Here is a 71532-nt window from a genome sequence, read left to right on the forward strand (position 1 = left end):
GCGAGAATCGCTTTCAGGCCCTCACAGTTAGAGCTGCGAGTTGTGAGAGTGTGCACAGTGAACAAATTGGTGGCAACAGCACAAAAAAAGAATAGGTCCTGGGCGGTTTGCTGGCTGTTTTTTGTCACGTTTTCTTCCGTATTTTTAGCACTGTTTCCACGAGAATAGCCGAAATACACTTGTTTTGAATCGTTCATGCCATAGGAAGCAACAATGTAAAAAAATCAAAGCATTCTTGCAATCAAGATACTCCGGAATGATCAAAAGGAAAACAGAATTGGAGGGGACACTGAAGGTCCGCCTTAAAGGTAGGACGCGATAGCGTTACTAGGTTAATATAGGCGGAATTGGCGTTTGTTCTTCTTATCCACTCTTGCGCCTTGTATCATCGAGTCAAGTTGTGATGAGGCGACAAGGTCAGGTGACCCTGGTAGCCCACATAAGTTGCTTCTCCTACGGGTGGCCACCTGGACAACTCTGCGTCAGTATTTTTCGCGCACAACGCGTCGACGCCGGATTTTCTGGGTAACAGTGCCTTTAACAATGTTGCGTTAAACCTATGCTGTCCCTACCTCTTCTAGTTTATAGTTTAACAGATGTAAGTGCATGTGAAAGAGCACCAGGTGGTCGAAATTTCCGGAGCTTTTCACTACGGTGTCCTTCATAGCCTTAGTCGCTTTGGGACGTTACACACTCATAATCCATAAGGCTTTAAGCCCTGCCGGCCCACCTGTTGAGCATGCGACCCAGAGGTGTGGTGTCGAAGAAGGACATGGGCGCGCGGACCAGGCGGGACAGCGTCTCGTCGTGCAGGCTACTGGAGGCCGCCAGTCCGCACAGGCCCAGGATCAGAGTGCCGAAGAAAATGCACGTGCCTGCGGGAACACAGAGGTGATTAATGCAGCTCTGAATGCTCAATCCAGGAAAAAAACAAGCGCTGCATAAACTGCCCCAAGTCCCAACAACCATAACAAAAGAAAAACTAAGGTCGATGCGGGTGTCAGTATACTGCTAGCTTTTGGTGTATAAAATGTCAGCGGCTTCAAAAAGCACAAAAAATCAGGGCAGCTTCCTGAAATAACAGGGTAACAAAAATTCCATCTTTGATGCTGTGGCTGACGTGTAGGAGTACAAGCGCAAATGTACCACGATCATCATGGTGGAACCCTCGGACCAAGGCAAACCCGCGTATTCGTCATCGCATCTCTTAATAAACTCCATAAATTATACCATACTGTAATCTAAGATAACGTGCAAAATAGAAGCGGTCCTAAAAAAAGACGAATCTGCTGCGCACTTCAAGGCAACCTTCCAAGCTACGTTTTTTTCTTTGTCCAGCATATCGAGAGGGCGTCTGACCACTTAATCGTAAAATTAATGTTTGGTGAAACGCGAAAACCACTGCGCGACACGTTTTTTTTTTGTCGGTCGCACTCAGATTTATTAGTGACAAATTTACACTTGCTAGTCACAGAAACAGTTTAGGTTATCGGCTAGTCCAGGATTTCCCATGCAGCAGAGAAACTCTATCACATCAAAACAGTCGCATTCATTTGATTTTTGCATTTTAGTTTGCATTTTAAGCCGCCACTTGTAGCACATTCTGCGGCTCTGTTGGTGCGCCCGACAGACAGTAACAAATAGGGAACAAAGATTTGCTTTTCAACCCGTAGCACCATCTCTAGCAGAGTTTTGTATCCGAAGCGAAAAACACATTTCACTTCTCGTGCTGTATGAAAACAACAGACAATATGTCTTCGTTTAATTGAGCATGAATACCTTTATTTTTCATAGCACGTACAGACAGACGATCGGGCATAAGTCAAATACTAAAAGTTGCCTCATGTAGCGGTAAACGCACAGGTATGTACGCCCCTCGTAAAGAGTGGAGTCCGAAGAGATTGCTTGGAGGTCTTGCTATGGAGCTTAATAAACATCGCTCTGGTTTTAGATCCGTCTTCGCACGCCTACGAACCATAGCAATAAACATATGTATACTAGCAGAGCTCCTGCACGCGGGTTGGAAGCAAACGTGCACCTAGGCCTCTTCACTTTTCACAAAAGATGCACATAGGCAAATGCACAGGTGTTCAAAGCAAAAATTATGTATGCCTTGCATTAGGTTAACTCGAGGTAAGCAGAATAGAGGCCTGGGCTAAAACGAATACGCCTATGTGGGAGTAAAAAGAGAGTAAGCTCTCCTCTGGCGCACTGCCTTTTATAAAAGGAGTGGGCTAGAGGACAGCTTACTCATCTTTTAACGCGACAGCATAAAAGGAGCCCGTGTAGCAGAAAAGCCGGTGTCGTCGCCGTCGGCGGCGTTCGCCGTAGGCGAAAAATGGCACAGTATATGTCACATCTCGGTGGACACCTGCACCGCGCTGTAAAGGAAGGGCTTTTCCTTCTCTTACGGGCGGCACGGGTGTCCAGGGAGAATTGTGAGACAGGCGTCATTTCCTTACCTTAAAACAAATTTTCATTTCATTTTCCTTGGCCCGGTTCGAGTCTCCACCGAGATATGCAAGACAGGCGTCCTTTCCTTAAATTGTCCAACGGGCCACGTGTCGCGCCGAACGGGCGATGGCGTTCCGTGTACTCCTCGGCAACGCTGCGACACGCTGTCACGTCTCACTCTTAAAGACGAAGCTAATGTCCTCCAAACTTTTTCTCGTTTCTGCACAGCGTTATGAAAACGAAAAAAAAAACCTGGAGGACGCTTAAGCTTCACCTTTAAGAGTGGAACGCGACAGCGTGTTGCCGCACTGCCAGGGAGTCCACGGAACGCCATCACCCGTTCGACGCGACTCCTTGCCCGTTAGACAAATCGCTGTCCTACGTACGGTGAAACGGACACGCGGAGCGTCAAACCACGTAGAAGCGCTGCCAGGCGCTGTGCCGAAACGCGCGGGACTCAAGTTGAAGTAGTAGTTCATCGGCACATCATTCTCGACAAACCCCCATGCCACGAATGCCAGCATAGCTTCCGCGCCGAACGAACGGGCAGCAGGCCGCAAGCTTCGTGGTTAACGCGCTTTGGATGTGCGCTGCGTTGTTCGCCGCTCACCGCGCTCACCGCGTGGTTCTTGCGTTCCCGCACGGCCCCACTGCGCCCGAACGAGACGAGCGGAATGCGCTGCCGTCGCGCGCTATCCATTGGGGCAGCGGCGTACAATGCGAGGAGGAGGGGGAGGTGGGATTTTTCGCTCACGGCCAACGCCGCCGACGACACCGGCTTTTCTGCGACACGGGGCACTTAACGCTGTCGCATTGAAAGCCCGCGGAAAGCTTTGCAAAAAAAAAAAAGCTGTGATCAAAGTGTGCAGTATGCTCACCCTGGCATATTCCGAGTAGCCCGTAAATGGTTAGCCTCCAACCGTTGGCGGCAGTCGTCGAGTTGGTGGCGCCCTCTTGAAGGACTTCCTCGCTCCAGTTGCTGATCCACACCGACGAGAGCAGCTTAGAAGTGGAAAGGGCACGTGATTTCAGGATGCATTTCCCCTCCCCAAAATCAATCTCAATAACTCGAACTTTCTGTTAATAAGAACTGACTATTTAGCCACGCCCGCGATAAAACATGTTAATATAAAAATTTAAAAATTGAAACTGAAAATTCGTTTTTAGGGAAACGAAATGGCGCAGTACCTGTCTCACACCTCGGCGGACAGCTAAACCGCGTCGTAAGGGAAGGGAAAAAGGAGGGACAGAGAGAAGAAAGGAAAGAAGAGGTGCTGTGGTGGTGGGCTCAAGAATAATGTCCATCACCTGGGGATATTTAAAGTGCATTGACATCCCACAGCACATCGGCGCTTTTGCGTTTCGCTTTCATCGAAACGCGGTTTCCCCTTACAGCAGACACGCCTCATCTCCACCTGTGTAGCGGCTACATCGTACTTTAGAGAAACGTGCAGATAATTTGCCCAGTAACGGCCGATTCAAGGCGGGAACCGTTAGTGAGAGCCCATCATGAGCTATCGTCTAAGTGAAGAACATTGAGGATTTTCCCACCGATCTGGATGGATCGGCGTCAAGGTGAGATAAGCCGAGCCAAGCCAAGCCAAGCCAAGACAAAAGAGAAGAGAGAAAAGGAGAAAGTAAAAGGTAAAAACAAAGAAGAGAATAAGAGAGAAAGAAGAGGCGAAGGAAGGAAAGAAAATGGCGGGACGCCAGCGTAGAGATAATAATGGTGAGAAGAGAAAAATTACTGGCTAAATTGGGCTGCGACATATATATATATATATATATATATATATATATATATATATATATATATATATATATATATATATATATATATATATATATATATATATATATATAACATGATGTCTCGTATGACGTTTCAGCTAAGCCTTAGACTGCTTTAGCCAGCATTCTTTTAAAAATTAACTTCAGTGTACCCAGTTTTTTCTTGCATCATATTTGCTAAGTGTCCACCGTAAAGAAGCAGTTTTGAGTGTCGTATCTGCAACTCACGTCGAACGCCCGGCACGCGCCGTAGCCCAAGAGAACCAGGGAAAACATGGCGTGCCCAAACCGGCTCAAGTAGTAACGGTAGATCTCGTAATCGACCTGCAGGAAACGCGGCATGTTGTCAGATTACGCTATGAGCTCTAAGAAGTAGTCAATGTGCTTTTTCATGCCTTCCATTAGGTTGAAAAAATTTCACGGCGACTGTATTTTCCCGGGCTAGTCGTAGCGTATGCAGTGCATTCTTTCTGTGGTTTGTTTAGTCTAATTTGTGCTGTTTTTTCAAATTATTGTGAACCATTCTTTTCTCGAGGAAAGCGCCCTAAATTTGTAGCATTTTATTTTCTGTGCTCTAACGCAATTTCTTACTTTATCGAATGGTATTTTCTGAAGCCATCAGCCGCAATCTTTTTTTTTGTCCTAAATCCATTGAAAGAGGTGCCTGTCGGGTTTAGCTAAAGTTATGGGTCATCCATTATTAGGCTACAGTTGATAAAACTGGCGAGTCATATCTGTTTAATGCGCGTGGCACTTCTCTGTTCGCTCGTTTCGTATTAGAGACACCTAGCATACCGGAGACCTACTAGCGGAGACGTCTACAGGTTTACCGGACGCCTCCTGCGCGCGCACAGTGGTCCTATGAAGCGTCGCACTTGCCACTACGCATGCGCAGCTCCTGTACCAAAAACGGGTATAGGTCTGTGCTAGCACGTCTCCGGTATGCTAGATCTGTCTATTTGCTACTGCGGAAGGCACCACGACTTCATGTGCTGGTGGGCACGGTGCCGACATCAACGCTCCGAATCGTCGTTATGGCGCTGCTAAAACAGTTCAGCGGAAGTAAAATATACAACAATGAAAAAGCGAGGAATTATCGGGTGCTGCTTCCAAAAGACGCAAACTCCCTTTAATTCCTGTAGCGTATTCTGAAGATCTATGCCCATGCAGTCCACAATGCGCAGAATCAGAGAAAGCCTCGCAAAGTACTGAAGAAAGCACGGAAGAGTGGAGACGGGGGCATTTAATATATGCATTCCATGCATCATAAAGAGGTTTATTCACAAACGACTAAATGGCCACTAATCATGATCATCATAACCACATCCAATGCAGAGCAAAGGTTTCTCTCATATTTCCAAATTACCGCTGTTGTGCCAGTTGCGGTCAGCCTATTCGTGGAAACTTCCAAATCTCTTCCGACCATCTGACATTTACAGTCCTGTGCTAAACTTGCCTTCTGTTTGAATCTACTCTGTTACCCTTAACGTACTATTCATTCGCCTTAGATGTCCTGCCCATGCCCTTTTCGTAATGTCAGCTAAGACAAAGTCAACGCCGTCACAGCGCTCACTTCTCGCGACATACCTTGCCGATGTGGAACCCTTCGTCTTCCACCAGTTGACCGGGTTTGGTATAACCCGGCCGGGCGCACTCCGGGTTCGGTCTTTTGGCCATGGTCACCGACAAAGACGACACGTCGCCCGACGTGACGTCGTAGGATCTGCGGCAAAGACCGCGCAGAAATTGAAGCCCGGACGTTGCGCCGTCACATGCCATGACATCGCTCAGCAAGTTTGAGCCTCCATAACAAACAAGTAGACGAAATGCACCAAGATAACCACAAGTGACATACAGTTACGTTTAGTCTTCTCACTACCAAAAGAACCAATCTTGTCGGTAATTACAATTGGGTGGCTTTGATGGGCTGAGGACGAGATGACATTTCAGTTTTCTAGTAGGTAATTTTGACTGTACGAACGTCAAGCACTCGTAATAAACAAAAGAAATGCACATATTTCCTAATATAAGTCCTTCATTTGTGTCAACTTAACGTTTACCACTTAAATATTTAAATTACAATTCACTATTTACATTTTCATTGTTAAGTCTCAAAGAGCCAGAATGCTCTTTTCGAGCCGTTTTCTTCACCAGCCGCTAAGAACACTGCTCCCGGTCGCGTGGAACAGGAATCACAACTCAAGCATGCGCAGCGGCAGGCTTTTTTTTTTTTATCCCTTCTCCAATCCTCTTCTCCGCCACGGCTGTTCACGGCGCAACCGCTTGAGGGCCCCGCCGCGGTGGCTCAGTGGTTAGGGCGCTCGACTACTGATCCGGAGTTCCCGGGTTCGAACCCGACCGCGGCGGCTGCGTTTTTATGGAGGAAAAACGCTACGGCGCCCGTGTGCTGTGCGATGTCAGTGCACGTTAAAGATCCCCAGGTGGTCGAAATTATTCCGGAGCCCTCCACTACGGCACTTCTTAATTCCTTTCTTCTTTCACTCCCTCCTTTATCCCTTCCTTTACGGCGTGGTTCAGGTGTCCAACGATATATGAGACAGATACTGCGCCATTTCCTTTCCCTAAAAAAAAAAAACCAACCGCTTGAGGGGCGCTACGGGCATGCAATGCATATTAGGTGCATTTTTTGCGATTGCGTCAATGATTTCGGCTGAACGAAATGCATGCGGCAGCAGACAGGTAGCGAGTCAGTCTCCAACTCTCACTCGTGATTGTCGAGAAATGAAGTTCCATTAATTGCACTTGTACAGTAGAAGTAGTAGCTGAAGGTTAATGGCATCGTAGGAACTCGACCCACAATACGCCGAACGCAAGGCGATATGGGTCAGTTATGATATGATGTGCGTCCCGGAATGGCACGTGAGTTATGAGAGACGCCATAGAGAAGGGCTTCGGATTAATTATTAATGCAAATGTAAATTAGTTTTTGGGGAAAGGAAATGGCGCAGTATCTGTCTCTTATATCGTTGGAGACCTGAAACGCGCCGTAAGGGAAGGGATAAAGGAGGGAGTAAGAGATGAAAGGAAGAAAGAGGTGCCGTAGTGGAGGGCTCCGGAATAATTTCGACCACCTGGGGATCTTTAACGTGCACTGACATCGCACAGCACACGGGCGCCTTCGCGTTTTTCCTCCATAAAAATTAATGCAAATGTAAATTAGTTTTTGGGGAAAGGAAATGGCGAAGTATCCGTCTCACATCACGGCGGACAACTGAACCGCGCCGTAAGGAAAGGGATAAATGAGGGTCTGAGAGAAGAAAGGAAGGAAGAGATGCCGTAGTGGAGGGCTCCAGAAGAATTTCGGCCACCTAGGAATCTCTAACGTGCAATGACATCGGGGGATTCTTCGGTGGGCGTTCGAAGCGAGCGGACGTGCTTTTCAGCTCTCTGCTCCTTCGGACGCTGGGCCTAAGGCTTCGCGGCGTTGCGGGGTCTCCCCATGGAGGCCACAGACACCGTGAACGAGCGAAGGCCTGTGTTTGGCGGTGACAATCAGCAACGCAGGGCAGGCCGCTCTCGCTCACGATCACGGAGACGAACGCCGTCCAGAGGAAGGTCGTCCAGCACCATTCGGCGAATGCAGGCCGAGATCGCTGATCTGCGGGACACGGTGAGGTGCCTGACGGCGGCGCTCATCACCACCTCGGAGAACCTTGAGTCCGTCATCGGGACCTTGGACGTGTCGCCGGCGGACCCACGCGTTCTAGCCTTGCGGGACGCCATGGCGCTCGCTCACCAGACGCAGAACTCCATGGCGGCTCCCTCCCCGCCATTTCTGGCCACCCCTGCGCTTCCTGCCGCCATTGCTGCTCCTGGGGAACCGGCTGTAATGCCCTCTCCCCCTGATGCTGCTGCTGCGGGCTCACCGCGGACACCTGCAGCCGAGGAGAGCATGTGCACCCCAATGGACGAGTCTGCTCTCCGGAAACGGCGACGCTCAACGGGGTCCGAGGAGGAGAGGGACTCGGAAACCAACAGGGACATCGCGGTGGCCAAGCGGGAAGCTCGAAGGCCCCCCACCGTCACTGTTCCCTCTCCCTCCACACTCGAAGGAGCAGGGCCTTCCCAGCAGGAGCCCCATGGAGCCCACCTCTAGCCTGCTGCTGATGCTGCTGCTGTTGCTGCGGGGGCGACGGCGTCCGGAAGAAAAACGGGTGCGACCTCACCAAATTCCGCCGCACGAGACCAGGCTGCGGCTGGGGCTTCGTCTGCTGGCACCGAGCGCGCCCAACTCCGCGGCGCGCCGCAGCAATGCCCCGCAGGCAGCGGCGACGCTGATGCTGGGGCCAGCCTGGTCCCGTGGAGCATTATCACTACCAAGGCGCAGCGGCGTCGGAGAGCTGCCCTGGAGCGAGCCGCGGCTGCCGTGGAGGTCCCGTCCAGCCTGGTGGGGACGGTGCTGTTTCGGCCGGCGAACCGGGGCACCGCCTTCACCAGGGAACAGGGCTGGGAGTTGGCCGAGGATATCGGATCCCGCCCGGGCGTCCTCGCCGTCCGGGTAAACATGCGGCGGAATGTGGTGGCAGTGGACGCGGGGAGCAGCGATGCTCTCCAGGCCCTGCTAGCCACGGCCGTCATCCGCGGCGTGCCGGTCTGCGCCAAGGAGCCTCCTCCTCGGAATCAAAGCTCCGGCCTGGTCTTCGGTGTGGACGGGCGCAGGACGGCGGAGGAGCTGCTAGCGGCGGCGGAGTCAACGGTACCGATGGTGTCGGCGTCTCTGTCGGGCAGCACACTCGCTCTCCGTTTTGCGGCGCCGACACCCCCGGCGTTCATCACCATATTCAAGCGCAGGCTCGCGGTCCGCCCCTGCCGTCCCCGGCCGCTCCAGTGTGCCAAGTGCGCCAGCCTGGGGCATGCCACTGAGGTGTGTCGTGCTCCTGCCCGATGCACGCGCTGCGGCGGGCCACACGAACCTGGTACCTGTGCGAGCAAGCCCCGCTGCATTAACTGCGGGGGGCGGCACGCAGCCATTGACCCAGCGTGCCCGCACTGGCAGCGAGAGCGTCACGTGGCCACTTTAATGGCCACATCCATGGCCCCGATGTCCAGGCGGGTTGTCCGAGCCGTCGTCCAGGCTGAGACAGCGGCCCCAGCCCAGCAACATCAGCAGACGCCGCGCGCTCTTTCTTATGCGCAGGTCGTCAGGGGAACACCCCAGCAGCAGCAGACACACAAGCAACGGCAGCGCCGGCAGCGGCAGCGGCGATCCGGTTGCCCGGCGTCCCGTACAGCGCGGCCCGAGCCTGCGGCCGCTTCTCACGGCCAGCCCCCTGACGCACGGGACGCGGAGATCGCGCGCCTAAAGCTGGCGTTGCACGCCCTCAGCGCACTTTTCCCGGAGGGCACCGATGGACACCGGGCTTGCTTAGAAGCAGCGGGTGCTCCCGCACAGATAAGCCAGCATGATGGCTAGCCGCCGGACTCCCTCCCGCATACCATCCATCCTGCAGTGGAACGTGCGCTCGCTTGCGGCGCGGTACGCCGAAATGCGAGTTCGCATCGCACAGGATTCGCCGGAAGTTATCGCGCTGCAGGAGACGTACGTACGTTCACATGACGGGGAGCCCCAGATGCGGCTACCTGGCTACATTGGCTACCACTCAGCCACCACGTGCGAGGAACCCACCTGTGCTGCAGTGCCCTGTTGTGTCACATCTCATCGCCCCGGGAAATCAAGGTGCGCGATATACGTGCGGCAGGACGTCCAGCACACCCTCGTCGGCTCGGCGGCGGCGACATCTGACGCCCAGGAGTGCGTGGTGGTGACAGTGCGCGTCGGTGGTGTTGACACGTCGGTGGCCAGTGTTTATGTGCGTCCAGCTGTCGCGTGGAACGCGCTGTGTTTTCGTGCTGTGTCTTCGTGCTGTGCCCCGCGCCAAATCATCTGTGGTGATTTTAACGCCCACCATAGTGCGTGGGGCAGTGCGCGCCACTCCGCGCGGGGAGACGACCTGCACGACGCAGCAACGCAGCTGGGACTCACCCCCTTGAACACCGGCGAGCCCACCTTTCGACGACGCGGAACAACCGGCTCCTGCATCGACGTTGCCTTCGCATCCAGAGGCATCGAGGCGACATGGCGCCGATCACCATCTCTCTGGGGCTCGGATCATTACTCCATCCTAATTGAACCCACTGCGATGGAGGCGCGACCCAAACGTGCCTACTCCATTACCAACTGGAGTGCGTTCAGGCGGGCGGTCGACGAGGCGGCGGCCACTGGCGCAGATTTCTTTTCAAGTCTAGTCCGAAGCGCTCTCGCAGCCACCCAACGAGCAGAGGTAAGGGCAGGGCAGCCCACACCTGATATGAAGCTGCTCAATCTGCGCGAGAAGAGAGATCGCGCAGAGCGACGGGCGCGACGGACTGACAGAGCCGCCGACTGGACTGTCTACAACCGCTTGGACGCAGCAGCGCGCCGCCACGCCAACAAGCTATACCGCCGGCAGTGGGCTTCACTATGCCAAAGGATGGAGGAAGATGTCAGCTCGCGGAGGCTGTTTGACACCCTGCGGCGCATCACCGAACCACAGGCAAACCGTCAACCGCTGGCCGCCCTCGCAATCTCCAGCGGGCTCAGCTTTGTAGAATTGGCAGAGCGGTTTGCCGATCGGTTCGCGCCGCCCAGCCCCGCAAACGCCGCTAACATAGCTGCTCCTGAGAGCCCCAGAAGTGACGCCAGTCCCTCGCCCGTTGCCTCGGAAGGTCCATGTGATGCGCCGTTCACCGCGCCGGAATTGAACAATGCGCTGCAGCGCTGCCGCCGCCGCTCGGCGCCCGGACCGGACGGGGTGACATACCAAATGCTGCGAAACCTGGATGCGCAGCAACGACAGATCCTCCTGCAGCAGATCAACCTGGTGTGGGAACGCGGGGAGCTACCGGAGGATTGGCGAACCGCGGTCGTTTGTCCCATCCGAAAGGCAGGGCGCCCACCTACGGAGCTGAGCGGATACCGGCCAGTGGCATTAACATCGGCGGCAGGTAAGCTCATGGAGCATATGGCGTTGCAGCGTCTGAACGAGCGGGCTGCGGAGACTGATTTGTTTGACGAGCGGCAGACGGGTTTCCGTGGGATGCGGTGCACGGCTGATTCCATATCGGACGTTGTTACAGCGCTGGAGCATGCCAGGGCGGCAGGCCAGGTTGCGCTGCTGCTGCTGCTGGACGTCTCGGGCGCTTTTGACAACGTTCACCGCGCACCAATTCTCGCGGTGCTTGAGGGGGCCGGTGTGAGCGGGCGCCTTTTGCGATACGTTCATGGCTTCCTGAGCGGGCGCACCATGCGCGTACGAGTAGGGGGTAAGCTCTCGAAGCCTCGCCCGGTCGACATGGGCGTGCCGCAGGGCTCTGTCTTATCACCATTTCTGTTTAATGTGGCCATGTCGGTGGTGCCGGCCTCCCTCCCCACGAGCGGGCGACACCATGTGTACATGTCCATATATGCAGACGACATAGCTCTGTGGTGCCGGGGACAACCGGGCGAGGCGTTCCGCGTGCGGGGGTGCCTTCAGGGAGCCCTGACCGCAATCGATGCCAGCTTGCGCGGCCTTGGTCTGTCGCTGAGCGCGAACAAATCGGTGGCCATGGCCTGCGTTTCGCGCTCGCGCGCGCACCTTGCGCCACTGTCACTGGACGGGACTCCGATTCCTTGGCGTAAATCGGTGCGGTACCTTGGCCTGGACATCGACTGGCGCCTTTCCTTCCGCCCCGCGGCGACCAAGGCCTGTCTGCAGATGAAGAGGATCACCGCCGCCGTGCACAAGCTCACCGCTCGAGGCCAGGGCATCTCCCAGCAAGCCGCGCTGCGTCTATACAATGCCGCAGCTTTGGGGGCGGTGCTCTATGCGCTGCCGCTCGTCACGGTGCGCAAGCCGTGCTGGAAGAAGCTCGAGCTTCAGCACCGCAAGTCCCTGCGCGTGTGCCTAGGCCTGCCCAAAAACTCGCAGTGCGCCGCAACGTTGGCCGAGGCAGGAGCGTGGCCCCTTGAGCTCCAAGCAGCGCGCAGGGCACTGAATCACATCGACCGGCTTCACCGCGCACCGGACGGCGGCTCGCTGCTGCAGCGTATGCGCTCGCACCCGCGCTCACGAATGGGCGCGGCGCTGCTCGAGTATGAGCAATTGACCCAAGGCCCACCCCCCTACGGCTCCTGCGCGCCCTGGCCTGCTGCCTCGGAGGTACAGCGAGAGATCGTCGGCATCGCGGGAAAGCGGAGCACACCCCTCTGCGCTGTGCAGCAGCTGGCCAGAGCCGTCATACACGAGGAGCTCCAGGACCATCTCCTCGTGTACACCGACGGCTCAGTGGCCCGCGACAGCTGCTCCCTTGCTGCGGCGGCCACCATCCCCGCCCTGCGACTGCACAGCCAGCAACACGCAACCTTCCTGGGCTCCTCCACCACGGCGGAGTTGATGGGGATCCGGCTCGGGCTGGACCTGCTGCTCACCCTCGGCCCTCCGCCGCCCAGGAGTGCTCTGCTGTGCGACTCCCGCGCCGCCCTCAGCCGTCTGCAATCTAACGGCCGCGGTACCCCACTAGTGCGGGAAATTCGCTCGCGCATCGAGCGCCTCGCGCAGAGAGGTTGTGCCGTGCGTGCACAGTGGGTGCCCGGTCACTGCGGCATCGCCGGCAACGAAGAAGCTGACGACCTCGCGACCGCTGCACACCAACTACCTGCCAGCGATCTGCCCCTTGCGCTGGAGGACGTGCGTGCGGCCATTCACGACCATCTCCGAAAGCAGCACCCCGACCCACGCATCGCGGGAGGTGAGCGCATCGACAGTGTCACCGGCTGTCGCGCACTTACACGGTCGCAACGTGCAATGATCCTCCGCGCGCGCATTGGCTGCGTGTGGCCCGGGGAACGACGGGTGCGTCACGGAATCGCGACGAGTGATGTGTGTGACGGATGCGGTGCAGTGGAAACACTAGAACATCTGCTCCTTCGCTGCTCCGCGTTCGCCGATGCTCGTCGCGATATGCTCGCGGCCTATAGGGCGCAGGGCATACTACCAGACTCCATCAAGACGCTCTTGTGGCCGCAGGGCAGTGCGCGCACTCGTGAGCGAACTTTGGTGAGCCTCTGTGCATTCCTCGAACACACGGGCTTGACGTCCCGTCTGTTCTCCGTCAGGTAGTTACACGCAGTGACCGAACGCTCCGCGAGTTCTACCTTGAACGATTAATAACTGGACGCCCCACTCCAGTTGTAACCTACACAGTGCTGTGCGCGTGTGTGATTTAATTCCTCTAAAATGAACTAATCACGCGCACAACCTGGACACATTACTTATTGTGTAAATAGTTTGTACATATTACTTCTCCCCCTGTCCTCTATTCCTGTCCCCTCACCTCTTTCATTTCATTTCTCCATTCTGCCTGCTGTCCTTTATTTCCGCTGCCCCAGCTCAGGTGCTTCAGTATCGATGGCAGATGCCGGGGCTAGCAAAAATCTTTTCCTTCCTTTTTACTCTTATTTAATAAAACCACTACCACCACCACCAATGACATCGCACAGCACAAGGGCGCCTTGGCGTTTCGCCTCCATCGAAACACGGCCGCCGCGGTCGGGTTCGAACCCGGCTCAGTAGACGAGCGCCTTAACCAGAGAGCCACCACGACGGGTTATTAATTTCGTCTAATTGTCGTTTTAACCCTGCACTGACATCGCACAGCTCATAGAATTTCCTGTGTTCCATCCCCATCAAAATGTAGCTGCTGGCGTTGGGATTTTGTCCGGTCGAATGCCGTAAACACTAAGCAGTAGGTAATTATTAATTATATTGAGCTTCAAAATACAAACTAACCAAATTACAGGAAGTCGGATAGTATATAATAACTTAAAAAGCATGTGTGTCCTTGAAAAAAAAAAAGGTTTTCTTTATACGGCACAAGGGGCTTACTTGAAGGTCCGTGTTAATTGGTTTGGTTGGTTTATGGGGATTTAACGTCCCAATGCGACTCAGGTTATGAGAGACGCCGTAGTGAAGGGCTCTGGAAATTTCGACCGCATGGGGTTCTTTATTAAAACGTGCACTGACATCGTACAGTACACGGGGGTCTAGAATTTCGCCTCCACCGAAATTCGACCGCCGCGACCGGGACCAAAACCGTGTCTTTCGGGCCAGCAGCCGAGCGCCATAACCACTCAGCCACCGCGACGGCTGGCCCGTGTTAATTGGAAAGAAAAATCCTGACTGTTGTGCCAGATATAGCAGCGCTTATAATGAAATAAAAACTAGTTTGCACCCCCTATAGACGCTAACGCTCACTTCTCGTCGTGCATGGTCCTCGGATGAGCCCTGGCCACGGTCATGTCCGCTGTGCCTTGTAGCTGGGACGTCGGTTGTGGTGAGCGGAGCGCGTTGAGCGCAAGCGCTTTGTCGAACAGGCGCTGGACGAACGGCGCCCGGTGCACCTCCTTGACGCGACCGTCTTGCAGTACGATCACCATGTTCGTGAGCGGGAGTACGGACAGCGTGTTGGTCGCCAGCACACGTGTCTGCACCGCAAGAAGAGGAGCCGTGTTGACCAAGGGTCGTACAGTCACGAGAAAAAAAGATTAGCACAATGACGTCATCGTAGCGGCGAAAATCGCACTATGCGGCTGGCGCGGCGACGAGCTCTGCGAACACACCTGGCACTTTTGTTACAGGCGTGTTCGTAACCGCAGCGCCGAGCGTCGCTTTCTGCTGCTCCGGTGGCACGTCACTAGTGCTAACCTTTTCTGCTCGCGACTTTACCTAAGTGGGGAACACAGCCCACGTAATACGTCGTTCTCTGCTAAACAGCACGAAACATTTGGGACAGAAACAACTGAAACACTTGAGAGCATTCACACTGAGACTTATTTCGCAACACAATAGGCAACGGAATACCACACGCATTGTGAGAAGAGATTTGAGAGAGATCATTTTAGACCATATCTACCAGGATCAATGCCCACTAAGAAATTTATTTTTGTATTACTACAGAGCGAAATATGCGAGCTGAAATAGCCGTTTGATCAATCTATTATGCACCGTCAGTTCTGTTGGACAGTGAGCATCCAGCGTTTCAGAAAATGTTTCTTGCTCCGGTTAGGCCAAAAGTAAGCAATAACCTTCAAATCGCGTCAGGCCAAACGTAGCTCTTTATTTCATCAATAGGAATGAGCGCTGACTTGCATCTTATGTTGTGCTGCCCTGTTCTTGGCTCATGTATTCCGATCCGGTAGTTTGCAAAGGTGCGATGCAACTCGTCTAACTGCTGACTCATCATGCCCGATTCACAAAAATACAACGCCGCACGTCCGAGGCGTGGTCTCGTTGCTGAATGTAGTCATGGCCACCTGTATTTTAAATGATTAGGCATCGGCTCTAAAGCGGCCGTTCAAGCAAAACCAATACCACCAGCGCTCCTTGCGAACGAAGTGTGAGGAGGTCAGGGGAGTGTTCACTACGCGTCAATGGGTGCGTGCTGCGCGTGCTGGTGGTTCACGCGAGCTTGTCTCTCTGCCGCGAGCGGGTTGTCTGCGATGCAAACGCCTCATCACGGCCAGCGGCAAAACTAGGCACGAGAAACTGGTGATCTCAGAGGCCTCGGCCAATGAACCAGGCGACAAACGAGTTTTCAGGATTTTTCGATGCGAGCGCCTCTTCGTGGCGAGCGCCCCATTCATCGCCCCACGCGTACTTCTGCCCATCGCGGGGAAGCGGCGCTCTCAGTCTTGAGGAAAAGGGCGACGGTCGGCATCCTTTGATAATGGCGCCAAAGACCAGGCATGGAATATATAGGAGGCTGTGATCTAGTCGACGTTTCTTTCCCCTAGGTATGCTTGATGCACTGATTAGTGATAATACTTGAATGCCATGAGACCACGGACAGCTGCGGCTAAAATGCTCCAAGCACAAGGTGAATGTTTTATATTTCTGCTGCTGAAGGACGTACTGCTAAGACGTCCCTAAAGAAAACCAAAAAAATTTTGTAGCATCGACAGAACTTTCTGCAGTAATGGGCAATCTCCTCTCGCAACGACACAGCCAGTTCAGTCGCAACATACAATTTCGCAATTCCGCAGAAAAATCTGGAGTAACGATAGGACGAAAAAAATGTATTTTCGGACCGGCTCTCTCGTTTTATTCAACTGGAGTGCCCGGTTTACTATTAGGGCGGCCTATTTCTTGTAATCAACACCGTGGCAATATAGACGGTGTTGTATATTTAATACATAGTATGAAAGTTATTGTGGGTTAATTTGTTCCAAGGCTAGAGCAAAGCAACGGGGCTATAAACAGCCCACTAAATGTTTCTGTGACATATCAAGGGCTTTATGACTGCGGAAGTGGCGACGTAATTTTAAAAATGGAATAGTTCAGAAGGTTTCGACAAGCTCCCCCGTAATAAACGATTGGCTGAAATCAACCTAAATCGGCACCTATACTGCGCACCGCATGATCCGCTGTTTTCACTGGATGAGGCGAAAACAATGGACCATCAAATGCGGATTTTTTTTAGTGCAACAAAAAATGTCCGAAATAGGCAAGATACGATACCTTCTTCCTGAGCAGTCCCCGCGGTCCTATGACGCCATGGAACAGGGCCGAGCCGACCTGGGCGTCGACGGCGCTCAGCGGGTCGTCCATAATGTATAGGTCCGCGTTCTGGTACACGGCCCTGCGGTTTCCATAACACCAAACCGCATAAGCAAGAAGTACGTAGTGGATTAAGTATGTGCTGCTGTCAGCTTCAAACATAAACGAGAACAACAGACAAATGTCATGCAGAGCCTGTCACTTTGCTCCAGAGGGTACTTGACCTAGAGTGCTTTCACTGGGCAACTCATGCCCAACACATGCCATTGGGCACCGATTCAAACTAAGCAGCAGCAGTTCACGGTGCTTGCTCAATTATTCAAACATATGACTTCCACACGGATAATACGAGAATGTTGCGTTAATTCCTTTTACGTAAGCGGTGGTGAGGTTTCGACGTTTGGTACATTAACAGAATCGCCGGTATGTGATATTTATGTATTCCTGTTAGAATTTATCAATCTTTGTGAGCGTCTTCAGAAGAAGAAACATTGGTAGTCACATCATCACCGTGCAAGCGGAAACATCCGGTGATTTATAGTTATGTTCTTCAACCATAAATGGTGGCTAGCCAGTCTGGGCGAGACGGGTGCTCAAAGATCTTGTGCAAGCTTCAACGAATTACACTTGGACGAAGGAAGTTCCCCACGCTATGACTTAGCGCAAATAGCAATTGTAATGATAATAGAAACTTAAATGTACACCTTGCTGGTTTCCTTAAGCCTTTGTATCTTTTTCTTTCTCCATCCCAGTCTTACTGTTTAGGCTCATGGCAAGATTGTCGACCGGTCACATATACTACCGTCACAGATTTAACTTCGATTTCTTATAGCTGTGGGTGAAAACGCTTACTGATGTACGAAAGCCCATAGTACACAGAAGTATCAACGTGGCCTACGTGGACGCGTCCGTTCCTCACCGGGCGAGGTTGATGCGCTGCTTCTGTCCCCCGCTGAGGTTGACACCCCTGAGGCCCACCTCGGTCTGGTCTCCGGCGGGCAGCTCGGCCAGGTCGGTCTGCAGCTGGCAGGACTGCACCACCCGCTCGTAGAAGCACGAGTGGTGCTGCCGCTTCAGAAGGATGTTCTGCCGAACCGTGGCGTTCTGTATCCACGCCTGCTGGGCCACGTACGCTACCTTGCCCTGGGAAGGGCACCGGAAGGTATAAAGCAAGCATGGCCGTCACTTCATATGAACATTCGCCTTAAATCCTCTTTAAAAACGTCAATACGTATATTTGCTGAATGCGCTGTATTGTTCCTTTTCGCTGTGGTTATTAAGTAAACCATCAGTTCAGTTCAGTCGAACTATCGTTAGGTAGGCCGAAGCGAACCCACACCCTCTCTTTTGCTTGTCTTCGTAACTCCCGCTGCAGCTGTTAATAATGAATAAAAATACACAGGGACATCTCATTAGATTGTGTTGGCAATGCGAAAACATTAGGCGATGTTGGTGCGCTTAGCGGAAATGACGTCACTTCTAGCACGGTGATGGCACACCCCTCCAGTCACTGGAAGCTTTCCAATTTGTTGGCACTACGATCCAGCCAATGGGCAAATAATGAGACCGATGATACGTTTTATTGCGCTAGCACTTATAGTGGCCATTCTCCGCATTTAGCCGTTGTGTGTTTGTCTGAAGCCTGCTTTGTGCCAAGCTGCCCACAAAGCCTGCCCACCTGGTCATCAGCATAATTATGATAAATCATTCGAGCGCACAGAAACGCTAGGACGAAGAGAGACACCCCGGCCTGCCCAGGTACATAGACTATAGATTACCTGGTAGGTTGTGATGACGTCCCCAATACATGCGAGTTTGGTTGCAGGTGGACGACAAACAATGCAAAACAATGGCGACACAGCGCTGGCGCACCCAATTCGGATTTAGCTTAAGAACGCGAATCGACAGTAATTTTTATCCCGATGAGGCTCTTAATGCCGCAAATTAAAATGATTCGGAGGAACTGCTGTAAGTTAACGAATCATAGTCGGTGGTGTTACGTCCTTCTGGTGACAACACCCTCTGTCGCGTGGAACGTATTGCTGATTTTTTGTTCATCATGACGGGAACGAAAAACGCTGATATCGCGGGCTATTTAAGCGCCACCGCAGAGCGCTGCGCCGCTCTTTTCTGCCCGCTTGACAACCTTCGGTGTCGCCGCTTGGTCGTCATTCGTCAAATAGCGCAGAAACGTAACAGCTGCTGGCAGCGGTGGGAACTCCTCCCCTTCTTTAGGAGGGCACCACGCAAATTGAACAAGTTCTCCGCTGTTGTACAAAATGCAGTGAAGAGCTCCCCTACAGTCCCAAGCCGACAATATTAAGTTCGTGAGTGCCACACCGTTGCTCCATATAACAAAGTCATGACGACAAGTTCGGCGCTGGTGAAATCCTGCTTCCGAGATTCGGTGTGGAGGAGTCCACAGACGAAGGCACCAGCGCATCGGCAGACCGTTCTGAGATCTGGCGGGAGGAGGCGGGAAGGGGTGGGGGGGTTGCAGCACGAGGATGAAAGCACCCACACAACAGTGACGACAGTGACAGTGGCAACAGTCACACACCAGTGTGACGACCTCCGTGCCGTTGAAGAGATGTGGACAGCACTGCCCAGGATTCAAGGTTTGCCTCGACGGTGTCCCTTGGAACCTTTGGCCGAAGCCACCGGTGACCCATTCTTGAAAGAGGCCGATGGTTGGGCAGGCGGGGAAACAAACAACAACCAAGTCCCACAGAAGCCACCGAGGTGTCTTAGATGTCAATTCTGTTCACCGAAACTGCCTCTGTTGGCCTCATTACACTGCCCAAAAAGTCTTCCTAAATGCAACCAGATTTTTACCCTAAAAATATTCGGGGCGAAAATTTGAAAACAGCGGTAAGCATGAATAATTGCATGATGATACTACAGTGATGCAGATGAGCCAAAGAAACAAGAACAGTAGATTGCGCACTTATGCGTGCGCCGACTTAAGAAGTCGGCGTTCGCATGAAGTTCACCCCCCTTATGCTTTACCACAAAAGCATAATCCTGGAGAGTTCGTTCTTTTGAGACAGTTGCTGGAGCCATGTGAACAGTCGATGATCAGTAATTTGAAAAAATTCAGAGCCAAAAAGATAACATTGAAGCTTCTCGGCAGCCCACACCAGGAAAGCGCATTATTTTTCAATAGTGCTGTAAGCGTCCTCCCTCCAAGTAAGCTTCCTGCTGGCAAACAAAATGGAGTGTTCTTCCCCCTTGTCGTTTTCTTGGCTTAGTATCACGCCCAGCCCTCTTTCGCTAGCATCACGTTGCACCAGGAAAGGCCTCGCGTAGTCTGGGGCGGCCAGCACAGGCCGAGTTATCAATGCCAGCTTCAGGGACTCAAACGCTTGACGCTTATGATAGTCCCACACAATGTTACTAAGCTCCTTTTTCTTGAGGGCACCGTTAGTGAACTCGCCTTTTCCGAGAACCGGGGAATGTACTAATGGTAGTAGTTCACCAGTCCGATAAATGACGTCAAACAGTTCTTGGTTGGAGGCAAAGGAAACTCGCTGATTGCCTGAATTTTAAGTTGCTGCGGCCGTCTTTCTCCCTGACCGACGACAAGACCTAGATGTTCTACTTCATTACGGCCGAATTTACACTTCGTAGCCTTAACCGTTAACCCTGCATCTTGCAAGCTGGAAAAGGCCTGCTGAAAATGTTGGGTGGGGTCCGCCCATGTGTAAAAATATTGCTATATCGTCCATGTAGAGCAGTGAAAAAAGCCTCTGTTCCAGCGAGAACCTTATTCATTAGTCTTGAAAATGCATACGAAGAATTTTTTTAAACCAAAACTTATAACATGTGGCTAGAAGACACCGAATCCCCTGACAAGATCGATGGCTGAAATGTACTTTGCCCTACTTAGTTTTTCGATGCAGGTTTCAATATTCGGGATTGGGTAGACTGTGGTTACGGCAACGACATTTAACTTCTGGTAGTCCACACAGGTACTCAGATCTTGCCGGGGCTCTCTACCAAAATCATAGGAGACATAATCACTTTCTCACTTTTCATTTACCTGCAGTTGAAGAATTTGATCTACAGCATCTTTTAAAAGGTTTTCTTATTGTGGGGAAAAGCGATATGATTTGCACTGAATTGGTGTCTGATAGGCCACTTCAATACCGTGCAGGAGTAGATTGGTGTTTCCGGAATAGTGGAAAACAGATTCGGGTATTTTTACATTAAGGCAGTCTGATCCACAAGTTGATTCCGACTAAGCTGTGTCGAATCAGTCGTAACAGCTAAGATTTCGCTGGCTCAACATTCCATCGGTTTTCCCCCAAGTCAGGAATATGAGCCTGAACTTCCTCTGTTTGATGCAGTGCTATGCTGACCACTTGTATCCTTTACAGGTACGCCTTTATTAAGTTGCAGTGATTGATGTGAACCTCTTTGCGTCGTCCAGGGAGTTTTACGACGTAGTTTGTCTGAGATAGTTTCTTCTGGATGGTTGCTGGCCCCTCCCACTGCACTTGCAATTTATCAGCCCTAGAGGACCGTAAGAGTAGCACCTTGTCTTATTCCTTGTACACTCGAAGGCGACTGTTTTTGTCGTAGTAAATTTCACCCCGAGCCCGAGCTTTCTCTAGATTTCCTTCTACAAGGTCTCGAGTTTTGTGGAGGCGGTTCAATAGTGAGAATTCAAACTCGGTTACCACGGAGTTCTCGGCTTCGCCTTCCGAGCCCTCACGCAGCAATCGCAAAAGGCGAACGAAGGTTTTTGCCAGAAACCAATTCCGCGGGCGTGAAACCCGTGCACTCGTGAGTGACGGTACGCAGAGCGAAAAACGTAGCCGGCAAAGCAAAGTCCCAATCTTTTTTCTGCTAGTGACATAAGGCCCTGAGGATACGTTTCATGACCGAAAGCGTTCTCTCCACGCTATTACTTTGTGGGTGCATTACCGAACAATGAACAATTTTGATGCCACACCTTTGAGAAAGGCCGCTTGTTAAAGCACTGGTAAAAATGCTACTAAGGTCACATTGAATCTCAGGTGGGAACCGGATCCGAGAGAAAATTGTGAGCAGACTGTCTAACTTCTCGACAGATGTGTGGTCTTTCATGAGCACGGCCCTGGGAAACTTGCTAGCAGGGCAGACAATGGTTAATAGATACCTATAACCAGTCATTGTGGTAGGTAGTGGACCTATGACGGCTATCACAGGCCTCCTGAATGGTTTAGTAATTACCAGCATGGGGTAAGGGGCGTTTTTCGTCGCTTGTCCCATCCTTCGATGGGTGTCACACGAACGAACAAACTCCTGAACGCCCTTGAAACAACCGGGCCAATAATACTCTGCCAATAGCCTGTACTTCGTTTTCGTGATTTATATGTGCCCAGACCATCCTTGTTAGCAAGCTCCAAGAGGTCACACGCCTGTACCTGTATGAAAATACCAGTTGGTCTACCTCATTCCCGCCTTTGTTCTTAAAGTGGCGATAAATAATGCCGTTCTTCAAATAAAACGAGATATTCGGTGCTACGTCTTTCCCCAGGCTATCTAGACAATTTCCTAACGTTGGGTTGGTGGCCTGTTCACTGGTAAGCGTGGACTTATCGACTTTTACCAGATCACGGAAGTTCGCGCTTTCCAGCGAAAACTGCGTGGTTACGTCCGCCTTTTCGAGCATATCCTCAGGAATCGCTTCTGCCGTTTTGTTATCTGGCTTATCAGCTTCTGCCCTCGTCGCGAGCGTTTGCGGCTCGGAACCGTTCGCTGTAGTCATGGAGCGAGTGACTACCAGAAAGGATTCATGTCAAGCGAGACGCCCGAGTCACCGAGCTGCCTTGCCGTTCTGTTTGAGAGAATGTATGAACAGCTGGGGCAATACCCCGTCGTACACTGATGCCTCAGCGTCTACTACAACAAAAGGCCCGTCTAATTTTACTCTGTCTAATGGCAAGCTGATTGTACGATCTTCCAGGCCCTGACGAACCCACACGCAGTCGGCTGTAAAACCATCTTGCTTCACTAGCTAGGAATGAACCAGGCCGTGCGTGGCTCCGGTGTCTCTCAAAGCCTTGGAAGACACTGTTTACTTCTATGTCGTACAGGTATGGCCTAAGCAGGTATTCCGCGTTATCCATGCACAAGTAAACCGGGGACACTCTAGGCACACGACAGCCTGAAGCCACATGACCCGGTTGGTGACATCTGTAGCAATGAAAAAGGTTTCTTGCTTCAAGGGACTTTGTTTTTAGCTTTTGCTTGTTTAAATACAACATTTCGTTTGAAGATGGAACATGAACTCTCTGCACTTTTATGCAACGGAAGAACCGTTCCTCGCTCGTGGCTTTGAACAAAGCTAAGCTTCTCGTTATCAAACGTTTTTTCATGTCTGGAGCAATGCAGATCTGCGTATTCAGCCGCCACGTGCACGTGTTTTACATCTGGCTTGTCCTGAATCCAATCCTTCAGGGTTTAAGGAATAGAACACAAAAAACTGCTTGAGTGCAGTCTGTGTTGGCACCTTTTCGTGGTCCTCATAAGAGTCTACACCACGGAGCCAACTCTCTAGAAATGCCAATAACTTGTGAGCGAACTCGGCATAGCTTTATTCTGGCTTTTTCCTTGCCTCTCATAACTTTACTCGAAAAACCTCAGGGGACAGTCTCAACTTTTTCTGTAGGCAGGTTTTTACGGATGAGTAGTCATCCGCATCCTCGGAATCTAACCTTGCCAGAACGTCGCCCACTTCCGCTGGCCGAAACTCAGAATCCGTTGTGGCCAGCTCGACCCCGCGAAGCTCCTATTTCTGCACACCCGCTCAAAATTTACTAAGTAGTGTCCTATGTCTCCCCCGACGCAGGACGGCTGCAAGTAGCTTTGCATCCCTACTGAAAAACTTATATAGGTTTGAATGGGTCAGCAAATAGGATTATGGCACATTTGGTTTGGCTTTACAGGATGGACGCCCCAAAGCAGTTCAGTCTATGAGGGACGCCGTAGTGGAGGGCTCCGGATAATTTCGACCGCCTGGGGTTCTTAACGAGCACTAACAACGCGCAGTACACGGATTTTTCATATTTTTCCTCCATCGCAGTGCTACCGTAGCGGGTGGGTTCGAACCCACGACTTGCATGCCCTGTGTGATGTAACTGCACGGTAATTGACCACGGGTAATCGAAGTTATACTAAGCCCTCCACTAAGAAGTCTCTCAAAGGCTTAATCACTTTGGAAACTTCATGCTATAATGTTGAACGAAATTTGCCATAATCCTATTTGTCGACCTGTTCAAACCTGTACACATTTTTCGATAGGGATGTCCAATGTTGTTGATATATCGTCCGCCATGGCTTCCTCCTCCTTCTTAACCTTTGGCTTAAGTACTTCTAGCTCAAGTTCTTCTTTCTTCCGTTTCCTGTGCACCTCGGTCCAAGATTATAAAATTTCGTCGCCGCCCGCGCGGCACTTTTCAATGACCGAGATCATCTCGGGCTTTCTCATGCCTTTTGTCACTTTAAGCCCAACTCTTCAGCTAAGAGCATTAATTCCAGCTACACAATCGCACCGAGATCCATCTTGCAAGGACCGAAATTTTTACGACGAAAAAAATCTGGCTGATTTCTACCCACTGCCCCTTCTTGTCAGTGACAGTCTGCTTTCATCCTTTGAGCTACTCGGTGAACAAAAGAGGCCTTTCAGGCACCGATAACCGCAGCGGAAGCCAGAGTCGCCGATCCCACCGCTACCACCAGGTGTTTACGTTTTTGCGCGATTTGACGAACGACGACCAAGCGGCGACACCGAAGGGGGTCAGGAGTGCCTTTATTCTATTTTGCAGCCGCGCAGAAAAGAGCGACGCAGCGCTCTTACGTGGCGCTTAAATAGCCTGCGATATCAGCGTTCTCATACGCGTCATGATGAACAAGAAATCAGCATTACGTTTTTGAAAACAGAGGGTGTTATCACCAGAAGGACGTAGCAGTGGCGTGCAGATCGGTTTGGATGAAGATAACGTGGTTGAGATGAAACCAAAATGGGTAAACGGTGGCTGATGTCTGAAAGTGTGCGAACGGGACCACTACAAATCAATTAGTGTTGACCAATGCAAAGGAACAAAATTTAAAGGGGGGCACTTTTTTAACCTAAACTGCGGTGAGGCGAAAGCCTTTAGCGCGGTGTTGCTTGTTGTGTCACTGATGTGTGGTTAAGATGTTCATTAAGTGCAGAATTGTTTATGAATCTTAAATGCTGAACGCAATAGGGGGCGTTTTGGAGGTATCCGTCTGATTCGACGCCTTCCTGCAAACACTCTCCAACTTCTTAGACAAGGAGAACAACGTAGGCGTTGGCAGGAAGTAGTGTAGTCGTAAAGCAGGATCGGCTGCGGAATTGAAGGGTGGTGGTTCGAATCCCATCGTGCACAAAGATTTTTTTTCGTATTGAATTGAAGAGCGTAATGGATGGACTCGAGCATAAGCCATTATAAAAGGCTTTCGCTTAAATAGAAGCCCGAAGAGGTGGGACAGAGCTTGAAAATAGGCGACGCATGGTTGGGGCCCCAACACATCAGGCATGAGCTCTCTAAAGAGCTTGAGTCCTTTATAAGTAAAATTCTGCTGCACTGAGTACTATTCGTCAGCATGCGTCTCATTGTATATTGCAACAGAGAAGTGTGCGCAAAGAACGATGACTCAACTCACCTTCGGTAACATTTTCTATTGCTTAAAAGCTAGGTCGGCATATTCCCAACCTTTGCAAAACGTAAATTTCGAGCTAACGCGGAGGCTTTCAAGAAAAATTGTTTGGGCGTCAACATATTGCTTGCTGGGCGGCCACATGCCCTGAGCGGTAACATGGCACACACGGTAGGTACACATAGCATTGAAGCGAGCAATATGGCGCAGCGCCCAGGTATAAATCACAGCTAACAGACTCTGTTCACCCAAAAGAGGGTGAAATAGTGAAAATCAACCCAAACACAAAACACGTCTTTCTTTAAGAAGAAACGTAGAATGTATGAACTCCCTTCGCGCCTCCAGGCTGAGCACCAACCTTTCGGTCGAGTGATCCCTTGACGCATCGCAGCTCGCCCAGGATGGCGGACAGGAAGGAGGTCTTGCCGCAGCCCACGTGGCCGACCACGGCCACCAGGTGTCCCTGGGGTATGTGCAGGTCCACGTCACGCAGCACCAACCGCTGCTCGCGGTGCCAGCTGAATGAGGCTTGGCGCATGGTCACCGCGTCGCCTTGTGGTCCGTACAAAAAGGTCATAGTGCCAGGTACCATCATTAGGTGTGCAAATAAAACGACATAAACATATGCAGAATACCAAGGTCACTAGTTTTAAATGCATCAACGTACTCACACGGAATCTAATACAGTCGAATCTTGTTATAACGAAACGGCTTATAAAAAAATAATGAAATTAACAAAAGAATGACGATCCCCCCTTGGTAGGTCGGCCAAAGCGGGCTATGACGAAGCTACGGCTGTAACGGAGTAAATGCAGGGCCCTTTCAACTTCGTTATAGCGAGGATTAACTGTATATGAGTTGCCATTTCCTCATGAACATACAGCGAAACATCATTTGAAAGGACATTACCTTAACGATGTTTTCCTACGAAAGAACCTATGGGAAATCTCCTAAGCAAGCGTTATCGTAACCAAAGCAAGGGAGCTTCAGTTTAATGAATTCCTGCTCACTGCAACTTTCAGTTCTGCGAGTACATTGTAAAACGTCATTTAAGGCACTGATCTCAGGTTCGATCGTACAGTTGCGAGCAGACTAAAGAGGAGCATGCTTAGACGTTGTGGCTCTACCCGTACTTACCAGGGAATATTTGAGTGGTATCTCACAGCTGCTCACCTAAGTGTCAAGTGTGGGCATTTGCAATATGGCAGCATACAGTCTTCTTTTCGTCGTATAACGCTATAGTAAAACAAACGTCGGAGCCTATTTCGATAATATTCTAGCAGCTAGTGCTAAGTATAATTTATTCAGATGTGCAAAAATTTTCCGCAGTGAAATCAGCTGCTGCTCCGAGACTACGCAGCTTCCAGGAATTTGGACCTCCACACTATTCCTCGTGAATGTGCGGATCGCCATGCCTGTCTTTGCATAGTTCAACAGTCGCCGTGCGTGCTGGCAGTGCACTTTCCATAGTCCCAGTCATAGCTACCCGAAAAAATCAGCAAGAAAGGCACTAATGTTCTCAAGTAAAATAAAAGCATTTGCAAGACATCGTGACTTGTGGAAGAAGAGGCGCCAAAGGCTTGAAAAAACCCGTACAGATTATGGAAGTGGCAATATTGCATGCCAAGCCCGGCAGAAAAATAATACAGCCGTCAAGCATGCTCGAAACATAAGTGTGTGTGTGTTGTTTTCGCATAATGTGAAGTAGGTGAATTTAGGAATCATTAGAATGCTTATAATTTGCTTTGAATTATCATTATCAGACACAGCCGCATTTGTACTGAATTTTCCTTTTAGCAAACATTTCCTCAATGTCCCTCGTAAGAGCAATGTTTCAGTGTAAACACATTAAGTAAGAACTTCAAAAGCGACCGCACGTAAAGGACCCTCTTCGGTACAAATGGAGGCATCATCCTAGAATTTAAGGACCTATAGCTGCTGTGTTCGGCTGCTGCTCCAAGACGTGGCTACCCTATTGGGAGTACGGAAAAAGGAACACGCAAGGCACGAAATGGGTCCCTTTCAAAATGCGCAGAACAAAGGCATTGAGTAAGCGGAACCTCGACAGAGGAACTTGACAGAGCTGAAGCACCGTGGTCAATTTTTCATTACTGTTAAGCTCTGGCGACTGTCTCAGAACCGCAAACATTTTCAAGAGAAAGAAAGCCTTGCCTTTTAATTCACATAGTACATCTGTTTCTTGCAACGGTTCTTGAAATTTCGTGCAAAACTGCACACTCCCTGTCAGGTCCATAATTTTCTTGCAGTAGCGATATAGGTTCAAAACAGCCTGCCATGAAGAAAGTGGCTCTATTTTCCAAGTTCTCAAGTAATGTACACTGTAACGCGAGCGGCCATAGACTCTGCGGTGGAAGAAACTTTGCATTTTGGTCCCCTCAACACAAACAGCTCTAACATTTCCAAGCACTGTCGAGATAACGCCAACGTAAATTTCTGCAGCAACACCGTTACATACCTTGGTCCGGTTCGCTGCCCACTTGCTTGGGGTCAACGTCCTCACTCTGCATGAACTCCTTGATGCGCCTCATGGCCACTTTGCACTGCACCATAGAACGTGAAACCATTTCCGTCGCTCTCGGAGACTAATCTGCAGCCCTACACGATTGTGGTTCTCAATTTGGCCACATGCGAAACATTAGCTAACCAAAAAGTAGCCTGCTTCACGAACTAGTTGAAAGCAGGGCGCGGGTGATAGTTTTCATAATCCATTTTCATTAACTGATCCGGTTCTCCGCAGCGACTTGTCAGAAAACGTACACTCGCCAAAGATGTAGAAAAAAACAGAATGGATTGACGTTTCGACGCCCGTACTGTTGTCTTGATCCCAGTGAAGCGAAGTACGAGAAGCCAGACATATATGGGCGATTTTTTAAAAATAGCGCAGGTATATATCTCTGGGAGATTGTCATGGGTCCGGTTAATCGTCTGTGCCGTCGTACGGGCGTAGAAATGTCAATCTCTTCTTTTTCTCCATATTTGGCGAGTGTGTGTTTTTTGATAAGTCGGTATGAATTTCCCTCGCCAGAGCGATTCTGTCGAACCCTGGACTTCAACCCGCAACGCATTACCTGTCACTGGTATTCTGTGCCCATGACAAGCGGCTGCAGTCGTACTAACCAAATTTACTATTGTACAACTAGCGGCAATATGAAAGGAAACACGGGAGCGTGCGATCTTTCCTCGTCGCAAGGGGCTGCCTCCAAGACCGGGCGAAAATCGGCGCAAAGGCGCATGCGCGCCAAGCACGAGCGGCTGCTCTTTCCACGCGTGCGCCTAGAGCCGCCCATTCTCCCGGCACTCGGTTCCAGCTCATCGCGACGTGCAGAGACGACTAACTCCAGTGTTCTCTTTCAAACTGCCGCTCCCTGTACATAGTAGGCTTCAGAGCAGGAACGTTACGAGGAAAACCTGTATCGGTGTCGCTACTAATAGAACCACTGAAGACTCCTCCTAAATAATAAAGGCAAAATGAATCAAAGCCCCTTTCAACCAACACTAGTAGCGACTAAATTTCAACTCGAAAAACAAAAGCGACCGAAAACGGTACTAGAAAATAGCGCGCAACAAGGGCCGCCATGCACAACAAGGTTATACACTGCTTAAAAAGTGGCAGAAGCATGGCTCAAGGAATGAAAGAAAGCGTTAAAATATAACAGATTACGGTCATCATCGCTACGTGCATTTAATCGCCGGCCTCTCTCGGTTAGGTTTTAATCGTTCGGTTTCCAGCGTACAGTCGCCACGGAAAAAGATTAGCAAAACGACGTCACCGGGGCGACAAAAATCGCACCGTTCAGCTGGCTCAGCGCCGGGCGTTGCGAGCACACCTGGCGCTTTTGTTATTGGCATGTTTGCAATCGCAACTCCGTGCGTTGCCTTCTGCTGCTCTAGTGACACTTCACAGTGCTCATCTTTTATTCGTCGCGACTGTACGCATATTTTGTTTCTGCACAAAAATGAGTAGCAAGAGTAAACATTTTCTGGACGGCTAATCCATGGAGAGAAGAAGAGTGAGAGACAAATCTAGTCAAACAAGTTTCTACCATACAAAATGCATCTGAAGCGTCAGTAATTTTGTAAGCAACAAGATAAAGTACTTAGCCCTATCGAAAAACAAAAAAATAAAATTTTCGGTTGTAACAACAGATTTTACTCTAGTTTGGGACCTGGAAGAGAAATTCTTTATGTAGCAACTAGATTTTCTGCAGTATTGAGCAGAATCCTATCGTAGCGACAGAGCCAGTTCTGCCGCAACAAGATGCAATTCCGCAAAACTACAGAAAATCTGTCGTAATAACGGAACGACAGAAATTTTTGTTGTATTTTGAGACCCGCTCTCGTATTTTCCGACTTAATTGTGGCGAAAATAGTAAGGTTAATTGTGACCTACGCACTGAAGAGTGATCCATCGCAATTTTGAAGTGGGATATCAATACAGATTGCCATTAGGTGGTTTATTCTTGCCCACTTATTAGTGGACTGTGTAACGGAAATGGTAATATAAACCTAGAGGTAGATGTTAACAGTTTTTATATTGTCACGGAGTTCTCACGGAGAGACGCTTCAACAGCTGGAGTCGGCAAGAGGAGACGGTAATGGCGGCCGATCCACGATAGCACGATCGCAACCTCATCGTCTTCGCGGACAGCTTGCGCCACCTGGCAACACTAGGTGGCATTATTCCCCCCTCCGAAAAAGAAGGGCATCGCAGTGGGGCCGCCAGCAGCGTAGGCGCGCTAAGGTTCGAGGAAAACGGAGCACACACAGAGTCACAACGGAGGGCCGCTAAGCCGTTATCGGGCATAGTACGGCTTAAGCCGCACAACGTGCACAATGTCAGAGCTGTTGGGCTGTCGACGTCTCGGTTGCGCGGCACCGTCGGGAACCACTTCATAGGTAACATCACTGATACGCCGTAGCACTTTATAGGGGCCAAAGTACCGGCAGAGTAGTTTCTCGGACAAGCCCTGGCGGCGGACAGGTGTCCACACCCAAACTTGTTCACCGGGATTGTAGTCGACCTGTCGGTGTCGAAGGTTGTAACGGCGCGCATCAGTGCCCTGCTGCTGGCAGATGTGTACGCGGGCAAGCTGACGGGCTTCTTCAGCGCGTTGGGCAATTTCATGAACATCGGGTGCGAGTTGGTCGTCATCGAGGCATGGTAGCATCGCGTCAAGCATGCTCTGGACTTCACGTCCATATACAAGACGAAAGGGAGTAAAGCGTGTAGTCTCCTGGAGGGCCGTGTTGTACGCAAATGTGACGTACGGTAGCACCTCATCCCAAGTTTTGTGCTGAACGTCTACGTACATTGACAGCATGTCCGCAATGGTCTTGTTTAAGCGTTCGGTTAGCCCATTGCTCTGCGGATGATAAGCTGTGGTCTTGCGATGGCTAGTGCAGCTCAACGTAAATATATGGTCGATTAGCGGCGCTGTAAACGCTGTGCCTCTGACGGTAATAACGCACGAAGGGGCTCCGTGCCGCAAGACGATGTTTTGCATGAAAAAGTCGGCGACCTCTGAAGCTGTGGCACAGGGTATCGCCTTGGTCTCGGCGTAGCGAGTCAAATAGTCAGTAGCGACTATGATCCACTTGTTTCCTGAGAGTGACAACGGAAAAGGACCGAGAAGGTCCATTCCTATTTGATCGAACGGAGAGCGGGGTGTAGTAACGGGCTTGAGAAAACCCGCCGGCTTAAGCGGTGGCGTCTTCCGGCGCTGGCATTCACGGCAGCTTTTTACGTACCTTTGGACATCGTCCGAGAGTCCGGGCCAGTAGTACATGTTGCGTATCCTGGCGAGCGTCCGGGAAAAACCCAGATGGCCTGAAGTGGGCTCGTCGTGGCATGCCAATAAAATGTCGGCGCGAAGATCGGCCGGAAGTACCAGAAGGTAAGCTCTTTCTTGGCCTCTCGAGTTCTTCTTGTATAAGATACCTTCGCGCAAACAGAAAGAGCCGAGACGTCGAGCGAAGTGTCGTGGTAGAGGCATGGCGTGACCTTCAAGGTTGTCAATCAGCGGTCGGAGGTCCGTGTCAGCCCGCTGCCGGGCTATTATGTCCGATGCATTAAGTATACCGAGGAAACCGCTCTCGTCGTCGATTTCGGGACCGGAAGAGTCGAGTGGTGCACGCGACAGCGTGTCGGCGTCTTTGTGTTTACGGCCCGACTTATATACGATGGTAATGTCGAATTCTTGGAGCCGTAAACTCCAGCGGGCCAATCGTCCAGACGGGTCTCGCAAATTAGCCAGCCAGCATAGGCAGTGGTGGTCGGTTACGACTTTGAATGCGCGGCCGTAAAGGTAAGGGCGAAATTTCATGGTGGCCCATACGACAGCAAGGCATTCCTTCTCTGACGTAGAGTAATTGCGTTCGGCGCGGGAGAGAGTACGGCTAGCATAGGCTATAACTCTCTCAATGCCCTCTTGGTGTTGGACAAGGACAGCTCCAAGACCGATATTGCTGGCGTCGGTGTGGATCTCGGTGTCGGCCTCTTCGTCGAAGTGTGCAAGAACGGGAGAGGTCTGAAGGCGTTGGCGGAGCGAAGAGAAAGCCGTCTCTTGGTCTATTGTCCAAACGAAGGAGGTGTTGCTCCTGGTGAGGCGCGTCAACGGCTCTGCAATCTTTGCGAAGTCCGCAATAAACCGTCGGTAATATGCACAGAGACCCAGAAAACGCTGGACAGCTTTCTTGTCAGTCGGAGTAGGAAAATTGGCGACGGCGGCTGTCTTGTCGGGGTCGGGTCGAACTCCGTCAGCGCTCACAACGTGACCGAGGAACCTGAGCTCTGTGTAACCGAAGTGGCACTTCTGGGGCTTCAGCGTAAGGTCAGCGGAATGGAGGGCTCTGAGGACAGTTCGCAGGCGCACGAGATGCTGTTCAAAAGTTTCTGAAAAAACGACAACGTCGTCCAGGTATACAAGACAACTTTGCCACTTGAGGCCGGTGAGGACAGTGTCCATCATCCGTTGAAACGTCGCTGGCGCAGAGCACAAGCCAAAAGGCAGCACTTTGAATTCATAGAGGCCATCTGGTGTAACGAAGGCAGTTTTTTCGCGGTCCCGTTCGTCCACTTCAATTTGCCAATAACCGCTCTTCAGGTCAATGGATGAAAAGTACTTAGCACGCCGTAATCTGTCCAGGGAGTCATCAATGCGGGGCAACGGGTAGACGTCCTTTTTAGTCACATTGTTTAATTTACGGTAGTCCACGCAGAATCGAAGTGTTCCATCCTTCTTTTTAACAAGGACAACAGGCGAAGACCACGGGCTTTGGGAAGGTTGAACTACACCGTCGTCAATCATCTCCTGAACTTGCTTTTGGATTACTTCCCGTTCTTTGGCGGAAACACGATAAGGCTGCTGGCGGATAGGGCGAGCGTCGTCATACGTAATGATCCGGTGTTGCGTTAGGGGCGTTTGACGAACTTTCGACGAAGAAGCGAAACACTGTTTATACTCCAATAGCAAGTGCTCTAAGGCCAGGCGCTTTCCTTCGGGGAGGTTGCAGTTGATGTCGACATTAGGAACAGATTGGTCGTCAGTAGCGCGCGATGATTGGTCGTCAGGGGCCGCTGCCGCGAACGCAAAGCAGACCGGAACATCCACAACCGCTTCAGCGGTAGCGATCGCAGTTCCAGAGAAAAGGTGCCGGTGCTCTGGAGAAAAATTTGTAACAAGGATCGCAGACCGGCCAGCGCGAATTGTTAGTAAGCTTCGAGCGGCGCAGATGCCTTGAGTCAGGAGGAGCGAATGATTAGCCTCGGCGACTGCTTCAGCGTCGTGCAACTCAGCACAGGCGACTTCAATCAAAACACTGCTACGGGGCGGAAGTGTGACGCTGTCGGCGAAAACGCGAAGTGCGGCACTGCGTTGGCAGGAGTTGTCGAGTTCGGCGGCTTGCTCTGTGGAAAACATGACGATTCGGTTGCGCAGATCGATAATTGCTCCATACTCCCGCAGAAAGTCGATGCCGAGGATTAGGTCCCGAGAACACTCGCCCAGGACAATGCAGCTGACGACGAACGTGGACTTGCTGATCTGAACGCGAGCAGTGCACATACCCTTGGGCGTAACCAGATGACCGCCGGCAGTTCGAAGGTGCGCGCCAGGCCAAGGGGTAATCACTTTTTTCAGAATGGTCGCCAGTTGTCCACTTAAGATCGAATAATCTGCCCCGGTATCAACTAATGCGCTTACTCTGCGACCATCGATAAGAACGGGTATTTCTAAAGAAACGCGGTTTTTTAACTCTGGTGATGGCGTCGGCGGGTTTTTGTCGGATTGTAGCGGCGACGACGGGAGGTCTTCAGCACAGCGCCCCCCAGCGACCTCGCCCCCGAAGGTCGCGGGTTTCAGTTTTCCCGACGAGGACTTGGCGATCGGCCCGGTGCCGCTCGCGAGAAGCCGGGAGGTGTCGGGGAAGAGCGCCTCGGTGAGGGTGAGCGCGACTGCCGCTGCGCTCGGGATGGATTGCGCTGGTCCGCAAGGAATTCTTCGATTTCAGGGGGTCGTTCACCTTGACGGGGTCTCGGTGAGTCGGTGCGGAAGCCTTGGATGCCGATGCGTCGGTAATAACAATTTCGATAAAGATGACCTGGCTCTCCGCAGTGAAAACAGAGCGGTCGTCGGTTAGGTGTACGCCAAACGTCGGCCTTTCGGAGGGGTGCTCGACGATCCTCGAAGTACTGCACCGGTTGCACAGATGGCCGCGGGGCTTGAGGCGTGGCGTGAATTGGTGGCGGCGAAGCGGGAGCCGGACGCCTTGCAACTTCGGCGTACGTCGGACGGTGGTAGTCCCCAGGCAGAGGTGGTACGTCGACCACAGGAACAGGGCCCCGGAACGCCTGTTGCACCTCCTCTTGTACAAGAGCGGAGATGGAACCGAGCGCAGGCTGCGACGGGCTACAAAATTTGTGAAGCTCCTCACGCACGATTGTGCGAATAAGTTCCCGCAAATCATCAGGATGCTGTCCGATGGTGGCAAACGATGATGTGACTGCAGCAGCATGCACGGGCCGGTCGTAACTGGCGCAACGCTGTTGCAGGACCTTCTCCATCGTTGTGGCTTCCGAAAGAAATGCAGCAACTGTAGATGGTGGGCTGCGCACGAGGCCTGCGAACAGCTGCTCTTTTACGCCTCTCATTAAGTGCCGAAGTTTCTTCTCTTCAGGCATGGCAGGATCAGCTCTCCTGAAGAGCCGCGTCATGTCCTCGACGTACATTTGTACGCTTTCGTTCGGTAGCTGGACGCGGGACTGGATTGCCCGCTCCGCTCTTTCGCGGCGATCCGCGCTGGTGTAGGCCTCCAGCAGGCGACGGCGAAACTCTCGCCAGGAAGTTAGAACTTCCTCACGGTTCTCAAACCACGTGCGGGCGCCATCCTCTAGGCTAAAGTAGACGTTTCTTAGTTTCGCGGCGTCGTCCCACTGGTTATAAGCAGCCACACGCTCGAAGTGAAGGAACCAGTCCTCCACGTCTTCGAAAAGGTCCCCGTGGAAAGCCTTGGGAACCCGCGGGGTCTGCAAGGTATAGTGGGCAGGTGTAGCACCGGCAGCTTGCGTGAGAATACCGGTGGCTGGCATCATGACTGTCGCGAGTGGTCCAAGCTCCGGTGAAAGTCCCTGCAGCCTCCGGCTGAAGCGGTGTACCGGGGTGTCAATCGGCGCAGGGCTGGCGGCACGGCTCCCTGGAGGGGTTTCTTGCATGGGATACTCGTACCCAGCAGGCTCCACCAAATTGTCACGGAGTTCTCACGGAGAGACGCTTCAACAGCTGGAGTCGGCAAGAGGAGACGGTAATGGCGGCCGATCCACGATAGCACGATCGCAACCTCATCGTCTTCGCGGACAGCTTGCGCCACCTGGCAACACTAGGTGGCAATATCAAGCCTTGTCAAGGAGATGTCTCATGCATGTTCGAGTAGTTGATTTCGCAGGCAATAAAATCTCTAATGAGCTTAGCACCCTTTATCTATTCCTGTTGATGAAGTCTCAAAACCTGTTTTGTCGCCATTATATGCTTAACCTGATATGGCGCACATTTATCTATCACCGAGAGTTATGCTATAATATAAAATTATTTTATACATTACTCGAGCAGTTCTGGTTTAGTTTTTTTTCACTAATGTTGTAATATGCTGCCTCCTATCTGATTATGTTTACCCTCACATGTTAAATTTTAGCCGCCGCGGTGCCTGAGTGGTTATGGCATTCGGCTGGTGACCCGAAATACGGGCATTCGCTCCCGGCGGCGGAGGTCGAATTTCGGTGGAGGCGAAATTCTAGAGGCCCATCTACTGTGCGATGTCAGTGCACGTTAAAAAGCCCCAGATGATCGAAATTTCTGGAGCCCTTCACTATAGCGTCTGTCATATCCTCGGTTGCTTTGGGACGTTAAATTCCATAACCACATAAACAAAAAGCAATAGTCCTGTACTGTGAAGCCACTTTAATTATTTAATTGTGTTCATGTTGTTCGACTTTCGATGGAGGCGAAATTTAGAGGCCGGTGTACTGTGCGATGTCAGTGCACGGTAAAAAACTCCAGGTGGTCGAAATTTCGGGAGCCCTTCACTACGGCGTCTTAGCCAGGGTCGCTTTGGGACGTTAAACGCCCACAAACTAAACTATCTTAACGAAGAAGAGTGAACATAGATCACTACAAACTTAAGCGTAAATGATCGAGTGGAACGGCTATTTCGTAGACATTAGCAGGGCGGCTATAAGCCACATCGGCTATCTTCGGCCTACGCCATTCCAGTTCAAATGCAGCGTACATAAGCGCGGTACGCGAACCGCCCACATGACACTTAATTGGGAAGCTACGGTGTATAAGCTTTTGAACAGTCGCGTATAGAAGCTCTGGCGAAATCACACTGCCGGTAAGTTTCGACTCACCACCACTGCCCCCACGATGAGGTCCGGAATGAGGAGGAGGGAAAAGCGCAGCGTGTTGAACAGCGCCAGCGACACGAACGCCGTGACGGGGTCCAGTCTGTGGCTGCCCACCATCAGGAAAGTCATGAACGTCACCAGCGACACCTGGCGTCGATAACAATAACTACGCATCAATCATTAACCTGTGAATTCCGGCAGTCATGCAGTTACCAAAGCATCGCTAGTTGCTCCCATGGCAGAACTCATTGCCAGATTGCAGGTCCATAAATGAGTAGAAGGTTCGCCACTCGAAAGCAAACTAAGACAGCAGTGTGCTTGGGATGCTACAGAGTGCGTTGACGACCGACACTCTCTAAAGCTACTCCCTGTTGTGACTCAGCGGCAATAATTTTGGTTGCCGAGGCGAATGAGGCGGGATGAAATCCCGTCACCGGCATCCGCGTTTCTGCGGAGGCGGAATGCATAAACTTCAGTGTACTGCGAAATGTCAGTGGAGCTTGAAGGACCCAGATGGTCGAAATTAAACCGCAGCCCTCCACCACGGCGTCCCTTACGGCCAATGAGCAGCAGACGTACGCACAGCGTAGCATACCAGACATAAAAACCAGTGAAGGGGACGTCTATCCGCTCTCTAACATACAAAGGAAACACAGGGCACTAGGGCAAAAAGTTCATCAACAGCAGAGAAATAGGACACAGACTGGATGCCTGTAAGCCAGACGCAAGTGCTCGCTCTTATCATTTGCCATCCCACTGAACCGTCCACTCATCCGCTTGAGGTCTTCATGTTCATTGCATTGGTGAAAGACTTGACGACCGCTCCGTATGTCTGCTTCTGCACTGCCGGAGCACACTACGTTCTCGCTCATCTCGTCGTCGAAGCTCACCAGAAAGGAGATGCAGTTCCAGACGAAGTTCATGAGGCTGAAGTAGACGGCCATCTTTTGCAGCAGCTCCACCTCATTCCGACGCACGTCTGACACGCGCTGCTGGAAGGGCTCCTCCCAGGCGTAAAGCTTCAGGATCTGCAGTTCGCAGTTCGAGAAGAGCGAAAGACTATTTAAGGACAGCTTAAGAGACACGATGCTCCAGAGTAATCGTACTATTTAGTTCGAACAGACAGATGAAACAGCGGCATGTTCTCGTCGACGACAAGAAATGTTACATGAGTCAGGTATAACGGTACAATTATATCGCCCAAGGTTCACGCAGATGGTCTACAACTTTTATCTTATAAGCAAGGTGACCGCAGAAGACTTAATGATGAGTGAGCACATTTTATTGCCATAACTTTCCTCTTTCCTGTTGACAATACGCGTGTCCTCGATAATATAGCGACGATGAAAAACATCTGACTTAGACGATGTGCTGTTGAGCAGTGTAATAGGGAGCTTAGTACAGCCTTGCAGCTCTAAAGGTCTGGAGGAGTTAAGGGCGACAATTTGCTCAGCCTTCAAAAAAGTGGGGTGTTAAGGGTGTCACGTGGCCAGCAAAAAATCTGAGCAGCAAACTCTCTGTTCTTGAGAGTTCTGAACAGCGCTGTACATTGTACGTTTGTAACAATATATGCTGCTATTTTCTGCTTTTAGCTTTATCCTTTTAGTTTTCTCCTCATACATCCCCTCATATGGAATATGTTGAAAACCAGCAGCGCACATAATGATGTGACAGCCAAGCCGCGAAGCTTGAAAGCACTACACAGAAACTGTCAAATCCTTAGATTTTTGGACACAGGCGGCCCGAGCGAATCGCTTCGAGCACTGCGCTGTAAACACGAAAGGAATGCAAAAGGTGTAAGCTGTCTGCTAACGCATTTCGTTTAAGGGGCATGGTATGGTGCCCAAGCCTTGAAGTAGATTTGCATCACTAAAACACAGAATACTTGCGGTTTGCAACTGAAGCAAATTCCCTCTTATAATAATAATAATAATAATAATAATAATAATAATAATAATAATAATAATAATAATAATAATAATAATAATAATAATAATAATAATAATAATAATAATAATAATAATAATAATAATAATAATAATAATAATATAATAATAATAATAATAATAATAATAATAATAATAATAATAATAATAATAATTGGTTTTGGGGGAAAGGAAATGCCGCAGTATCTGTCTCATATATCTTTGGACAACTGAACCGCGCCGTAAGGGAAGGGATAAAGGAGGGAGTGAAAGAAAGGAAGAATAGGTGCGGTAGTGGAGGGCTCCGGAATAATTTCGACCACCTGGGGATCTTTAACGTGCACTGACATCGCAGAGCACTCGGGCGCCTTAGCGTTTTTCCTCCATAAAAACGCATCCGCCACGGTCGGGTTCGAACCCGGGAACTCCGGATCAGTAGTCGAGCGCCCTAACCACTGAGCCACCGCGGCGGGCACCCTCTTCAAAGCATGTTTACTTTTAGCAATAACGAATATTTTTAGAGGTTTGTAGTTATCTGTTACCTTAACTCATTATTCGCGGTGCCGCTTTAAAAGCCGCTTCCATCAATTGCTAACTGCATCAAGTTACTGTGCTTTCCAGTGGTAACGAATCTCCTTTGCCTAGAGTAAGCATTCCATATTTCTACTGATGAGAATAAACTCCCGAACTTGGGCAGCCTACCATGGCCCTGAAAGGAAGTGCGCTAGCGCACAGCTCACTCCCTTTTGACTCCTTAAAGGCCTAGTCGTGTCCTGAGTGTGCGGGGAAGCGCTTCACGAGGTCTTTCCATATGTTGAAAAAAATGACGTCGTCGAGGGAGACGAGATGTGACGGTAATCGCCGATCAGATTGGGCAGTGTCCATCTTATTTGAAAGGTGGCAGGAGGAAAAGGCAAGCCGGAAAGCAGCGCTTTGAACTCGTACAAGGCGTTGGGAGTACTGGACACGTACTTTTCGTTGTCACATTCATCCACATCTATTGTGCACATCGCGTAGGTCAATCACTGAAAAGTAGCTGGAATGACGCGGCGGGTTTAACGCGTTACTTCTTCGAGGCAGGGGGTAAACGTCCGTTTCACCGCGTTGGCAGTAAAGTCCTCCTTCGAAAAAAAAGCCGTGGTCTGTGAAAGAAGAGCTCACAACACGCGTTTGGATTCTACGTCCGATAGGACCTGCAAATTTCGCAGCTGTTTCGAAAGGCAGCTTTAGCTTCAACAAAGTGCTGCAAAGGAAGTAGTCGGTGAGATGCTGAGGCACAGGGCTGGAGATGTCTCACCTTGATGCCGTTGAACAGCTCGTGGACGTACTTGACGCGTTTGTCTTTTTTTTCCATTTGGATGGTCTGTGCCAAAAAGTTCAAAAGAGTTTTTGGAATTTCGAATTTAAATAAATCTTCAAATATTGACTTATTAACAATAAGCTTGGTCTGGGTAATAATATTCCGACGCTACAAACGTATTAAGCATTCACACCAAAGTACATTGCTCCCGATAATCATGAAACGCTACTATCCGAACCAGTTGTACAACCACACTGACTCGTTTCATCCGTTCGACAAATGGCAGTACCAAGACGCAGCATGGTGACCTACCACTCGTTCAGCCTCGCGGCATGTCGATGTGATTCACCGAGATGTGGAAATGCTAGGCGGTGACACAAGAACCGTACAAGAGTGGCAAGAGCGGCGGCACCCTTCTTGCCCTAATTCATCCACAAGATGCGAGAGAAACCGCCATGCGCTTTGCCTAACACTAAGTCTGCAAGCTGGCCATCTCAGTGGTGCCGACTGAGCTCTATCGTTTAGGCGGTCATTCATTAAGTGATTTTCGATCAGGAGCCTAATTAGTCAAGTGCAGAACAATGGCATCTTCCATACCTCCCAGATTACCCTTGCCCTATTCCAGCTGCGGTTACCACATCCGCAAACTTCATAAACTCATCCGCCCACTTCCTGCCGCCCCTTCTTAACTTGCCTTCTCCCAGAATGCGTCACCCTAAAGGACCATCAATTGCGTTGCCTTCGCATTAGGTGCCCTGCCTATGCGCATTTCTTCCTCGTTTCAAATAGGACATCTTTAACACGCGTTTGTTCCCTGACACATTCTGCTACCTTTACATCTCTTGAATGGACACTGAAAGGAAGCATCAAACTCAGCAAGACGGATATATTATTCGTCGGGAACATTTCGGTCTTTTTTTTTCTACGCGGAAAGGTGGCGCGTTGCTGAGAAAACCTGAAATGGAAGTACCGAAACCCTACCAAAATCAAACCACCCTCAAAAAGTTAGCGTAGTTGCGTCATTTCTGTGACTTATTTTCAACGCAATTCTCCGACTAATCAGAGGCGCCAGTTCTGAAGTCCAGAAACACGGCCGGAAACCGGAACCAGCCCGGTCGCCGAGTCAGCCGTCACGGGGCGGAGGTGTAAGTCGTGCAAAGAGCCTGAGCCACTACGCTCGCCTAAAGGCACATAATGTCGGTTGCTTTGTGTGCGAATGCGTGTCTTTTTAATGCACGCGTACGTTAGAAATGGTCTGTGTGGGTGCGAAACAAACTACGCGGCGAGCCGCGGAGTGAAAAAATAAATTCTGATTGCACTCACGCGAGTATACATCGCCGACGATAACGCAAGCGTGTGACCTTCCGTGCGCTGTGGGCTGTCGTCAAGTGTACACTTAAGATTTTTGAGCTATGCTCAGAAGCATGGGAAGAGCAGTCGTGCTCTAATGTGTTTCATTCGATCAACAGAACATCTGAATGAAAACTGCACGCGCATTTCTGATCAAACGGCGCACTATGCTGTCTATAATCGCGTGTTTGCTGACTAACTACATAGTATGATAACAGAAGACCCTGTGATTGGCTATGCAGGGGTCAATGGGATCTCTACGTTAGTGAATCGCTTCCTGTGTGCTTATAAGCGGAAAAAATCAGGTTACGCTCCGCCCAACTGTAGTCTGCTGCCTGCCGTCTGTAGCTGCCGGCGGGAAATTCAAACATAATATCGAGTAAGACCATGAGCTAGTTCAACGCTTTTCCCGCCAAAGCGCGTACCGCTCGTGCCAATTTAGATCCATATCGGAGAGAAGGAGCACTCGAATGGAAGGCCCTAAAATCCGGCCTTGCGTGCTGGTGCCGCATGATGTCTCTCGCTGAGGAACTTTTTTTTTTAATAATGTGTATGGAGTCGACCGTCCCAAATCGACTCAGGCTATGAGGGATGCCGGAGTGAATGGCTCCAGAAATTTAGACCGCCTCGGGTTGACCGGGGAACGTGAGTAGCTCTTGCATGATAATTTTGTGACTGCTTCTGATATAGGCTATTATCGTTGTAAATCTCCATAATTCTTTCCTCACAATGTTAACTTGATAAATGTTTTTGATCACTGCTTTTGTTACTTAGGCGTGCACTGTGGATTGCGTAGCTTTTTCTTTCTTTTTTTGGTTTGCCTTTTTTTACACTGTATTTCCGTTTGCTGGCGTAATGCGTAAGCCGACATGCGTTTTTTTTCTTCTATAGCTTTTGTTTATGTAATGTTTTTGTAAATTCCGAATCAGTGCCTATGCTTGCTGCTACTGCCAACAGACTGGATTTAAGGGCCGTCAAGTTTCCTTGAGGAACTTTTTCCTTAAATCACCCATGTATTGTATGTTTATGGAAATAAAGACAATTCATTTGAATTCAGTTCAGTATTTCTCTAAGCATATGCCAAGTGGCAACCGGAGGCACCTGAACCAACTGGACCCGGCGAGCGAAGAAGTAGGAGATGAACAGCACGATGACGACAACGGCCACGGCCACCAGGCAGGAGGGCCCAAGGTACTGCCACAGCATAACCATGGTGATGAGCAGGCGCAGTGGCGCCCCCAACAGGTCGCCGGCGAACAGCACCGCCTGGTACACCTTATCCGTGTCGAGCGTGATGCTGTTGATCACCTCGCCAGCGGAGCGCTGCTCGCCACCCGTCGACCAGGCGGTCAGGACCTGCGAGTAATTGTCTTTGCGGCTCAAGGTTTCACACCCAATAATTCTGGACAAAGGCATTGTTGAACGTTAACCAGTTTATGAACGCAGTTTATGCATGTATTGTAAGATTTCACTTTAACAATCAATATATCTGCAGATCTCCTGTCGGCAGGCTTGCATGTTTTTGCTATTAGCGTTTTTGCTATGTTCAAAAGCGTTCCCCATTGCTTTTCAACGGCAGTGTTGACTGCTCGATGCGAGCTATGGAAACAATTTCAAAGAAATACTTTGCTACTCATCGGAAGAATGAACTATTACCTTCAAGATTTCCATAAAGGTACCTTACAGTTCTGCAAAATTTCAAATTATTTCCTAAGAATGTTGGACATGTGAGGGGACGGCTCTACAACACCTCTTCGCCGGTTTAGAGGAACGCCTCGAAACTAACAGGACACACATTTCTAGAGCAATTATGTTTCGCGGAAAACATCACTGAATGCAAAGCAAGAGCGGCGCAATGTAGAGATTTTTTTTCTATCAAAGGCGACTGCGTGTTGAACACGTGAGAACCACGTGTTAGGCGCGTACTGGCCTTATGTGAACTGCGTGGTGCCAACGTGCTGAAAATGTGGTCATCTGTCCAGCTCATCGGGTCATATGACCCTAGATATCTCACCGCATCATTTGGATGGCCCTGTCATAACACTCGCCAAATTCAATCGATATTTTAAAAACAATCCCAGCAGTGGACGTCAAGAGCACCAGCATGCAAACGCACCTTCCGGTAGAGGCAGGCGATGAGCGTGGTCTTGATGCGTAGCCCGAGGAAGCTGCTGAAATAGTATACCTGCGAGTAGAGGAGGTTCACCGCCACGCTGGCTACGGCCATGAGCAGGGCGTACAGGTAGCCCTTCCACGCGGGTTCACTGGAGCCGCCGAACTGTATGAGCACACTGCAAGCACAACGCGGGCCGACACCCATGGTGAGGTGTGAGCGCACATAACTAGATTACCCAAGTCGTCGAAATGAATACACGGCTCGGCACTTTATCACTTCCTTTCCCCTTGACGCCGCGGTGGCTCAGTGGTTATGGCGCTCGGCTTTTGACCCAAATAGACATCGGTTCGATACCTGCCGCGGAGGCGAAATTTCGGTGGGGGCGAAATTCTAGAGACCAATGTGCTGCGTGATGTCAGTGCAGCACTTTAAAGAACCCCAGGTGGTCGAAATTTCCGGAGCCCTTCACTACGGCGTCTCTCATAGCCTGAGTCGCTATGGGACGTTAAAACTTCAATAAACCATAATAAACCATCTTTCCTTCTTCCGTTTACACCCTCCTCCATTCCAGTTCTCACGCCCAGGCTGGGGTGTCAACCGAGAGTGCGACAATGACTGTGACTTTCGTTCCCTCACAAAATATTGCCACTGATTACTAAGCAATGAGGTATCAGAAACACATGTTTCTGAATAATAACACTTACCTTCTATGTAAAAATTTGTCTAGCATTATTATATGGTCTGCAAAATATAGCCATTACTACAAATCACTAGCAGCTACTACAGCGCTAAGAATTGGAATAAAACCACTGCCAACATTTTAATATTAATCATTTAATTATGCCACAAACATCGACTATTCGTAATGCACGCATTACTGATAATCGTAAAAACTAAATGGTAACCTCCGATAAGGATTGCAAAAAAAAAATTTTAATCTCTGTTTAAAGTGAAAGCACTCGAGCCAAATATTGAGGTCGAACTATGAACATCGCAAATTATTTTCCTTTGTCTTACTATAGCCAGCGCAAAGAAAGCGACTTGGTTTCTCGAAAAGAAATTTTGCAATGAGAGAAAGATGTCTTGCTTTCCAGATATGGCGAACACATTTCCTGCCCAGGATAAACGCGTCTAATGTTCGAAGTTCAACACACAGTGAGTTGGAGTTGGAGAATTATTTCTGTCGTTGCTCATGTGCTTTTTGTCCCAAGAAAAACTGCTTTTTCTGGATCACTATGCGGCCAATTTTACAGTCGTTCTTCTCTACACTTTTGCAAGCCTTTCCCTGAAGGTGCTTTTATAGACTGTGCACTGCCTTGTTTGAACACCAGTTCGCAAGTTAATTCATGTCGGCACGCGCCAACACAAAAGACTGACGATGCTCACTCCATCAGGTAGATGGGCACGAACATGCTAATGCAGAAGACAGTCTCCAGGATAGTGATCTGGCAGAGGGGCCCCGCGAAGGCTTTGACCAGTGCCAACAACAGGGAGCCTCGGTGGACGTGCTCAGTGACAGCATCTCCTTTCTTCACCGTCTTCAACCTGCCGTACACATGAAAAAGAAGGCGAACCAGGACTCTTCGGCATCTATGCAACTTTAAAGGGTCCATGCAATGCAACAGCCTCCGTAGAACATTTCGCGCTTTTTCACTGCCGTCAAAGCCTCTCAAAATACGGAAGTAGCAGAGGGTTTCCGTAACGTAGGAACCTTCACAATTTATTATGGTTATGTCATTTTAATGGTTATATGTTAGCTTGGCCAAACAGCGTCATAGCTAGCATGTATGCTCTGCAGAACTTGATGCCAAAGACTTACGGTATTTCAAGCATTTCACCCAGAGAAACTAAGCACCAGGTTAGAAAAAATGTTGTACCGATTGCAGGGTCCTGACGGCAGCATGCAGTACCCGGCAGCACTGGGCATCGAGCCATTCCACTGTAGCATGCAAGGCGTATGCCCAAACGAGTAGGCCCCCACTGCAGATCTTTAATAAAGCGAAAACAGCACGCAGAAATGGAACAAAGGTGGAAGTTCGAGAGACAGCTGTCGGCGTAAGGACGTGAATGCACTGGACAAGAAACTTTTATTTGGGCGAGTTGGATTATGAATTGGACTCATTCGACTAGCCATTCGTATGCAGCAGTTTTCAGGTAGATCAGGCGCACTGCTTGGTCATTTATCACCAGCGCTATGTTTATCCGTTTTTACCCATCTGTTCATCCAGCTTGCGCTTTTAATCGGAGTCACAGGACTCTGCACCAAGATTTGGACGGCCGTCGCCAAAAACAAAAAGTTATCCTCACCGCGGACTCCAACTTTCCAGCAAGATCTGAGCACAAGCAGCGGGGTTCATCTCGTCCACGAGCGGAGGGATGTTGTCTTCGGTTAGAGTCGTGCGAAAACCTTTCAATATCATCCTGTGTGGAGTGAACAGAGGCGAGCATGGATCATGGCCAACATTTCTGGACAAAAATATTGAATATTGAAAAACTGCGAGGTACTGGTAAAGAAATGTCGAAGGCAATGGTCCCTTCTTAAGGTTTTCAGCAGAACCACTCCTTTATAGTGTTTCCATCGCTTGCAATCAAGCAGTTAATACTGTCCTAAAAATCGAGTTGGAGTGCTTTTAACGTTAGCAAAATCGATAATCGCACAAAATGCAAGCCTGCTGATGGGAGATCTGCAGTTATATTGATTTTTATGGTAAAATCTTTCATTATATAACAAATATTGCACTCAAATTTTTTCTGTTCAATTATGGCTTTGTCCAGAATTGTTGGATAGGACAAATGAGCCGGATTAGCAGCCATGATGAGCACAGTCCATTAGGCACCATGCCTGAGAGTAGCAGCAACTCCGGTACGTCCACACATAATAGCCTGGTGATGAGCAATTTTGCTATTGTGCTATACGGCTGAGGAAAACATGTTTAGATCGTCCATTGGTGCTCTCATGAGCGCTGTTTTATGAACAGTGTCATCAAAAGAGCACCGTTTCATTTCGTAGAAACACAGAGACGCGACAATCGCACGTTGAAGATCGTACAGTAAATGTCTGCGCATCAAACATATGGCCAGCTCTAACATCGGCTCCCTTCCCTCATTTTCATTGCCGCTTTGTTTTAACTGTGAAGCTTGCAAAGTGAACGCCAGAGCTGCTAGCTGATATCTCCTATAACAACAGTCTAGAGACTGTAGAGTTCATACACAATCTATTGCCTTCCCATGCATCTATGGATTACCTACAGACTGTCTATAAGATGATGATGATTATGGATTTTTATGGCGAAAGGGCGTCTATGGCCAAAGAGCGCCTTGGCACAAGGTATCTTCGATTACTCAAGTTGGGGCCAAAGACCCATTTTCTAAGAATTTAACTTCTGATTAACCGAGCATCAGGCCATGGGAAAGCTTGTAGCCATTTTATCATCGGTGGGTGCTTGGCGGCACTGAGGATCGAACCCCGCGCTTCCGGCACGCGAGGTTCATGGATGCTCAACCACTCGGCTACCACTTCGGTAGACTGTCAATAAGATTTGTATTCTCCACAGACTTGTGTGCATTAATTTTCTATAGACTTTTTACAAAAGACACTGCACAGCCTAAAGACTGACTAAAGAATTCTTGTAACGGACGCTGTTTAGTATATGGCTGCACCTGCAGAAGGTAACACTCAAATCATACCCACTAAACGGTAGCATACACTATCCTTGCGGACGCTAACTACTGGTGTCCTGCGGCAGCCGGGACGAAAAACAGTGAAAAGAAATATTCCAAAAACCGGACGCCGCCTTTACAATATGCGAAGAAAGTTTGCTAACGTCGCGGATTACGCCTTAGATTGCTCCGCGATCTACTATATCCAAGGAACCGATTTCTGTGAGGTTTGGTAAATGTTGTCTTGTAGGCCACCACAGAAATATGTCGGCTTGCTTAAGCCAACCTCTCCATGATATGGAGTTAAAAACTGGTAAAGAATTGGCTGTGAGAATCTTTGTTCTAAAGAGAAAGCCTTCGCTTACGGGCTCATCCACTGGAACGTCATTCTCGACGGAAACGAACTCTCTGCCACGGGTGCTCTGATTTTCTGGAAAAGGCAAATAAGGCAGTCATGTTTTCACACTCTAATTTTATTGCATTGCAAAAGCTGTGGTGAAAGCGTAGAGGTGCTGTAAACAGCATCAGCGCTCCCTTTATCATTGAGCGTGAAAACAGGCCTCGACGTATTATCGACGTCATACCTTTAAAAGGAAGGCACAAGAGAGTTTCTGGAGTGCCGTATATAGGAATTGGTGCACATAACTTGAACTCAGTGCTGCGCATAACATAGTAGTCACGTTACAAAACGGATAAAAGGAGTAGGGTGAGGCATCGTACAACACCGGGAGGCGCTGCGCGCTAGCGCTCTGTGTCCGAATCTTTAACTCACATTAACACTTTACGCAGGAGTAGCGTAAACAATGGAGTATGTATTTTTTCAGCCCAACATGCAAATATAACAAGAAATCCTATTCAGTTATTTATTGCCTTTTAGTGAAAGAGAAAAATTCTTGGTTCTTCTCTTTTCTAGTCATTCTAGGGTGGTACTTCAAAAAACTCGGCCGGTAGCGATTCCTTTTCATTCTCATTTTGTGTTTCGCCGTCGGCTGAAGAGACGGTCAATTTACGTTATTAACGCCTCGAGCCGAAACCGGTAAGTAAAAACGTCGCTTCAGGTGAAACCGTCGCATCAGTTTCGCTATCTCTGTATTACGCTCGTCCTGGTGTGCGCATCACAAAAAATAAACGCAAGGGATCTCCTCCTTCGTAGGCCTGTGATTCGGAACCATTGGCGTTGCATTGCAAGCTGTCCACTTCCAACCGCTCACCAACTTCTCGCGGCGACTGAGATCCGCGAAAGAGTTCATCACGAGCAGGATGGCAGACAGGGAGACGACGAAAAAGTGCATATAGCAACCAGCCCTGGACCATGATCGGAACTCCTGCACGGAAGAATATGCAAGCGCAAGTGTTGGTATTACATATTTAAAAAAAACATTAGACGCAGGTTCTTGATTTCGTATGCCGTAGATACATGTTTCCGTGTTCCCTGCTAGTGCAAAGTGCTCGAAGCAATGGCGCTTATTGATGGAAACCTCAAAAGTACCGTGGAGAAAAGTCCAACGCAATAATATAGGAAGAATAGACACGCATCATCTCGAAAAAAAAACGTGCTTATGGCGTTTGCTTTTTTCAAACCGGAACCAGGGAAAGCACTGGAGCAACCATTCGGAATCGTTTTATTCTACGCAACCCGGGGACGCAGTGATGATCGAATAATATAATGAGACAACAGGGTTTTGTTGTGACTTCGGCAAGCCATTTTAGGTTGGAGCACCGATAAGAAAATATATTGGCACTTTTTTCACGCCATAATTCTGTCATTTTGAACTCAATCTCCAACAAACCTCTTTTATTTCATCAATGGCATCCTTGTGAATTTCCACTATAGTAGGGTAATGTGTAATAGTTAAGGTATTCGATTAGATTGCTGGAGTAACCCTCAAATAATTAAATAGTCTCACACCGTAACACTTTGCAAGGCAAGAAACGTTCCTAGGTCTGGTAAATATGGCAGGAATAAATTTAAAATGAACAGTGAGTGCATAACTTTGGCTTTTATATACATGCCTTTTGTCAGGCACACGTACCGCACTTACTCCGATCACAAGTTCCAAACAGCCATACAACTCTTATTGAAAATTCCAGATCACTTCACATCGTTTTTCATTGCTCAAAAATGCTGACAAATGCGACCGTACCGTAGCGTCCGTGTAGATGCTCGCTGACGTGATGGTGGAGCTTATGAAGAAGAGCATCCAGAAACCAAACTGCACTACCGACGAACTCAAGCCGGCCACTCGCGTCAATGACTGCAGAACGCAAGCGAGGACCTGCAAGTATCAAGGTGAACTTGAAGTACTCTCCAAATAGGGCGCCTCAGTTACGATGAAATTCGGCAGCCAGTCACGTAGTTTGACCACACACCGAAACAGGTCTTTCATCTGTGCGTGTCGGGGCAACAGTGTAAGACTGCACTTGCCACCTCAATCTATAGTATCAGCTGCCTTTCGAATCAAAAGCATGTAAAATATCAGACCCAGCAGGACACGACAAAATAAGCCCGGGGTAAAATCCGAAAGATGTAAGATGCGAATGAGGAGGAGGAGGCAGAGGAAAAATAAGGAAATCCAGGGAGGTTAACCGGAGGAAGAAACCGGTGTGCTACCCCAGCTGACATTTGTAGCGTAGTAGCCCAGTTGCCTGGTATTCATAGGAGCGGATGAAACTTGCACACACCTTCTTAAGTGAGGAATTTAAGGCCGCTATGCATCGCGTGTTTCAATGAATCCTGTGATATACCGAGAAAATTACTGTTCTTAATGTCCATCTGAGTACTCAGTGAGCTATCTAGATATATGGCGTGTTCGTTCCTTTAGAAAATTTGAAACTGATTTGAGAGTCGCTGTCGTAGCCACCACCTTACTTTGGCACACACTCAACCGGATTGTCCAGTGAAAGTGAAGTTCATAACAAATGCGGCAAAGTCAAACGCAGAGTGGGCATTCAACACGAAATGTTTCCTTCAATGAAAGCCTTCAATGCTGCTGCAGAGGTCATAAATGCATAGCTTATTCAATACTACTTGTTGAAGAAAAATTTTGTCCCAGTCTGCGACCCGGCTCTGGAACTTTCATACTGTTCTAATGCTAAGTATACCAAATAGCGGTTGAAATTACTCTTTCAGTGCTAACATCAAGCCGAGCAATCGGCGCATTCTACCCGCCTGCAAGTAGACTACCCGGTAACCACGCATTACTTGTGATGCCTGATGTCACACTCCTTTTGTTACTTTATTTATTCCTAAATAACGTCTGAAAATAATGATGCGGCCAAAGGCTAAATATTGCCTGGCAGATCACCTCCTATCGATTTTGCACCACTGAAAGTTTGGGCCTTTTTCTGTTTTTTTCTGTCACCACCACTTTTAATGACAGGTAAGTGTTCACTACTATAGCGAATGAACAACGTCTGTATATACTAAAAAGCAGCAAGAGAGTAAAGACATAACTGCGCAAGTCCGGGGTAACCTCTGGCCTCCAGCAGATGCCTCTAGTGTAGGAACTATGCGTACCATCTGCGAAGGAGCAGCTTTTATTTAAACCCTCACCAAAACAGCGTTCGGACTCACTAGCGTAAGCAGCTTGAAGGTGGTGCCACTGAACTCTTCCTTCAGCAGGGCGTCCTCGGAAAGCAGCAGGGATAGGTGCGCGGTCGCTGTTCCCACAGACAGGATCTGTAATTACAACGAGAGGTGCGTCTTAACAAAAGCATCTCCTTTCAGAGGGCGTAATTACCAATGCTTTCTGACACTGTACCTGTACGACACAAGCACAGGTGACGCCCAATCTTTACATAATTTCTTCGACCCGTGAAAGCAGTGTATGAGGCAAAGAAACAGCAAATATAGTCGAAATTTGTTATAACGATATATTGGATATAACGAAGGAAAGACTCATCTTGAAATCGCGTTCAGAACGGGTTATAACAAAGTTACGGCTATAATTAAGTCATCGCCGGGCCAACTCAACTTCGTTATAACGAGGTTTAGTTGTATAAAGCCTGAGAGCACGAACACATATACGTGGGGCAGTTGCTGGACGTCCCGTGTAGATGTGTGCTGCTAGCACGTTCACTGCGACAGCGATATCCGTAGCCGTAATCCTCCGGAAAGTGGCCCACCGGTGGGCCATCCTTACATTTCGTTGAATGCGGCATGACCCATTAATGAACCGCCAGCGAAGCCAACTTCTTGAAATCGCTGACAAATAACGACCGAAGTAATGTTCTTTTCACGGGCACCTTGAAAAATATGACCGGTCTGATGGCTTCATCGCGTGAATAAGTGTTCGTGACCGCCTAGCATAAATACATCGCGTGACCCACTGGTGACCCACCGCGCTGTAAACGTCTTAACGTTAAAAGACTGCTGCACACACGGACGGACATTCGCACCCTTCATGCAACGTTCAACCAACAAGTCCACCGCTCAGCTTAAGACAGTGGGAGCGAATGAAATAACCTGCACGCATCTCAAGCAGGAGCACGTTTAGAGTGATAAGTGACACGGTGTTTTTCCTGAGGTGGGGCGCCGTAGCTGCCGGCATTAAAGCCTCTACTTAGCGCTAAATGGCTTTGAGTTGGCATGTACAAAACAGCGCTTAGTATCATGTCTTTTCATCTCCGCCTTGTCCACTGTGTTCTCGTTAATCACGTCGCACTGGCCGTGGCACGCTAGTCGTTATGGTCATGCGCCTATATTGAATAATAATAATCCCATCCAGGTATGCCTAGTCCCTAAAAGCCATGTGGTTCGGGTCTTGTGAGTCATTTGTGGATATGCGATTGATGTGGACCAACGCAATACGTACGATGTGGGCGAAGAAAGTGATGTTCTGGACAATGTGTCATCTGCGGTCATGTGAGGTTGGTGGGCTAAGGGGTGAGGGATGTTGGTGGAGTGCAAGACAAGGGTATCGCTATCACGTGTTCGCTACTTAGAGCGGGAAAAATGTGATAATTTTCTTGTACAGCGTCCGGTGTTTAACACCCATGCATCGGAAATTGCCTCATTATAACGAGACGTCATCATCGGTCGCATGACGAAGGGCAATCAAAGCGACCCATTGGTTCTACTATGAGGTTATTGCAGTGTACATAAGGGAAACCCCAATAGAGAAAAGATTTAAATTCATGAGTAATTATTTATTTGCGTGCCCCTCTGTGCGGCATATATAGCCACAAGAAGAAGGTATCAATTAGTTTTCATCGAAGCTTCACCGTTGAAATAAATTCCTCCTGGTCAAAGTATCGTGCCGGTGGGCGTGAGGGCCACAGAAGTGATCATGACTGTATGCAGGAACTAAGCAAGAAAGCGATGACCTGTTCACAAAGAAATGACAGTCGATTTAGGTAATTACGCCCAATGCGGATGTGTGCGCTAGCATGACGTCACCGATAGGTCGGAGCTACGACCTACTAGGAGGTACCAGGCTACCACCTAATTACCACCCGAACTTCTTCAGTTTATAGATACTGTGCAAGCATTGTTCGACTCACATTATCCTCCTAACCGCTGCTGCTCGTTCCGCTTAGCTCGTTGCGCTTAGGGGCGGTGCCGCCTAATTAGCGTCGCAGGTTCTCGCCTGGTTACCACCGGCTACGCCGTGGCAAGCAAGCCACCCGATGGGCAGGGCAGGCGAGCAGTGCGCAGTAGCACAAGGCAGGCTCTACGGCAGATGTTGCCATCGGTGGGACTTCGGTTGCTTTTGGTTAAGATGCGACCCAGGTTGCTCTTGTTGAGCAAGCTCTCACAAATGGTGGGCAAGTTGCCCACCATGCGATGAGCAGGTGAGCAGCCTGCCTCAAAACAGGCTTCAGACAAACACACAACGCTTAACTGCGCGGAATGGCCACTGTAAGAGGTTGCGCACTAAAATTGTTCTATGATTGCTTTTTCTCAGTAATGCGTTGTTCTTGTGAGCGTCTGCAATTTGTGGTCCTGTGACAACGACTGAGTTGCGTAATCTTGGCGTCAATATATTCTCCCGAACACTTTCATAGCCCTTATCTGATCATCGTTAGTCGCTTGAATGGGGCACTCGAGATTCTAGCAATCAGAATCGCCGAGTAGCCATGTGATCTGGAGACGCGGAACGCGTTCAGCCCGCTGCATGCTCGCGATGACGTCATGTTGGAGGTTTACTTGGTGTGACCTGATCATGTAGACGGCAGTAGTCACACATGGATGGAGGCATGCTCTTGATGCCGTCGTGGAGCAGGGTTACGACCGCTGTGCTGATAACGTGTGGCGCTGTCGCGCTCGGATGGCTGCAGGATCGTGGTAACGTCACGGCGCATTGTAACGCGGCCGGCGCTGATCACGTGACATGACTACTGCGCCAACACCGTAAGCTACATCGAGAATTAGCTGTACAACTTTCTATTGTGACCTATGATTAGCCTGAGTACGCCCACTGCAGGACAAAGGATTCTCACATGTCTCTCCAATTAAAACTGTCCCTTGCGAAACAGCAGCCACCGTATCCCCGAAAACCGCTTAATCTCATCCATCCACCTAACTTTCTGCCAGCCCCTGTTACGCTTCCCTTGCCGTGAAATCCACTCCGTTACCCTTAATAACCTTTGATTATCTTTCCTTCGCATTACATGCCCTGCCCCAGCCCATTTCTTTCTATTGATTTCGGCTAGGATGCCATTTACCCGAATTTCGTCCCTCACCAACTCTGCCCGCTTCCGGTCTCTCAACGTTACACCGTCCACTATGGCACCCCCTTTTCTCTTTCTTCTTTCACTTCCTTCTTTATCTCTTCCTTACGGCGCGGTTCAGGTGTCCACCGAGATGTGAGACAATTACCGAGTCTTCTTTTCTCAAAAAAACTATTTTTCCCTTCTAATGTTATCGCAACAATGAGACGGGGTGGTTTCTCTAATGTTATCGCAATAATAAAACAGGGCGGTTTCGCCAACCCCCCGCGGTGCCTCAGTAGTTAGAGCGCTCGGCTACTGATCCGGAGTTCCCGGGTTCGAACCCGACCGCGGCTGCACCGTTTCGATGGAGGCGAAACGCAAAGGAGCCTGTGTGCCGTGCGATGTCAGTGCACGTTAAAGATCCCCAGGTGGTCGAAATTATTCTGGAACCGTCCTCTACGGCATATCTCTCTTCCTTTCTTCTCTCAGTCCCTCCTTTATTCGTTCCCTTAAGGCGCGGTTCAGGTGTCCGCCGAGATGTAAGACATACTGCGTCATTTCCTTTCCCCATAAAGCAAATATTATTTCCTAAAGCGACTACCCCCCTCTGCTTGTCATGGCGTACCATCTTGATGGAGCTGGTGACCGTCCATTGCAGCGGCCGGGCCTCGCTGCAGGCGATGCGGTAGAACTCGAAGGGCGCCGCCAGCCACAGGAATGCGCACGGCACCCACGCAAGCAGGGTGCCGCGAAGACAAGGAGACAGCGGGGGCAACGCGCCCCTCGCTAAAGAAGACGCGTTGATGCCCCCGATGCCGACGCCGTGGGAGGCCAGAAAGTCGTCGTCGAGCTGGGAGCCCACCGGAAAGAAGGTTCCATCAGGGTCCTTAGAGCGCGTTTGAAGGCCGTACAAATGCCTTCGAAATCAGGATCTTCGCAGCAAAAAACGGCGAGACGAGAGAGGCACAGACACACGAGAGGCTACCACTTCCCTACTTTCTTAAGGCATCTTGTTGTTGTTGTTGGCCTCAGAAAATGGCGCCTACACACAAAGCGGATTGCCCATAACCAGGCGGGGACTACCCTTATTGAAAATTGCATGCAGCAAGCATGGGATGATCTAACAAGTTCGTGCTGTGCATTCCACCCGTGCGTAAACAGCACTATTAGCCTTATACCCGGCAAAATACCCAAGTAGATGGATGCCTCTGAGACAGTCACGAAAGCAAAGGAAACGAGCATAACTGGCTCGCTGGGTCAGAGGGCACCTCGTCCACGCTATGAGCTTTGTGGCGCTAAAGGCAGATAGACGTGCGCTGCATGCGTTGGTAAACTTACCCAGAGTGGCGTCTCGCAGAGCCCATGGCAGCGGCCAGGAACACCGGACGTGGCAGAGGCGCAGCTGGTCATCCTCAGAAGACAGGCCCGAACGAATGAGCGAGCCGTGCACGCGGTGATTGTCTTCTTCTTCGCCTCTTTACGAGGGCTCGTGACGAAGCGTGGTGGTTGCGTGGGTGGTCCGTCCACATGGTTAGTCAAGAAATGAAAACCTGGGTGTCTACTCCTACAAACTTCCTACAAAATACAAACTTTTAAGGCGAAATCGTCTATAGGCTCATGACTTGCCAGAGGGGATCTTCGCGTAAAAGTGTCACACTATAGCTGTCAATCAAACGTGGTTGAGGTGACCACCGGGATTTTGAGATCTGAGAGCTACTGCGTCCTTTCCTCAAAAACCTTTCCGTTCCTCAAAACACATACTTTCGCATTGCTCCACCTAAGCAGACAGGTTCCCTCAAATTTAAATAATAATAATAACTAGTTAATTAGTAATTAGTTAATTGGCGATTGGTAATTGGTGAATCAGTAATCAGTTAATACGTAATACTAGTGGTTGGTGTAGTATGTCGTAACTGGGAACTCAGTATACGATAATGGACTGCGCAGGTGCAAGGCGCCAGCAGACAATGCACCTGCGCTATAGCCTACTGCGCATGCGTGTGACGTCATTGAGTGCCGCCATCATCGTTCGAGAGGAGCCATCCCCAGACAATCTCACCAGACGCCTCCTGAACGCCGATCCGGAAGGATGCCGCCTAAACGCTCTCCTGTCTCCAGCAACCAAGCGTGCGTGCGCTAATGAACGTCAGGGAAAGTGTCGTGAAGCGAACAATTGTGTAGTCTTTAATCAACATCTTGGCCACACATTAGCGACACAAGCACCAACACCTCGCTAAAGGCTTTCGCCTCACCGCAATTTAGGTCAACAAAGTGCCCCTTTTCCATGTGGTAGCGCTGTTTCTCATTAGTGCCCTCCACTACTTCCTCTCCGGAAATGTCTCCATAAAGGAGGAGGTGAAACATTTATTGCTGCACTGTATGGAATTTTAAATGGGAGGTGGGGATGGTTGTTGCGCTGGGTGGCAGTTCCTATTCCGAGACGCCATTGACCGCCGCTGCCACCCGTGCTCTCTGGACCGGGGCCCGCTTGGCCTCCAGGTGCGAACGGCACAAGGCCGCCTCCTAGCTCTCCCTAGTTGGCTGACTAATAACGGGAGTATGTGTATTGTACCGGCAGTTTCCATGTTTGGTCATCGAAAAAATGAAAATCGAATTTGGTTTTGGGGGAAAGGAAATGGCGCAGTAGTCTCACATCTCGGCTGACACCTAAACCGCGACGTAAAGGAAAGGATAAAGGAGGGACTGAGAGAAGAAAAGAAGTGGTGCGTAGTGGAGGTCTCGGCGAACCGTATGCCGACCGTGGCAATTATTGTCAAAGCTGCGAGCGCCGCTTCTCGGCGATTGGCAAAAGTATGCGTGCGGCGGTGAATGAGGCGCCCGCCATGAAGAGCAGCTCGCATCGGGAGATACCTAAAACCTCCTTCGTCGCCTGGTTCATCGCCGCACACCTAGTTTTGCCGCTGGCCGTGATGAGGCGTTGGCATCGTAGGAAACCCGCTCGCGACAAGAGAGATTGAAATGCGCGCGAAACAGCAGCATGTGCCCATTGGCACGTATGAAACCCTCTCCTGACCTTCGCACAATTCGCCCGCAAGGAGCACTGGTAGCCTCGATTCTGCTTGAACGTCCGCTTTTGAGCCGACGCCTAATCTTGAACCCCGCACGCACAGGCCTCCCGGGTAACGAGGAGGTCCACTCCCTCGCCCGAGGTATAACTTTCTCGGCCGGAGTTGGAACTCCTCCGCCATCCCAGGAGCGTCTGCTTACGTTCAAAGATATTCTTACCAACTACAGAGATACACGGCGCGTTTACAATCCACCGGCTCCCTCCGTAACCTTAACCCTTACCTCCCACTGGCGCCGATTCCAGACCCCGAACTGCTCCCTACCCTATTCTCCTTCATGCCGGCTACCCCAATCAATTCCTCGCTTCCTGTAAGCTCTGTGGGAAACCGGCAGACTTTCTTCACGTACTCCTCACATATACATATCCTGCCTTTCCACACCTTCCATCCCCCACCACGACGGAGTCATACTGGGAGATTCCCCTCGCCAGCGCCGCTGCTGCTGACTAGCGCCGGATAATTGCCGACGCCCTGAAGCAGGTAGCCCTCAAAGGGCTGTCCTTTGCCCTGTAAGGGCAGCCCCCTAAGGGTTCCGTCGTGCCATGTTAGGGGTTTGCCCCCTCTGTATTGCTTGGCAATAAATGTTTCCACCACCACTACCAAGGAATACATTTTATACAGTTACGGCGCGATTTCCTTTTCCTAAAACTAATTATTAATTTTTTTACGCGAGAACAGCTATATACAACCGAATGAAAGCACGCTGCCTACTGGTTTTCTCTCTCCCGCTGAAGCCGAAGACCGATCACGACTACTGTTCCTGCCTCCTTCGTTTCCTGGTGATTTATGCTTTTTCTTTCTTGTGAAGCAGTTACACAGTTGAGGACGTTTGGACAATGCCAGGCTAACTCTGCATGCTTGGGTTAATGTGACTTTGATTCGCGTTTTTCCCAGACACATCTCATCTCCCCGGGAGGGAGCTCAGCAGCTCGGTTCGCCAGCTTGCCGGCGAAAGCTTGCCTCTCAAAGCGTCCCTATCAGGATTTCTCGCAAGAGTGTTTGCATTAATGATGTGGAAATGACATGCCCTGCGCAGAAGCATCGTGCTTCTATCTCGCCCTTTAAGTACACCCTTCTCCAAGTCAAAACTAAAAATGGGGCTTCAAATATCCCTCCCCAGCTGATAAGGTAGAAGAGGCTCTGGTGGCCCTTGTTTTCGAACAGTAATCATGGCAGGTGTAAAGGTTCCCCAGTAGAATTACCGCTCTATTGTATCTTCGGTTGCAGATTTAGAGCTACTCCTTTCAACTCATACCCACACATATTGGTGTTACAAGAAAATCACCTCTTTCACCTCCTCTCCGTAAACGCATTCTCCTTAAAAAACACATTTAGTGTTTTCAGAGCGGATCGTATAAATGGTAAGAGCAGGTTATTGACCCTCTTTAGAAAACTTTTTCGCTGGACAACAGTAAGTACAAAAGTAATGCTTCCTGAATGTGAGCTTTTAGGAGCATACCTCACATTACCGCAGTGTGCAACTGTTACAGTGGCTAGAAGATGTAGTATAACAGAATGTCAAGACAGATTACTTGGCAACTCTAATGCCGTTGTCTCTGCAGGGGACTTCAACTCGCATCATATGGTCTGGGATAACTACTCTGACTCATGTGGACAGCTGTTACAAGTGGTTTTGTTTGGTGGGAAAAATTTGTGTGCAGGGCGTGCAGCTGTCTCTTTGGGAGAGACAGTTGCACGCAAATGATGTGCGCTGCTGGAATACTCGGGCCATAAATTTCTCCCGTGCCAATTCCTGGTCAGACATCGATTTAACCTAGGCAGCAGGAGGTGTAAGTATAAAGTCATGGTCGACAGTTAACTGCGGTACATCTATTGACAATTTTCTAATGACTTATAATGCCTTGGTGAGTCCACTCCAAGATAACGGTTGTGCCCGAAATTTAGTGAACCATGCCACCTACAAAGCTCAGTTGGGCTCGTACCTTACATCTCGTACCGACAGGGCTCACACCAACATGGTATCGCAGGTGTTTTCCTCAATTCTGAACGCTACTGAGAATTTCCAGTCCACTGTGTGGTCTACTGCTAGTAATAAATTGCCATACCCATGGTGGAACGATGCGTGTGGATAAGCCTCCTCCCGCAGGGAAGCCGCATGGCGGAGCCTGCAAAAGTGGATAAACTACACATTTTTCTGGCCTCGTTTAAGGTAATTATAGCTCGGTCATAGGAGGACTATAACCAAAGCTTCGAGACAAGCTTGTTAAACCCTAATAAAAAAAATTGAAAATTTGCTTTTGGAGAATGGAAATGGCGCAATATCTCTCACATCGGCGGATACCTGAACCGCGCCGCCGTAAGGGAAGGGATGAAGGAGAGACTTAGAGAAGAATGGAAGATAGAGGTGCAGTAGTGGAGGGCTCCGGAATAATTTAGAGCATCTGGAGAGCTACTTAAATCGCGCAGCACACGGGAGCTTTTGTGTTTCACCTCCATTGAAACGCGGTCGCCACGGTTTGATTCGAACCCGGGTCCCCCAGCTCAGAAGCCGAGTGCACTGGGACACCGCGGCGGGTAAACCTAAATCCCCAGCCTAACAACCTCGACCGCCTGGAAATCTTTAACCTGCCCTGGCATCGCACAGAACACGCGTGCCTTTGCATTTCGCCCCCAACGAAATGCGGCCGCCACGGACCGGTTCCGGAGCAATAGGCCGCCTGTGTTCGTTGGGTTCAATTGGCACTGCAAGGTTGCATAGACTCCGTTGATTTTGAGGAAGGGCACATAACTGGCTCCCTGGGTCAGTGGACATCTCAATCGTACTTTCAGGTTCGTGGTGGCGGTTGTGTCTGATTGAAAAAAAAATTAATTGCGATTTCAATACTGCTTAATACTGTCACAGAGCGAAAGCTGTGTTGCATCGGGCAAGTTGACGCGGCTTGGCGTCTGTAACATTGAGTGCATTCCGCACACTGAACAGGCAGCGCGCCCACCCCGACACCCTGGCAGGAGGCAGTTGATTGATCGCGAGGGGTTCACCAACCAATAAACGCTACGGCTTATTCTACCGCCCTCTTACCGGCGAATCGATGCGTCAAAGCTCAAGTGGCGCGGCATCATGGTTGACCACGTATGGTGAGGTCTATAGCCACACTTGACCTCTGGCTTGCTTGAAGGTCAACTGGCAATGCATGGCGAAATCGGTTTTAATTAGCGTAGTGAAGCTTCGGTTTGAAAAACGTGCTTTCGAACAGTTCGTGACTATCTGCGGTGGCTCAGTGATAAGGGCGCTCGGCTACTGAGCCGGAGTTCGCGGGTTCGAACCCGGCCTCAGCGGCCGCGTTTCGTTCGCGGCGACACGCAAAGGCGCCCGTCTGCTGTACGATGTCATATAAGGTTAAAGATCCTCAGGTGGTCGAAATTATTCGGGAGCCCTCCACTACGGCACCTCTTTCTTGTTTCATTCCCACGTACCTCCCTACTGTTATGGTGCTGTTGGGGTGACCATCGAGATGTAAGGCAATTACTGCGCCATTCACTTTCCTCTATAACCAATTTTCATTTCACATTTCGTGCTTGACATAGCTAATCCGCCATCCATTTTTTTTCGTGGGCACCGGACGTATTGCCCTTGCCTGGCATCTTCCCGCCGTTACGGCCCCTAGTTACCTTATTGACAGGGCATGCCGGCGTCCGGCCTATTTCCGCCGTTTCGATATTTCGTCCTCGGCTGCATATCTATGCGTGGATCGCACCAGGGATGCTTTGCACTACCTTTCGTTGTGCTCCGTCACGTGCCACGTCGTGGCCCGCTTTCCTCGTGAACTACGGCGCTGAGGACCCTTCTAGGGTCTGGCGATCAACGATGCCACGCTCTTTGGGCTGCCGTTGTTTTGAAGCGAGAAGCTTCACTACGCTAGGTAAAGTAGTCTTCAGATAGGCAGCACAACGACCTTCTACGACCTTCAGCCCAACCATGGATAGCCGTGATGACCATATATGGTACACTTATGGATGGTGTCGAGCCCTTGACCCCTGACCTTGACCCATGCCATTTAGTTGAGCTTTGACATTTGACACTGAGTGACCTCTGGGTTGACCTTTGACCTTAAGAACATCCTATGCGGCGATCTGGAGCTACGTGATGACATCCGACAGGGGTGTCGTAAGATCATGTGACACGAGGTCATGGCCACGTGGTCGTGTGGGTATATGTAAACGGCAATCGTGAGCGTGTAGTGGGGCTGCTATGGACGAGCCCCAGACGCTTAGCAAGCGTGCTTGCTTGTCGCTGAATTCCAGGGTTAGCCAATTTAAGCCATTGCCAATTTTGTCTAAGCGCGGCCTTAGAAAATCACACACGCGACCAGGCCGCGTGAGTGTTCCCGGTTTGTTTGGCCGCGGTTGGTGTGGTGTCTCATGGGGGCCTCTCTGACCATGTGTGGTGAGTGCTTCCGCGCCCGCCACTCTGCCGCCCACAGACCGTGGCTTTTTCCTTCGTTTCACTTTGTCTTTTTTTTTCTTTCCTGTTGTTTTTCCTTTGTGTTCGTGATTGCCTCAGTCAGGTCCCGATCATCCATCCTCCCTCGACATAGCTGATCTCACCTGACGTTGTGCTGGTGCTCATTACTTTCTTTATTTTTTTTACGTGCCGCCTTCTTTTTAGGCACCTTAAATCTAGTGTACGCGTTCCTTTATGAGCAGGTGCGTCTTTAGAAAGAACGAAAAAATATTATAACTTTATGGTTTCGCCTTGAAAGTGGTCTAATGTTTGTGTAAGTCCCCTCCTTTAGTTTTTTTTTTTTGCAACTGGCTGTGTCCTCTAACGTTTGCACTTTGGCTTTTCTTGGCCTTGGTCGTTAGTTCTTGGCTGTTCAGATTCCAAAATTATATAATAATAATTGGTTTTTTGGAGGAAAGGAAATGGCGCAGTCTGTCACACGAGAATTTGCTGCACAATATAATTAAATTTGTGTTTCAAAGAAAGTGCGAAGCCACGTGTGCTTAAACAGGAGGCATGTGAGAGACATCTACCGTATCTGCCCTTTATTTATGTATTTGTTTTTTTCACTGTCCCACCCTCTGTGTGATGCGAAAGCCCTGATTGTAAAACAAACGAAATGAAATGTGGCGTGGGCAGCATCTGCCTTGACTACTTGGTGCTGCTTCTTCATGCAAGTTTCATGTCTCAGCAAATATATTGCAGGCTGCTGGGAATGACGGGCAGAAATAGATAAGGAAATATCAGTCTTTGCGAGCTCGCCGCAACAGAAGTTGGGGTTTGAATACGCGTGGCTACTATGCTAACCGGCTATACGTCAGCTGCGTGGACAAGAAGCTTGGAAAAGCAGGAAATTCCGAAAAAAAAAACCATTTCCCAGCTGACGTCGCTTGTTCACAGCGTTTTGCTGCGAAGACATAGAAGAAAGCGATGTAGCAAAGAACAATGGTGAAACCAGCGAAACAGGCGTATAGGAAAAGAATAAAGAGGCACACACACAATACCGCTGTGTTGTGTGTGTGCCCCCTTGTTCTCGTCCTGTGTCTGTTTCGCTGATTCCACCATTGCGCATTATTAACTAACTAGCCCAGCAATTTACACTAGAAAAGAACGAAAGAGAACATTCAATAAGGTAGTCTCACTGGCGATTGATTTTCTGAGGACTCAGGCAGCAAGAACCTTCCGGAGACCGACTTCGTGAAGTGGTATTCAAGATAAACCGGAGAATCATTGACGATTAACGCCATTAGCACCCTGGGCCCGGAGCAGTACTAGTGAGAGTAAAACACACGCATGCTTCAGCTACTAACCCTGAAAGAGGCGTGCGCCTTCGGAAGATATAAGCGAGCATTTAAAAAATCAAAATATATTTCTTTCAAACGGGTTTAGTACTGTTCTGCTACTAGTGGTTTTCGCACTTCCGCTTGTTAAACACGGAGTCTTGAAAGAAAGCATTCAATGAAAAGCTGTTTAAGATCTTCGAGAATTCGAACCTTTAGTTTCACATCTTACCTGTAAATACTGCTAGGGAGCTTAGATTTTATAACTGTTCAATAAAACCTGAAGCATACTTTTCCTAAAAAGCAAAGCGAATGACAATAGAAGAAAGGACTAGAGAAAACAGGGTGTGAAAAAAAATATGCCAATACAAACAATTAAAGAAAACGCAGTCATAACATCGCAATATAGAGAGTGATACAGGAGCATAAACGAACGCAGCTGGAATAGGACATAAAAGAAGTATGTTTTCCCGATGTCAGAGGTCAGATAGCCGAAAACTATGCTGCTGAACACCAGGAGATGAGGAATAATTGTATCGCGTCTTGCGCAGTGGCAGGATGGAGTGCTTTCAGATAGAGGAATGCCGACAGACTATCCCAGCATTGGGTCGCTATGATGAGACTGTAATTAAACTCCAAAAGCATCTAAGCGTGTGCGTCCTAGTTGGCTAGTCGAATGAACTTTGGGTAGCTACAGCGGGCCAACACCTTCTCACCACTCCAGTCCCGTGAGAAGTACATACCGTAACGGGTAAACTGAAACACTCCACGTAACTGACTAGCGGCTATAATTACAGCATGTTTTGATCACCAGAGTGCCCTCGTTGGTTTGCAGAAAGTTAGCCGCTAGAGTGATTTTAATTAAGGTTCCTTTCTAAATTCTCTTTTCTCTTGTTTATTGCACATTGCTTTACTTTTCGAACAAAGGCTGTAATGTAGGATGCAATTACTGGACGTTAATAACACTTCAAATCGAGTTGTACTCTCCTCTGAGTTCAATGAGGGCTCACTTTTAATTAAGTACGATCGACTGTTTTCAGACAGTGACACGCCGTGAGCCTTTATTGAAACTGCCACGTGTCTCTAGTGGAACTTTGTTGTCGAGCACCTACGGCATCAACTCGTGTCCGTAAGCTCACATAAGCTCAAATGAACGTCGGATAGCGTCAGCGTCAGGACGACGTCTCACCACTCCCGTCCCGTCGGCGCCGAATGCAGAAGCACATAAATTTGTGCACTTGAACAAATTGATCCCCAGCGGAAATACAGCGTGGCTTGCGTCGCACAGAGCGAGCGTTCTCTGACAGAAAATAAGGTGGTCGAAAGCTTCTATTTCGAGCGCTGAAATTAATTTCCTGCCACACTTTTCTTTACGATTGTAGCTGAGATTTCTTTACTTTTAATCGATCCTGATGCTTCCACCTAAACCTCCGCTACAGGAAGTAATTAGTTAGCGTTCACAGAACAGAAGAATAGTCGCAGTCTCCTCAGAAAAGCGACCAACTTTTAATTAAATTCTGCACGCAATTTTGGACCTCCAGGAATAAGTGCACCTCTAATTAACGTTCCTCTGTTTTTTACATACCAGCCATTCGATCGGCGACAGAACCGCTGGCGTCCACAGAATGGGTCAGTGAATCCGATAGGTTCATAGAAAACATGCGTTTGATCATTTCGAGAGTTTCGATGATGGCAAATATTTTCTACAAAATCACTAGTATGAGAGCAGGGGGCTACTTTGTGTTCTTCAAGCAATCATGTTGATGTGTAATTCTCATCCGTTTGTAATAGATGCAGCTAAAAATAGTTCCACGCCCAGGGGTTTTAAACACATCTGTTCGTCTTTCTTTTTGTTTAACGTTGTGTCCTAGACGACCAAATGCTTACTTCTGGTTCTGTTAGATGTAATATTAGGTCGGTTCGAACAACTCTAATGTATTGCATTTCTGTACCATTTTTGTATATGATTTAGTGTGTATTATTATTTTATTATCTGTATATATTTACAAGAACTGTTTATGATGCGTCTTTTGTGTAAGTGATGGCAAGGACAGCCTTTTTTTGTTGTGTAATGCAATACCGCTCCTGCTGCTGTACCCAAGCGAGGACAAGACCCAGTCAGGAGGTTTAGCACCTCCTTTTGTCTTGCCTCGTGGACAATACCTGTATGTTGCCCAAAGGAGAAATAAACAAAAATAAAAAAAGTATATACGCGCGAGTTTTGTGTGTAAACTCAGCCTGCCCAAGGAGCACAGGTAATCGGCCCAATATTGTGCATAGATGGCTTCACATTTTGTCCATAGACTTCAAAACAGATGCTCACATCTGCTTTGAAATCTGTGGACACCAGGCCCCTCTGGGAGGATTTGATCCTCGGCACTTGGCCAGATTGCTTGAAAACTGTACAGGCAACGCGAGCGCTTCCACGCTTTTCAAGAGACACGGACCTTGCCTCGCGTTTGTGGTGTTAGAAAGCGTGCCTTGTTTTTTTTTTTACTATGTATTTTTTCATCTGCCTCCTCCCATCATCATCACCCCCCATCGTGACCCTCTTTTTTTCTCCTCTTCCCGTTCCCCAGTGTAGAGTAGAAGGCCAGATATTTATTTTTCAGACTAGCCTCTCTGCCTTCCCAGTCAATAAACTCTCTCTCTCTCTTCACATCTTCTCTTTTGTAGGACCGGCTTTTACCAATACATTTCCAATATTGGGCTGATTAGCTGTGCGGCTGCGGTGGTGGCAGAGTAACTACGGAGACTATAATACAATTCAAATCAAGCTTATTTTCAAGTTAACCCGCCTTGTGAACTCTTCCTCTGCATATTTCACTCGTACTTGGTGAAACTCGTCATAACAGTTTTCTTCTTGTCAAGCTCCTAATAAAAACAGTGGCATTACAAAAAGAACCAGGTTTCGTATTGAAAGAGTAAATATCTACACGGGCCGCCTGGTTTAGAATGAAGTATTATGATGTTTCCTTAAAAAAAGACAGACTAACAGTGTTTCGGGAAAGCGAAAACAGCCCACCTCAGAGCTTGATACCAACAAAATAACGGAGCATGACACAGCACGTAAATGGCTAGAAGGCATATACCAGTATGACGAAAATAAGACCACGATTGCTAGTTGCAACAAGTTATGGGTCCGCCTTCATCGGGTGGCTATTCAGTAAGCACCCTAGCTGTACCACATGTGCTAATCATTTCCTTTGTCCGCCCTAGCTTGCAGTTCCACTGATGAGCAAAACGAATCCCTGTGATTAAGATATTTTTTTACAGGTATACATCTTTCCAGTCTCAGGAAGAGCTTGAGTTAAGTAGTAAGTAACAGGGAGCTCTTTGCACCTGAGAGAGTGGAGAAAACCATCGCATTCTCTGAATTCTAAATCTATTTGTGGCCGCTCTCTCGTTTCTCGACTTCTACGACCTCGCCACTTAAGTTCTGTGCCGTCACGCTAATGATCTATTTGGAGTGAGCGACGTGGTCTGGATCATGGTTTGTGGGGGTGTAACGTACCAAAGCGACTCAGGTTACGAGAGACGCCGTAGTGAAGGGCTCCGGAAATTTCGACCACCTGGGTTTCTTTAACATGCACTGACATCGCACAGTACACGGGCCTCTGAAATTTCGCCTCCATTGAAGTTCGACCGCCGCGGACGGGATCGAACCCGCGTCTTTCGGGTCAGCAGCCGAGCGCCATAACCATTGAGCCACCGCGGCGGCCTAAGCGAGCGATGTGGTCTAGATAAAGTTTTTCGACAAAAGCAGAGAAGCGGAAGGCAGCGCTTGATCATATAGGCTGGTTTGTTGAATGTTAAAGAAAGGAAGAATTGATGTTAGAGCCAATGGCTTCTTGCTTAAAACGGTCCCCTTAAAGGGTTCTTTCCGTGGTGAAGTAAGTATGTTATTCACACTGTTATACCGAGTGTTACTGGGGAGGCTAATTAATTTTCAAAAGTAACCTTTCTGGCGTAAAAACATGTTTTTTTCGGCAAAGTATTACCAGTGTTGGCAGACACAGGAAAGTGAGTAAATTGTCTTAAATAGTAAGCTGGTTAACTAATTTCTGATAATTAACTTTTTAACTTTCAGACTTATGCATCATCATCATCATCATCATCATCAGACTTACTACACCCACTGCAGGGCAAATGCTTCTCCCATGTCTGTCCAATTAACCCTGTCCTTTGCCAACTGCATCCACCCTTTGCCTGCAAACTTCTTAATCTCATCCGCCCACCTAACCTTCTGCCGCCCCCTGCTACGCTTACTTTCTCTTGGAATTTACTCTGTTACTCTTAAGGACCAGCGGTTATCTTGCCTTCACATTACATGCCCTGCCCAAGCCCATTTCTTTCTCTTGATTTCGACTAGGATGTCATTAACCTGTGTTTGTTCCCTCACCCACTCTGCCCGCTTCCGGTCTCTTAACGTTACACCTATTGCACTTATGCACCTAGTTGCAATTAGTGATTTGTAGCCGGTCGTTAGTAGTAGCAAAATGCAGAGAATGAGATGCCTTTCTCCACTCCCCTATGTAGTTGGGCTAGAATTTAGAAAACGTCATTATCCTCCGTGCTCTGGCTTGACAAGATTTGGCTGCGTCGTGCCAAAATACATGCGGTTTCGAAAACAAGAAGGCAAAATGACATCCACAGAGCACGTAAGCTAGTCAAATTTTGTCGAACCACAATGCCAAGGGTATTAGGGTTTTCCAAATTCTAAAATCTCATATGGCTATTACTAACGACCGGCTACAAATCTCTAATTGCAACTAGGTGCTTAACGAATAGGTAAAATTTTATTATTAAACATAGTTAATCACCTGACAACTTATAATGATTGACCGGTTTTCTGTTGTCCGCCAGCACTGGTAATACTATGCTGAAAAGGCCATATTTATAGCCCAAAAGGCGTATTTAAAAAAATTACTAGAAGTCTTTCCTGTAGCACCTGGCATATCACTTCTGGTCGCACTGGTAACTTCATCGTCTGTGAGTACTTTACGATCACTGATGAAAGACTTCACTTTGGCGCCTCACTAGACCTGCGTGGTGGGCGACACTTCCTGCGGTTGTGCCCAGCAACGGCTTTTATGCAAAAATGCTTCCTCAGAGAGGTTTGTACGAGTTGAAACCGTGAATCTGAGTATGAAAAATGCATCTTAGACAATCTCTACATGCCCCATTTTCGAGGCGATGCGATAAAATCTGGCATTAATTCCGTCTTTTAACTTTCTCCAACAAACTATTCCAAATCGCTCACTACAAGCTTTGCGGCACATTTCTCACAAAAAAAAAAATCAAGGAGGCAATTGAAGCTGTCAGTAGGCTGACAATTCACATGTCTTATTTGTATTCAAAGCAACATGTGACTAGCATACAGAACTATACACAAGCATTGGAACCAGTTTCTAAAACTTCTGTTCTTGTTCTATGCGCATCAGCGAATCTTTGGAGGTGTACATTTCTTAAGGGTTTGAAATCTTAGCCACTTTTAAACTTACTATTTCGTCTAATCGCACTGAAAGTCTAAACCTAATAGAGTCCCAAATCTGGAGCCCTATTCTATAGGCTGCGCATTTTTTATTGTCCATTTCGCCTGTATTCGGTCCTATACAAGTGACCACTCACATATACACGTGGCTTCAGCGTCTGTGACAAGCGACCCGGCATTTGGGTGGTTGGCGTCGTCGCTTTCTTCTTCGATGCGTTACGAATGCTTTGCATTTTTTTATATGTGCATTTGCTGTAAATTGGCGGGAAAAATAATTTTGTACCTAGCATCGGAAGCGTCAACTCTCAGCACCTCTTAGCCGGCTTTGTGGCGCTTGAGTCATTAGTTACACCGAAGTTGAAATTTGACAGCCAAAATGATCTCTGAAAACAAAAAAAAACGCTGAAAGAAATATTATTTTTATCAAGATTGTTGATTACGGAAGAAAAAAATCAGTGATCATATTACATAGACATAATTATACAGAGTATTGAGGCAAAGCGGGCCCCTCATAATTTATGGGGGCCGAACCAAAAATATTCGCTTATGGCATACCATTCTGGATTTGTTTAGCCGCCATGCCGAAGACAAAAAAAAAGTGCACGGACTATATCAGAGGCGACAGCGGTTAGTCACTCCCTGTTTCGAGCCAGAAAACGAAGCTGCCAAAAGCGCAAATTGCTCCATTATTGATACCGACAGAACATTAGGTTAAAATTGTTTTCCTACTCAACCAGATCGAACAGTTGCGAAACATTTGCGTTTGTTTTATATGTGCATTACATCGTGATGAAATTAATATTCTGAAACGAAGGCCAGAATGTAAAGTATATTTTAATACTGCATATCAAACTTCGTCGCATAAGAAATACTTATTTTAAGGCATATTTGAGTGCCCTCTCTAAATAAACATACCTGCCGACAAAGTCGTCAGTTCACCACTCAAAATGGCCACTGTGAAATACGACTAAACGAAGAATAACTGGTGAGTCGCCATGTGTATATGCTCGCAGACTGAAAATAACATATAAAAGCAAAATAGATTGCTTCAAAGAAAATAAAATATGTTAATACTCACCAGGATCTTTCCGCTGCAGGTGGTGCAAAACCAAATTTTATACGACGTTTCTGATATCAGTCAGTGTCTAAATAAACTCTAGTGAATCTCAAAAGCCTGTTTTCTAAGGGCAGTTGTGGAAATTGATTGGTTATAAACGCGCGCTTCAAATTCTAGAGACCATCTTGCTGGCGGTATGTTATCAACGGCAGGTAAGCCTGTCGCTCTGTCTTAAGGCCGAATGTCTGGTTAGATACATCCGGCTACCTGATACTTTACAGAGGGGCTCCTATCATAACGACGGCAAGACCGGAAACTGGGTGAGTTGGCGTTGTATCAAAGATAACCGCTTCCCTCGAATTCTGCCCCTTTTAGCGTTTTTGATAACTTCGAGCCTTCGAGCCAGTGCTTGAAGGACACGAACCGAAAGGCAGACACACAAATATTACACTGCCCTGATTCGCCAACAGCGCAGTGTGTGCCTTCCTCCTTTTCTGTCCGTGTCCTTCAAGCGCTGGTTTTGATAAATGCACAACCAACTAGCCAAACTAGCCACTTCGAGCCGTTGTTTGCCATTTGGAGGATTGTTTATGCGCGTGCAGTACGTGATGTGTTTTGTGTCATCCACGGTATCAGTTGACATGTACACTCTTCCAGACATGCCACGAGAAAGGCGTGTCCGGGCTGTGGCTCCATACGTGATTCCGACTCCTGCACTAGAGTCACGTTCAGCCACCAAACCCCCAGCGGGTGGTTGAAAGGACGGGCGATAAGCTCTGTCTTGGCGTTGTTTACGACAGACCGTGTCTGTCAGAAGCGTAGCACAATAAGTGAAAATTTTGTGTGCCATCCGCCCGATGTCATTATGTCGACAGGAAATATCGCAATGCCGGAACTGTTTTCAGACTACAGAGAACTATTAAATTTGTCTGATAAGTTCGTCTGATTGTTTACTGAAACCACCTGTAACATGTAGCCGCAGTGCGCTGAAATTTTTATTCAGTGCAAAAACTGTGTGTTGGACAATAACGGTTGACGGGTAGATTAAAGAATACGACAGAAAGTAGGGTTTTCATAAGATAATAATCAATTTAAGCGTGCGAGCTGTTCTCGGGAAGGAGCGAGATTTTGGTTGCTGCTTTAACGGAGATATTTATTCGCTGCTAGCGTTCTGCAGTGCAGCGTTTCTAAGGACAACATATGAAACACCCCGCAAGGAAACTTCTAATGTGACGTATTACTCATATTGTGTCGGTGTAGGCTTAGCACGAACAATCACACCTTTGTACTTTAATATTTCTGAAGAGAATTGAACAGAACGTACACGTAAACTTTAAAAATGGTGTTCTTTGTCTCGGAACAATGCGTTTATACGTTTTTATTACAATAAGAAAACCCTTCGTCGCTGGTATCACTCATACCCCGTAGGACCGAACATGGTTCGGATATTTTAACGCTACCAAGGTGTGTGAGCCGACTGATTTTCTACTCACGAGAGGCGTTTGCACATAGTATGGTAATTTTTCTTAGTAAATTTACGTGCCGCTTAAAGGTTGTACTTTCTGTTCTCCTCTCCAATTATTTTCAGGAACTGAAGGCTTATTCTTATTCAGAGCCTTGTTACTGCGGCCATTAATGCCCCTTAGATCTTGCGATAACTCTTTTATCTGCTCCGTATAGCTCGTTCCTCCTTCCTATCCTCGTCTGTTTCTATGTTACCAGTTTTCTTCCATCTTCTCTCGTTGCTTTTTCTCACCATTGTGTTTTTATTGCAAAGTTGTTCGATGGCTGCGGTCTGACTCAAATTTCTTCGCTTGGGTGTCTTCGCCTTCCCCCTCTGGCTTCAATCATGGCGTACACGTGTCCGCAATGAAGCTACTGCTCAATACTTTCGAGCCTGTTGGGAAATCTCACCAGGCGTAAACAACACTTGAAAATATTTGAAAGTTCGAAGCGCTTTTCGCCCTTTTATATTGTGGTAATTAAACATGACACTTTCTCTGGATATACTTTTTTTTCTGTTTTTACAAAATTTTCAGGCTCCAAAACTTATCTAGGTGCGTTGATGCTAACTCTCGGCATTTAAACGTTATAATAAAATACAATATATCTTACAGATGCCCATTCACTGTGCGATGTCATTGCGCGTTGATGAACAACAGGTGGAAGAGATTTCCGGAGCCCTTCACTACGGCGTCCCTCTTAGCCTTAGACACTTTGGGACGTTAAACCCTCTAAAACCATAATCATTTCCGCACACGCCGATGTCTCGTCATGGCAAAGGCCAGTACAGACAAGTCATTGCTGCGAAGTAAAAATGCGAAAATAAAATAATGCGACAATATGAAACAGAATATTATTAGTCATTACGCACAGAGTAATTTCAAAATAAGCATAACGTGGATACGCCAGATCCAGCGTATGGATCAGCAGTGTACGGACAGCCATAACTACAAAAGCTGCTAATTTTTCATTAGGAATGAACAACATTATGCATGAACATATTTTAAAAAGATGGATGGATGGAAAAACTTTATTTTCGTCAGAGAGCATGTGTGGACGATTCCGTGTCAGATGGCCATCAACCCATGGCTGACGGCGACCTGGGTGGCCCACTCCACGGCCCTGGTCTGGACGACCGGGTCTGAGCTGGCCAACACGGCCTCCCACTGCTCGAGGGAAGGATCACGCATAATGTCCGCCGGTGGCGGTGCTATGC

At 48.9% G+C, this 71532-nt stretch overlaps 2 protein-coding genes across 2 annotated transcripts in view; both read right to left on the minus strand.

Moving 5' to 3' along the window:
- LOC144110094 (multidrug resistance-associated protein 1-like) overlaps positions 1-5962 on the minus strand; it is a 21755-nt gene extending 15793 nt beyond the window's left edge. Inside the window, exons 1-4 of the mRNA XM_077642911.1 lie at positions 5833-5962; positions 4474-4569; positions 3333-3456; positions 731-875 (exon numbers count right to left, since the gene is read on the minus strand). Of these exons, the coding sequence (XP_077499037.1) occupies positions 731-875; positions 3333-3456; positions 4474-4569; positions 5833-5922 (455 nt within the window). The 5' untranslated portion in view covers positions 5923-5962. The remainder of the gene's footprint in view (positions 1-730; positions 876-3332; positions 3457-4473; positions 4570-5832) is intronic.
- An 8574-nt stretch (positions 5963-14536) lies between these two features.
- On the minus strand, positions 14537-54873 carry LOC144109564 (multidrug resistance-associated protein 1-like). The gene is made up of 18 exons (XM_077642386.1): positions 54773-54873; positions 54060-54284; positions 50355-50459; positions 48925-49056; positions 47992-48105; positions 47146-47210; positions 45428-45541; positions 44507-44665; positions 43121-43295; positions 42106-42360; positions 39652-39717; positions 37320-37457; positions 36433-36576; positions 27988-28072; positions 25870-26063; positions 17761-17984; positions 16803-16923; positions 14537-14770 (listed from the first exon to the last, which is right to left on the minus strand). The coding sequence occupies exons 1-18, from the start codon at positions 54842-54844 to the stop codon at positions 14537-14539; spliced, it is 2622 nt and encodes an 873-aa protein (XP_077498512.1). The 5' UTR covers positions 54845-54873.
- Positions 54874-71532: the final 16659 nt, after the last annotated feature.

The sequence above is a fragment of the Amblyomma americanum genome, chromosome 11, assembly GCF_052857255.1.
Source record: "Amblyomma americanum isolate KBUSLIRL-KWMA chromosome 11, ASM5285725v1, whole genome shotgun sequence".
Classification (NCBI taxonomy): domain Eukaryota; kingdom Metazoa; phylum Arthropoda; class Arachnida; order Ixodida; family Ixodidae; genus Amblyomma; species Amblyomma americanum.

What these genes read in the sequence shown, in the direction of transcription:
- LOC144109564 (XM_077642386.1), bottom strand. Translation starts at nt 54,844, where the DNA reads ATGACCAGCTGCGCCTCTGCCACGTCCGGTGTTCCTGGCCGCTGCCAT. An exon ending in ACGTTCCAGTGGATGAGCCC is followed by an intron (nt 45,542 to 47,145) that starts GTAAGCGAAGGC and finishes CACTCCACACAG; the next exon opens with GATGATATTGAAAGGTTTTC. An exon ending in AGGGATCACTCGACCGAAAG is followed by an intron (nt 17,985 to 25,869) that starts GTTGGTGCTCAG and finishes TGCCCTTCCCAG; the next exon opens with GGCAAGGTAGCGTACGTGGC.